The 72,089-nt window shown below is 42.4% G+C and overlaps 1 protein-coding gene and 1 pseudogene across 1 annotated transcript; both read left to right on the forward strand.

Moving 5' to 3' along the window:
* The first annotated feature begins 27,368 nt into the window (after positions 1 to 27,368).
* Positions 27,369 to 28,463, forward strand: LOC147440799 (putative glutathione S-transferase). The gene is made up of 2 exons (XM_086483589.1): positions 27,369 to 27,701; positions 28,086 to 28,463. The coding sequence occupies exons 1-2, from the start codon at positions 27,369 to 27,371 to the stop codon at positions 28,461 to 28,463; spliced, it is 711 nt and encodes a 236-aa protein (XP_086339715.1).
* Positions 28,464 to 30,644: 2,181 nt separating this feature from the next.
* On the forward strand, positions 30,645 to 31,762 carry LOC147440800 (glutathione S-transferase U28-like; annotated as a pseudogene).
* Positions 31,763 to 72,089: the final 40,327 nt, after the last annotated feature.

The raw sequence follows: 72,089 nt of genomic DNA on the forward strand, positions 1-72,089 counted from the left end.
CATGTGTGCGATTCCTTGGAAGAGCACAATGAGCTACATAAGTGTAAGGCTTTGAGTTTGACCCTAAGCAAAAAGGCTGGAGATTGGTATAGAACCTTAAGAGTAGAAGAAAAAACGATCTACTCTACTCTTAGGAGACTGTTCTTAAAAGAATACATACGAGAGGGAGTACTTTGGGGTGTAGCCTCTCAGCTCCAGAAAGCCCAACGAGAAGAAGGTGAATCCGTGAGAGACTTCATTAGTCGCCTAAAGAATTTGAATTCTCAATGCAATCCAAACGAGCGATTCAACAACAACCAATTGCTCGATAGATTCATTAGGGGACTACGACATGAAAGTATTTATAATGGCCTAGTCATTAGAGGTATCACTACTTGGGAAGTAGTCACCATGAATGCAATCCAACTGGAGGATAATTTAATGATTGCAGGAGAAAGAGTGTCTGCGGAGCCGAAGTCAAGTAGCTCGCAAGCATCAGGGCATGAGCCAATGAAGATAAATCCAATCGTGAAAGAGCGAACGATATCTGAGATGACTTTGGCAGATCTCACAAAGGCCATCCAAGAAAGCCTTAGGGGTAATCGTGCTCCACAAAACACTCATATGTATCCAAGAAGGGAGCAACAATGGTGCTCAATTTGCTTGGGCTCACATACTACGAGTGAATGCCCTACTTTCAGAGTAAAGTTTAACGGGACTTGTAACGCGTGTGGTAGGTATGGCCATCAAGCAAAGGATTGCCTAATGCTTAAACGCATCATGGAAAATAGACCGCCTATAGCTTGGGCAGACTCACCTTGAGTTCCTGCATTGATGCCTACCCCACCCATGGAGCAACAGTTTCCATTACAGCACATGGTCCCTAGAACCCAAAATGTGGTCCAAACCACACCGTTGCCACCTCCAGTGCTAGGACCGCAACCCCGTCATCCAAGAGTTACACCTATGAACCAAATAGGTTGCGAGTCATCTAGTACTTATGTAGATTGTGAAGAGGACATAGACTCTAGTATCACCTATGGAGTCGACATGCTTGAGGAGTGTCCCATGTACTATATGGAAGACCATTGGTATATCAAGCTACTGCGCTAGCAGTAAGAGGCCAAAACATTAAATCAAGCTATATCAAGCCGGTATATCAAGCTACTGCGCTAGCAGCAAGAGGCCAAAACATTAATAGTTTTTCCAGGAGACCGCCTCTTCAGTGCTACGAATGTGGTGGACCACATCGAGTAGCTGAGTGCCCCATTAGAATGAAAAAGAATGTTTCACTAATGAAACAAGTCAAGGGAGTGCATTGGCAATGCCAATACTCACTTGTAATCGTTGTGGCATAGATCATTTGATCGCACAGTGTCCTAACAATCCAAACGCACCGAAAATCACACCATTGAACATAATAGAGATTGTTGATGGGACACCACCAACTATAAAAATAGCACCAGTGAATGCACTCACACGGTCGATGCTCCAAAAGCAAAATTACATCCTCGAAGAGAGAGATGCTGCATCCATTGGCCGAGCGAGAAAGAAGAAAACACGAAGAAAGAAATCCCTTAATGCGTCTAGCTCAAAACCTAGTTCAAAGACTAACATAGGGACAGGAGAGGATCCCGTGTATATGAATGACCCTGAGGATGACTCAGATTCGATAGAGACCACAGAGACCAAAACTATTACTACAAAGGAAAAAGCCAGTGAGGAGGATCACAAGAGGGAATTACGACGAACACCAAAAGAGTATTCAAAGTTAAACCACCCAGTTGCGAACCCCCAAGATAAGCCACGAGAGACGAAAAATGAGGATTGCAAGATAAAGATTGGAACCTATCCAAACCCAACAGTGGAAATTGAACGAGTCCAACAACTGAGGGTTTTGGTGGAAGAAACTCAACGAACATTAGAACCTGAACCCAAACATATCCAGATGTCGGACACAGTGTTTCCCACACAAGTTCAACCTCACAAGAACTACAGGCCGTTAGCTATACCCAGTATCATTCGGGAGGAGAGTGAGGGTAGGACATCTGAAAGTGGACACACACCTTTCCTACTAGAGAGAATGTTTGGTGACGGAATGCCCGACCCCCTTGAGGAAGTGGAGATTCCATCTTCACCATTCTCTTGTCAGTGTCCTACGTCCCACAAGATGCCATTAAATGTTGCCAAATTGATGGATTTCATGTCTTCAGAAGTTAGAACCACGATCATGTCCAAACTATATAAAGACCCCGAGCTAGTCTCAGCTCTTCGAGCCTTCCTCAATGGAGAATTACAGGCCAGATTACCATAGTTTGCACATATGAACAAACCTGACTCGGTAATGAATGATGAGGAACATTTAGCACCACCATCTGACCTAGCGGGACATGAATCTGTAATTGAAGTACCCGTTAACAAGTTGGGGCAATACTTTGAAGGTGATGAATCTAATGCTACTCTACCAATCACTACTAAAGGATTAACTGTAAAGGGAGTCCTTGATGGTGGTGGGGGAGTCAGGATGGTGACAAAGAGTTGTTGGGAGTCTATGGGGCGACCTCACCTTGAAGCCACAAGCGTAGTGGTAAAAATGGCTAATGGATCTATTGTTACGCCTATTGGAATGCTTAAGGATCTCAGGATCAAGGTCTTGGGACACAAGGTAAGGCAAACTTTCATTGTTATGGATTTTTCCAAGCATCCTATGTCATTTGAGATGATCTTAGGGCGTCCATTCATGAGGGAATCAAAAATGGTGCATGACTCGTCCAAAAACCACGTCTACTTACAGTTCCAAGACTCTGTCATTCGAGTTGATCTTTTAAGTGGTCGAACACATCCTCTAGGAAATAAATTCATCATTGATAATCGATCATACACAACAATTCACTCAGCTCCATTACAGTATTGTTACACGTGTAACGAAGACACGGATATTGGGGAGAACTCTCCTTATATGGATATCCTACCCGGAATGGCTGAGTCAGACAATGTCGATTGGGTACACCTAGCGGCAACTATAGATACATGGGGAGCTAGAGGAACAACCTGGGTAACACCAGATGGGGAAGAGATACCACACATTGCACCAGTAAACATGTTAGGTGTAGCGCATGTAACATCCGATGATAAGAAAGAGGCACACCTACCTGAGAGTGAAACCGATGATTCCTTAAAGGCTTTAGGCCAATACACATTAGAAATGAAATCTCAGGGAGAAATGGATTCAGAACCTGAGGAAACATCGAGTGAGCCAAGTATAGAAACTGAACACTCAAGGTCTAGTACGACCATGTATGGTAATTTATATGAGAGTGAAGAAGATACAAGCAAAGACCTATCAAGCGAGTTGAGTTCAAACATTTACCAAAATCAAAACCTTAACAAGAAACAAAGGTCATATAAGAGACGACGATATCGAGCAAATGTGAGAGCTAGGATAAACAAGGAAAGATCTATTGCAGAATGGCTTAGCTATCTAGAGGCATGTGATGCTCATCGAAAGCTAGTAGACAATTGGGGTGAACATCTCCAGAGTGTCATGTGGTGCAACCCGCGACCCATTGACCTCGCTCAATTGGAGGTTACAGAGCCGAAATTGAGTCGAACTATAAGAAGACATCAAAATCGAGAGTTAGCACAACAACAAAAGGAGGCAAAACTAAAAGAAAGGTCTCCGTCAGGACAAGAGCCTGCTGACTTACATACGGCTCCTGAACATTTTAAATCTTAAACCACGGGGGAGCGAAAGGTTGTGTATGCCAAAGCCCAACGAATACCTACCAATGGAAGCATTGGAGTCTATGATGGTCCAGCGGTAGTTAAAGAGATAGAATTAGCAGAACCGGGTGAGGAGTCTAAACCAGTCTTTATTGCTCAAGACCTTACCGAAACTGAAGAGGCTGTACTTAAGGAGCTCCTCAAGGAATACAAGGATATCTTTGCTTGGACATATCATGACATGAAGGGCGTTCCACCTTCTATGGTGCAACATACAATTCCCATGATCAACATTGCTAAACCCGTCCAGCAACGACCCTATCCAATGAATCCTAAGTACGCCAAAATTGTACAAGAGGAGATTGAAAAACTTATCCAATGTGGATTCATATACCCTATTGAGCACTCAGAATGGGTTTCTCCAATAATCATTGTGCCAAAAAAGAATGGGAAACTAAGAGTGTGCGTGGACCTCAAGAAAGTTAATGCAGCCACTAGGAGAGATCATTATCCCTTGCCATATTCAGAACATGTGCTTGAAAGAGTTGCGGGCAAGGAAGCTTATAGCTTTTTAGATGGGTACTCTGGTTACAATCAAATCACAATTGCATTAGAGGACCAAGCTAAAACTGCTTTTATCACAGAGTTTGGAGTGTTTGCATTTCGTGTTATGGCTTTTGGCTTAACGAATGCCCCTGCTACATTCCAACGATTAATAAAAACTGCGTTTAAAGAATTTCTAAGGGAGTTTTGTGAAGCTTTCCTAGACGACCTTTATGTTTATTCTTCTTGGGAGAAGCATTTGTTATATCTACGAAAAATATTTGAAAGGTGCAGATTTTATCGCATCTCATTGAACCCTTTCAAATTCCAATTTTGGGTTAAGCATGGAGTCATTCTAGGGCATATAGTGTCCAAGAACGGGATATCCACAGATGAGAGTAAGATTAAAGCCATTGCCGATTTACCACCACCTACTAACTATAAAGGAGTTCAAAGATTTATGGGCCATGTTGGTTATTATCGAAGGTTTATTTTAAACTTTTCCGAGATAGCGCGTCCCTTTGTACAAGCTTCTTATCGAGTTTCACTGGACGGAAGAATGTCATCACTCTTATGAGTTATTCAAGAAGGCCCTAACAAGTGCTCCAATCCTGCGAACACCTGATTGGAATGTACCTTTTCATGTGCATATTGATGCATCAAATTTTGCTATTGGGTGTGTTCTAACTCAACCAGGAGAACATAAATTGGACTACCCTATTAGCTTTGCAAGTCGCCAATTAACTGATGCCAAGATGAACTACACTACTACAGAGCGCGAAGGTCTAGCTATGATTTACGCAGTAAAGAAATTTCACTATTACCTTCTTGCTACCAAGTTTGTGTTTTATGTTGATCATCAAGCATTGCTATATTTGGTAAACAAGCCGTGTTCCACAGGTCGAATTACACGATGGTTGTTAATTCTTCTTGAGTTTGACTTCACTGTTGTTGTGAGGCCTGGGAGGAAACATGTCATGGCGGATCATTTATCTCGTATCCCTAATGGCAAAGCTCCTACGGGGGTTGATGATGAATTGCCTGATACTCCTTTGTTCATTGTTGAGACAATGCCTGAATGGAGTGAAAAGATTGTTAACTTCTTAGTTAATGGTTTTCCACCCAAAGAAGTGCGAAAAGATATAGCTCGAAAATTAATCAAGGAATGCGAACCCTATTGCTTACTGGCTGGAACTCTCTATAAGAGAGGAAAAGATGATGTTCTTAGACGTTGTGCCCGCGAGGATGAGTATTTATATATTCTACAAGAGGCACACATGGGCGTAGCTGGTGGTCACTTTTCAGGAAAGTTGACTGCCCGAAAGATCTTACAGTCAGGCTATTGGTGGCCCACTCTGTTTAAGGATGCATCACTTTTTGCAAAGGGATGTGATGAATTCCAACGCGTCAACAAGCCACAAAGAAGGGATAGGATGCCTCTACATCCCATCAAGGTAACCCAACCATTTGAAAAGTGGGGCTTAGACTTTGTAGGACCGATTAGTCCGGCTGCACGTAACACGCAATCACGATATATCATTGTCGCTACCGACTATGTAACCAAATGGGCTGAAGCAAAAGCGACACGAAAGGCGGATGCAAAAACAACAGCTAAGTTCCTCTTTAAGAACATTATCACACGTTTTGGATGCCCCTTTGAACTTGTGAGTGACAATGGAACTCATTTTATAAATGAAGTAATAAAAGAACTGACATCAAACTTCATGATATCTCACCACAAGTCTACACCCTATTATCCCCAAGCAAATGGCCAAGCTGAGAGTACCAACAAAACTCTCATCTCCATTTTGACAAAGACAGTCAAAGCTCATCGCACTGATTGGGACCTAAAGCTTACATCAGCTTTATGGGCTTATCGTACTACATATAAAGTTGCTATTAATTGCACACCGTTTAAGATGGTGTATGGCCAAGAAGCAGTTATGCCATGGGAGTTTGTCATTCCTAGTCTTCGAGTAGCTTCTCAAGAAGGTTGGGATGGTAACCCCTTAGTGGAGCGATTATATATCCTGGAAAGGCTAGATGAAGAGAGTCAATTAGCTGTGCGAAATGCTCTAGTGGAGAAGGATACGAGAAAGAAGTGGTTTGATAGCCATTTAAAGGATAAAGACATCAAGGTTGGCGATAAAGTTCTTATGTACGGGGTACGTAATGAAAAGAAGAAATTGAAATACGCTAGTAAGGGGCCATATCGAGTGTGTGAAATTACCCTGCAAGGTACCATTCGTGTGGAGACTCTAGATGGAGTAGAAACCATTGGATTCCTTAATGGGAGTAAATTCAAAAGATATTATGATCCTCTAAGCCAGGAAGAGTTCCAAGCCATCCATCAAAAGAAGGCTGCCAAGGAACAAGCAGAGCTTTAAAAAATCCAAGCAAGAGTTGAGGCTTGAGAACAACAACAACGTCTTAGACGCCAACAAGAGGCTACTCTGGGAATCACGCAAGCATTTTTTGAGGACACAGATGACGACTCATTAGAATCTGAGCCACCCCTATGATACCCAATTGAGCTAAATAGCCCCTATGGGAAAGTACTATACAATGCCTTATTAGATACGGGAGCTAAACACAATTTGTTATCCTATGGAGTTTGGTGTCAATTAGGGAAACCGACCCTATCCCCGAGTACGATGCAAGTCAAGGGCATTAATAAAAAGAAAACTGCTATTCTTGGAGTCCTTCAAACCCCTATTGTCTATGACAATGGAAGCATAGTGCAGAGGTTTCTAGTCATGCCCGCGGGAGCTATGGAAGGCAACGTAAACATGGGACGCACGTGGATGTTGGCAACCAAATGCACTATTGATTGGGATACTAGTAGTGTCACGACGCGACCACCGACTCTTATCCCTATCATTCAAGCAAAGTCACCTACGTTGCAAACTCTAGCAAAGTTGAAGGATAGCCAACATTCACAAGCCAAGGTGGTTAACTCGTCTTTGCCGGCTACCCATGAACCTAGCACTTCAACACTTGTAGTTGCAGCAAGCAGTAATATTGCAAGTACTCAACCTGCATGACCTAAGAGTACATATCAATGGGTCCCCAAGGCCTTACTTCCAACTACCTCAACCCTCCCATCCATTCCAAGAAAAAATTTCCCGGGAAAACCAAGAGCGCATCCTAGGAGAGTCAAGACCAAATCACAATGGATTCCAAAACAACTATTAGAAGCCCAAGGCTACTATGATGGAAATGAGCAAATTTGGGTACCTAAACGTAAAATGTGTCCTTCCCTATCGACAAAAAACCCATATGAGTCAAACAATGTAACGCTAAAGCCAATGGCAGACCGTGGGAAGGGAAAGATCACAGAATGCTACACACCTAGTCCAGAGCTAGTTTGGGCTCCAAGGCAAAACCAATTTATTCCACCTAGCTCGGGAAGGGGGGAGTTCCATGAAGCTTCTAGCTCCTCATGTAATACATCCATAGAGGTAAAAGCTTCTACACAGCCTCCATCTATAGTAATGGACCTCCATGAAGCTACAAAAGAATCCACACCTCCCAGTGTTCAAGAATCACCTGATGAACCACTTCAAGTTCGATCCTGGGAGAGTACCTTACCACCCTTGCAACTTGACGAGGCACCTAGGGTAATAGAAAACTACTGGCAAAAATCCTCACCTATTACCAACTGGAACAATTGGTTTCAAAGGGTGACGACATCATTTCAAATGGTATGATCTACCCAAGGAAGGGGGGAGTGTTTGTGGACATCCATTATTCACTTGCTTCCCTCTCAACCTTTCTCCCTGACCTCTTAATCTCCAATCTTAGGGAATGTATATATAAAGCCTTATACTCACAAAAACAAGATAAAAAAGTAAAAGAGCAAGAGCCATAACACAAATCATAAAAACAAATTATGCACAAGAACACGACCCTTGTAATATTTGCACTCTAACCATCATCTATTTGTGTGTACAGATATGGCTAGTACGCTAGAGTCATCCACTCCTCCCTTGAATGAGAGGTACCCTCGTTGCTTTTCACAAATATTTCACATGGTCTTTCCAGTGCTTGCATGTGAATGGGATTTGATAGGTACGCTAGCATGTGAGAGGAATTTTGAGGAGTTAGAATGGCTGATACGTCTCTTGACCACCTATGATCCATACTTAGTAGAGAGCGTTTCTCCCATTGCACAAGCCTACCCTTTTGACCAAGATGACTATAGGCGTCTAGTGACCTTCTTAGTAAACATGGGCACCTATGATGAAGAAGAAAATTTACAGGACTACACGGATGGCACATATGGTCTCATGGATGATGACTTTGTTTATCTCGACGACGAGGATAGGGGTTTAGCCTTAGGGTTTCCCCCCAACCTCTACAATATCCTATTCCCTTGACTCTCTAGGGGGAGTGCAAATAATTAGGTTAGAATTCCTTATGTTTTTTGTTGTGTTCAATAAGTGTTGGTACCTTTTCCCACTAATGTGCCTCCTGGAGGTATTCCTTTTGTTTCCGAGTGTGTACAAGAGCGTGTTGCTATTGGTAGGATTTGGACCTTCATGGAATCTTTATCTCAACTCACTCTTCAAATCAAGCGTGACCATCGACACAAACAGGTGTTTCTTGTCCATTAGCATTGCCCCTTATCTTTTTTGCATCTATGATTGTCAGCTTTAATTGTGATTGGTAGCCTAATATTCACCGCATTTGCTTAGTATCAAACATTTAATTCAATGTTAATTTTTGTCATAATCACTTGTCTAAGTTTAAAAATCAAGCAGTCCGACAAACTAGTTTGACCAAGTTAGGTGTTAGAAATCTTCTCTTAATACCATGGGGAATGCCTTCCTAATAATTAATGGTTACTTAAGTTCTTAATCCGATTTAGGCAGCATTGTGTGAAATGTACTAGAGATTTCTAATGGGCATGACCCTATTGACCTTTAGCTTAAGTATTATAAAGGGAGTTTACTAGTGTGATGAGCCTGGGGAGGTGTATCAGTGTTATATGACCCCCCAAAGTTACAAAATTAAAATGCTGAAAATGAACAAACAAAAAATCAAAGTGCCACACTGTAAAATCTTAAGCTGGAAGAGAAATCTCAGCTTGATTTGGTACTTCACTCACATGTATTGCCTATGGTACTAGAGCCTTAGAGGTTCCCAGTATGGGCGCTTTTACTTGAGAAGCAAAAAACCCAAGGCATACAAAATAAGCACACACATCAAAATTGAATCACTGTGAAAAGACTTGGGGGGTCAAAGAAAAAGTAATCAGTCAGGCGATGATTTCATGAGAAATTCCTTTTATGGTAGCTTAACTACAAGGTCTTCTAGATATAGCCTCTAGTCAGCCCTCGAACATGAATACTTGCCTCTCGCGATTAAACAACTTAATTGACCACAGAAAATTAAGAAGCTTACCCATGGTATTAATATTCGATCTCTAGTACCTTTCGACCGTCAAATTAGCGACCCCAGACTTGTTTAATTTTTTACCTTTACATCTGTTTATGCATTTGATTACATTGCAATTTAATGTTCATTGCTGACAAATTGTTTGAAATTCTTTTACCAATCAATTTGTCTACCTAAAACTGCATATGCTTTTTAATCACTTATGAGAATGCAATTACTATGCCAATGTTGTTTGATTTTGCAGTGACTGAAGAAGGTTAAGGACAATCATCTCAAATGCTCTTCCACCTCGACGAACGAGCTTCAACTCAATAGCTTCCGAGGACGGAATCTACATCAGGAAGGGGGGCATGTTAACCCTCACGGCTCACGGACACCCCATCACCTACGACGGACGTGTATTATGTATTTGGTAGAGTCAAGTACCGGGCTTGTCGGACCAATAGGAAAAGGGTAAGAGTGATCGCCGATGAGAGGCGCACTCTAACTGGGACATTCAAGGGATTAGTTGGCTAAGCATGGGCGTCCAAGTTTGAATGGGGTGAACTCATATAAAAGCCAACTAAACCTAAAATTCACTCATTCTCTCATTTGTGCAATAGAAGAGTGCTCTTGCTCCATGTCCATCTCCATCTTCTTCTTCTTCACCTCCTTGTGTGTGTGTGTATGTGTGTGTGTGTGTGTGTGTGAGAGAGAGAGAGAGAGAGAGTGCGATCGAGCATTGCGGCGGCACGACGGCGGTGAAGCGGTTGAGCGTAACGTAGCGGCGTCTCCTTCTTCTTCGCGGCGAGGAATCCTCCACGGCAGGAGCATAGAGCGGTGAGTGACACACCATTACCCTCTTTTGAGCTTACTAGTTAAGCTAGTTGTGTGCTTGGAGCTGTCTATGGCTCGCACACGGTGTAACGGCAAGTCCCTTGCTTCGACAGTGCGGCAAGGAGCGCACAATGACCAAAAAGTGACCCGAAGCGGCACTAAACCTCAGAAACGGCATCAGACACACAAAGCGTCAAAATGCACTTGCGGCCAAACCACAAGTCCGTTTGCCACCAAACTTCACGAGCGGCTTTCCTAGACCATCAACAACCAAGTCCTATGGCCGTAGACCACCACAAATCATCAAAGGTATGTAAACACAACCACGGGTGCTTCTAGAGCGACAAATTGCCAAATGAAGCTCGGGTGAAGCCAAAGTCGACAAAAACCATACGGTAAGGATCCCCAAGGGATTAGGAAGCTATGGAGACCAACATCGAGAAATTTCATCGCCAAAAAGCACTTCAAAAGTCAGAACACGGCTCGGAGGCTCTGAAGTCCACACAGGGAGTTATACTCTATCCATTTGACTTTTTTGTTGAAATTAGGCTCAAAAGGGACTTAATGGGGCAAAGGGAAAGCACTGGGAGCACTAACACTGAAAAAATCATCGGGAGACATCCTATGCATAGGATGTCTCAAGGGCACTTTTTGACACAAAACCCAACAATTTTGTCATGCACATACACTGAATGACATTTACAAGCCCTACACCAAGTTTCATCACATTTGGATCAGATTTGACCTCATATGAATGGAAAAACGCAAAGTTAGGGCATAGAGGCATTAATGGGCCATTGACCTACCAAATCTTGTCCAAATCTCATGAAACTTGCACAACACATTCACATACACATCAGCAAACCATGTGTGTGGTCAGGGAGTAAAAATGATGAATTAGACATCCTACACGTAGGATGTCTAATGTACCTTTTTGGCATGGAAGGGAAGTTTTGTCATTCCAGATTTAATAACCTCATCAGCAAGAGCCCATATGTCAAGTTTGAAGCCATTCTAATCACTTTTGACCCCCAACACCTTCAAGATACACCTTTTTGAGCCCAAAAACACCTCACAAAGTCCTACAGGCATCAAATCTTATCCAAATTCAAATCGAAGAACATGGCCATGTTCCATAGGCCAAGGACAACCCACAGAACAAGTTTCATGCAATTCTGATGAAAAAGACATCCTACGCGTAGGATGTCTTCAGCATAAATTTATCCTTCTGTGCAAGAAATGACATCATAGGAGCCAAAACCATGATGCATTGAGCCCATATACCAATTTTCAACCCATTTGGACATCAATTGCTACGCATGATGGACAATCTACCCAAATTGTGACCTAAAGCCTAAATCAGCCCAAAAAATCCACTTTTTGCCATCCAAATTCAAATCCAAGCTTATAACCATGTTCCATGAGCCTTACACTACCTGCATGTCAAGTATGAACCAATTCTGAAGAAAAAGACATCCTACGCGTAGGATGTCTAGATGGAATTTTTTGGCCAGATTTGCACTGTGAGCACATGCACAGCTTCACAAGTTCCTTTTAAGCTATAATTTCAATTTTCAAGTCATTTGGATAAGTAAAACTCAGTTTAGCAGCTGATATGAAAAAAAAAACGCTAACTTTGGACTGTTGAGTGCAACAGGATCTATGGAAGTCTCGAAGTCACCAGCAAAGAAAAGGAGAATGAAAATCAAAGATTATCTAGACGAGGTGGACCCTTTTGTCATTCCAGAGGGAACACTAAAGCCCACCAGCACCTGGATACAGGAAGATCTGTTAGAGTCAAACGACTTAAAGATCTACCATGGAGTGTTCAAAGACAATGAAGGGAATGTAATAGAGCTGCCAAGAGAGCTCAATGAATTTTTCCAAAGCAAAAGGGCCGGCTACTTGGAGAAAATTGACCTCCATAACTATTTCGAAGCAATACCAGCAGGGGTGGACGTCAAAAGAGTATGGGAGTTCGTAACAAGCATAAAAGAGGATGGAGTGGCCAAGGTGACAGATTTGCATGGCAGACCCGATACAGAGATCATTATCATGGAGCGGATTGTAGCCCATGCACTAGATCTCTCCAATCAGGGAGACAGTGTGACAAAAAGAAGGGATGAAGTCAAGGTGTACAAAGAGAAAAAGGCCAATTACACCTTTGAAGACATCGCCAACCCAAAGGTGGCGATCATGATCCAATTGTACAACCAGTACTTCCACATGTGCACGAAGAGGCCACAGAAGTACAGGATGCCGCCAGGTGCAATTGCCACAACGTTTACTTGGGCAATGACAAAAGGCACCCCAAAGATAATCAACTATGCGGAATACATACATGACAGCTTGGTAAAAATGGGCAACAAAAAGCCAACCTACATAGTGCCAGGAGAAATGATAACCAAGGTAATTTATGCAGCACTACACGCCAAGGGAAGGTGGCATGACCCCCCATCTCAGAATGATTGGCTAAGGGTAAAGGAAGACAAAGAAGACGAGCCACAACGAGCACCAAGGGTGGCTACAAGGTTGAAGAGACTGCTAGAGCCAGTTGCAGAGGAGAAACCTGATCAGAAGAAAGGAAAAAAGGAGTCTGCTCAAGTGCCGCTGCTCAAGTGCCGGCCAAAGAGACAAGATCACAAAAAGCGGCTAGACTCGAGAGGCTGATGGAGAGTTTCCGAGCAGAAAGAGCCCTCAAGGGTGATTTAAACGAAATATGGAAGCCATCTCTCGAGTCTATGTCTCGATCATCCAGAAGAGTGCAGAGGGACCGCTTTGAAGACTATATCAAGAATTTCGAGATCCTTGATGCTGCAGCGGAAAACATTCCCCATGTACCTTTCACCGAGGAAGAAGTGGAGCAGATAAGGCAGACATTGCTAGATGAACAAGACAACCAAGAAAGGGAAAGAAAAACGAAAGCGGACAGAGACTTAAAGGGCAAAACTGCAGCTTTACCAGATAGCCCTAAACCCAGCCCACAGCCATCACCGCCACCATCACCACCTCCTAGCAGCCCTCCACCAGAAGATAAGGAGGCTGAGGACAAACAAGAAGAACACCAGGCTGAGGAGCAAGAGCAAAGGCAAGAACCTGAGCCCAAAGAAGAGGCCAAGCCTGCGTCTGAGCAAAAAGAACTAGAGGAGGCATATTATGCATTTTTGGACCTGCTAGCTGCAAGCTATACAATGGAAGAAGCCGCCACAGTCGCATTCGACTTGGCGAGGACACAGCATAAAGAACAGATGCCGGGAATCCGGCTAGTTGAGCTAAAGGAAATTGCTATCAACACGATAGACTTGCACCCGCCCTCTAATGATTGGGACGTGGTGATGACAATGCTAGCTGGAATAAGAGCACAATCTGTGGCATCAGACAAAGAATTGATAACTCTAAAGGCCACCGAAGAAAAGACCAAGATGGAAAGGGATACTCTGCAGGCACAAAGCCAAGGACAAAAAGAGAGAGAAGCTGACCTCCAGGCCAGCTTGGCAACGGCTCTACAAAACTTCCAAGAAAAGGAAGAAGCAAATGAGGCAGCAGCAAAAAGATTACAAGCAGTTGAAGAAGAGTGTCTGCAACTCAGCAAGTCATTGCGAGATGCCGAAAAAGAACGGGATAATCTGACGCTCCAGCTAGCAGAAGAAACTAAAGAAGTAGAGGCCATGAGGAATGCCAAGGAAAAGGCGGAGATAGAACAAAAAGCAAGCGTGGATGAAGTCCTTGAGCTCAAGGACCAATTAAAAGTCAAAGATCAAACCATCCAGAGGCTGTGAGCATCACCCGCTAGAGTTAGAGCTACGAGCTCGACTCAAATCATTTCTGAGAGTCAAATATATGAAGAGCAGATGCAAGAACTCCAGAAGGAGATGACTCTCGAGAAGAAGCAAAGGTTGATGATGGCTGAAGGTTCTATCGCAATGCAAACCAGAATGGAGGACAGCCAAAAAGCCCTACAAGAAGAATTGGAGAGCATAAAGATAAAGCTCGAGGAAGCCGAAAAAGTAAACGCTGAACTCAATGATCTCCTCATGACTATGGGCGGAGAAGCTGAAGCGGAAAAGCAAACACTCCTCAAGAAAATTGAGGAGTTGAAAGGCCGGCAACAAGCAGAAGCAGAAAGCTTAGGTCCAGCTGCCAATGAGGGCATCGACCTCGACAATGTGGCAGATCCTGTGGACACACCCATGCCAGAGGAAAGCACAGCAGGATCCTCTCAAGAGCCACAGGATCTAACACAAGAAGAGGAGGAAAAAATGCGTAAAGCAATAGAGGCAGAGCTCAGAGAAAGCACAAAGGAAGCCTTGGAATGGGAACAGAGGGTTTTCAAATCTATGACAATTCAAAAAATCGACGCCATCAATCTCAGGCGTGAATGGCTTCAACCCTCTCTCCCATATCCATCGCTGAAATATGAGGTGGCAACAATAAACAGGCGAATCAGAGAAGAGCCAACGGTCCCTCTCTACAACGCAGACACCTCGAGGCCAGAAGGAGTAAAGCTCATAGTGGATTCTCAGCCAAAGTGGAGGAAGGCTTGGCTTACCAAGTACCCGCAATACCTAATACACTTGGTAGAGGCACCTAGACACATCAGAGACAACCTCAGCTTCTGTCCTCTACCAAGGGTTAGGACGTGGAAAGCACAAGAAATCTTACAAAGAAGCCAACCCACTTGGCTGAACTACCCAAAGCTGCCAGGTATGAAGGCAGGTGAGAGAATAAGTGTACGATACATGGTGAAAACCCTAACGGGCGCCATAAAGTTGTTCACTGGCTCACCTGACCTTACATGCATTATGATGAGAAAGATCTGCAGAACCATCCTAGCAGTGTTCGAGACCTTCAAGCCCGGCCAGGCGACTGACACCATATTCTTCTTCTAGGATACATACAGATGTGCTTATGATATGTCAGGTCAGCCTTTCAAGGAGGTGATACATGCGTTGTATCAAAGAATTATGTTTCTACCATAATACATACGGGCGCCATAAAGTTGTTCACTGGCTCACCTGACCTTACATGCATTATGATGAGAAAGATCTGCAGAACCATCCTAGCAGTGTTCGAGACCTTCAAGCCAGACCAGGTGACTGATAGCATATTCTTCTTCCAGGATACATACAGATGTGCTTATGATATGTCAGGTCAGCCTTCCAAGGAGGTGATACATGCGTTGTATCAAAGAATTATGTTTCTACCATCCTATCACCTCCAGGCTTTTGAAGAAGCATTCTACACGGGGTTCTTCACCATGCATACAGATATCTTTGACCCAACAATGCTAAATCTACATGCATGGTACAAATCACTGCTAAAGATGTGGGAGACCATAAGATAAAGCAAAGGATCAAGGCCATGTCGGGGAGGACATGAACAAGGAGGGGGGGAATGTTAGAAGCTGGACACACCCCACGGCATCTAACTACTCGGTGAACTATTATTTTTGTAATTATTCATTCATTGAGGAAAACCCGATTTTTCACATTGTACATATTGGGACTTACAAAAGTTTCCAAATTGTATCTCAGTTTTGATAGTTAGATTGAGTAGATGGTTGATTTTGGAACTTTAGGGTTTGAGAAGTTGTAAGGTATATATACCACTTTTGACCTTAATGAAAAACCTTTTGTCATTTTAAACAAGTTTGAAGTCTGTGAGTGAGCGTACTGTGTACGTGAGATAGAGTGTGAGCTTCGTCTTGACGCTACGTGTGCTACGGTGATCGGAATCGGCTACGGAGAAGTGCAACGTGTTGCCCCCGACAAGAGCTACAAGCCAATACCAACATTGCGCACGTACGGTCCGACTTTGGGAGCTCCTTCTACGAGCTTCATCGGTTGTTTAGGTGAGCATACGTTATCTGATTTCGCATTGCAGCATATCCACGCGTTCACATTGAGTAGAGCTACACATTAGGCACTTCAGATTTTGGAAACAAAGACCTGCAGATTTTGGCCAGACATCCTACGTGTTTCTGCACCGGGTGTTTTGGGTCGTGATTTTGGTTTATAGACCTTTGGGAGAGCGGCCTATAGGTATTATTAGGGTCTCCTTCAAGTTCTATGGTGTTTCGAAAGTGTTTGATGGGTGTTCGGCTCTAACAAGCATTGTAGGAAGATTCCTCTTTTGCACTTCTGAAGACTGTGACTTAGACAATCGGTAGGGACCTCTATAGGAATTAGTTAGGAGTCGGTCGAGTGTAGGTTGACACCTTATGCTTGCTTCCACGCGCCTGCGGGTCGAGCTTCGTCCTTAGCTGACATTACTTGTTAGGTGAGTTCTCGCTGTGCTGACGTCCGTCGCGGCGTACCCGTCCAACATCCACGCACACACACACACACACGCCCTCACCGGCAGCGCAGTCCGCAATACACGAATACACACACACACACAAACACACACACACACACACTCTCTCTCTCTACCTATATTCTACCCCCCCCCATCCACCTTGCGTAGAAAAACAGGCCGCCGGCCATCCACCAGAAGAAAAAAAAAACAAAAACTATATATACATTATATATATATATATATATATATAGCCCCCCCTTCCCACGCACGTTTTCGCACACACATGCCTATACAAAACACACACACACGCCCTCATGCACGAATATATACACACACACACGCATATACGCACCGCACCGCAAATACGAAGAAAACGGCTATGACATCAACAAACAAAAGAAGAAGGATCTAAAGCACGCGCTGCCAACAACAAAAAGAGAAAATGCGCCAAAGGCATGCCCTGGACGACTCCGAGAAGAAGTACTCTCGACACTGACACACCGGCAACAAGCCATTTTCCGACAACACGCAACCACGACGCCATCCCAGTAATTTATAGGTTATTTTCATCATTATTTGCAGTTTTCACCCGAGCCATTGTAAATTTCCATTCTTTGTAAATATCCTCTATCTAGGTGATGGTCACAAAGGCCCACCTAGAGATTCCCCTCTTTTAATAACCTCCCCAAAACAAAGCAAGAGTCAACCACACCGGGCCCACCACTTGCTTTGTCTCCCTGATTAAGATTACCCTAACCACACTAGGATTACCATAATCGAAGCAGTCAACACCTATAAATTGGCACTGAGAGGTCACTATCGGGGGGGGGGACAATTCATGAGGAATCAAGCATTTGGTAGAGTGTAGTAGGAAGGATTGACACTATCACCATCACGGGGAGGGGGATTCTATGTTGGGTTTGCCTTGGGAATTGTACCATGCAAAGGGAACCACATCCATCTCTCGATTCCAATGGTCAATGCACACACGTATGCACACTCTTGGTGGTGAGTATTCACAATCATTGAGCCGCCTTAGGGAACGCACCAAGTAGGTTGCACCACCTCCTCCCCCTACCTCTCTACCACCACGGCATGCCGCCTTGTAAATATTGCAAAAATAATTCACCCTCACACCCCCGAGGGTTTTCATTATTTGCAAGTATTCTCTCTCTCTCTCTCTCTCTCTCTCTCTCTCTCTCTCTCTCTCTCTCTCTCTCTCTCTCTCTCTCTCTCTCGGTGTGTAGTCTTGCGGTGTTCATATCATCGTGGGTTTTGCGTCCTAGCCGCTCAAAGCTAGGTGGTGCCCCGTGTTTGCTTCACCGTGGCAGGCTCGAGGCAGGCCATTCGGCCCCCGGCGTTTTAGAGGCCGTCGGGGTTCGATGTCCGCTTTGCATCCGTCAACAGTACTGAGGTGTGTTTCCCCCATGGTTTGCAAACAGTCTTCCCAGACAACTAGTAACGGGGAGTCACAATAGCATATAACATTGTTGAGGAATCAACAATGTCTGGAATAATCGTCGTGGTTAAAAATCCACAAACACCCAAACCGAAGCATGATCTCTATTGGTGATTAGTAGACCCAAAAGTAATCTCATAGATATAGTGCACATAGAGTGCAAAATGCTTCATAAGCAACAACTTAAGGAATATGCATGCCGTTCCAAATCAGCCTTTGCTAAACACTAGGGCCCATAACACCTAGTGTGCATGCATTTAGCAAAAACAAACCCGAACCTGTATATCCATAATGATCCTTGCCAATACTTATGGCAAATGTGATGCACTTAGCACGCATTAAAAAGGAATGTAAATAGTTCTGAAAAGAAGCTAAATACTTTTAGTTGCAGTCTTTTGCAAGCCTTGCTGAAACGTCTGAATCACAATAGAAGGTGAAACATTGATCACTTCTAGGTACAGACAATGAAATTAACAACTTATAGCCTTGCTGTATGTATAAACAACCATCTGTAATGTTGTTTAGCAATACTTGTAGCTGAAAAAGTCATTATAGGTATCCGATAATTTTTGGCCACTGAAATTTCTCCCGATACGTCGTACTGAAAATGGTCTAGAAAACAGATTTGTCCAGCACTTAGTTGGACTTTGTCGTGACACATAATTGAAATAATGGCACCAGTGTTAGTCCAAAGACTCATATTCTCCACATGTGGAATATGTCTCATGTGAGGATGTATATTAAAAAAAAAGAACATCCGTCAAGTAGAAGATGTACTTGTGTGTGGAGGTACACTAAATACTCTACGCCAAGAGTGAGAGGTACCCTCATTATCTTGCTCCACACTGGCTAAACCGAACTCCTTGAGTTCCTAGACCATGTTGTATCCCATGTGACAACATGTGCCAAATTGAACCCTACAAGTAGGTTCGTAACAGTATAAGACAGAAAGGTAGATTAGACACTTTCCCCAAAATACTTTGTGCCGACATGCCCTTGGCATGGCTCTGTAACATTCAAGCGTACTTAGACGTCTTGAAAAACCAAGCAAAGCATACTAAAAATGGAATAACACCAAATCAATAGATGCGTACCTGGAGATTTGAACGTAATGTACACTTACCTGTATTCAAATGGAGAGGAGCACGTCCCCTACCTGAAAAAACAAACAGCATTGCATTGGGAACCCTGGGTGTTGCCTTCGCAATCCAAACCCGTTGGGTAGAAGCTACATAGTCAAACTCCTTGGTAAGACACTCCGTAGAACTGCGCAACTAGCAGGCAACGGTAACCAACCTAGTTAACCGTGTTTCGAATGATTGGAATCAACTTAAAAAGTTGAATTTGTCCGCTACCCCATGGCTTCTTTCCTTGAAATTAGAACTAGGATAGATCAAACTATGATCCTCAATGCCTATGGGGAGATGTAGCAATCACCCGTCGGGACTTACCCCAAAACAATATATCCATAGACAATCCATAGTGCTATAGAGGGAGCCAGAGATCCACACAAGTGAAATGCCTAGCTCTTATGGACAGCGATGCTGTCTCAACCTATTGTTGTATCTATACTCTGCGGTAAAGATCAGCTAATGGGATTTTAAGGTTATCAAAAACTCAACTCGAGCGTCGCACTGAAAACATGTAGTGCAAAATGACACACTAAACATCTGTAATGACAAGACTCTTGCTTGTCAATTAACGTCAATGTGTACTCCACTGGGTGGAGCTGTTCGATGTTGAGAACAATCATCCAAGGAATACCAACAATTGGGTCTTACCCTAGATTAAAAAGTGGCTCTTAGCCAGCGTGTGTGGCTCATAGCCCTCATGGCAGTTAGTGTTCAATCGTCAAATCGATGAAGACTAATCTAGATGGCATCTTGCCCAATTTCTAGTGGAGAGTTAGAGTAGCTTGGCTTGGGCTGACTCACCAGTGAAACATGTATCAGGATATTATGAGAAATTTTTCATTATTCTAAGAGAGAGAGAGAGAGAGAGAGAATGAGAAAAACACAAACACATCTTGACCTACCTACCGTGCAGGGGTCGTGGTTGTATTAGAATGAGTTAGCATTGGCACTTTGCCTATAAATGAAGTCCAAATTTTAGGTTCCAAGTCAATGGGCAGTATTGTGGCACGCATGAGAAGATGTGCCTCAGGTGACATTGTCAAAGCACTTTGCTTTGCATAGCAAACAATATTCTCTAAAGTAAATGTGAAACAGGGAAAAACAAGGAAAACTTAGAATTGTCTAACCTGGTCGTTCGAATGTAACCCCTTGTCAGGTATATCATATACACCCTCAGGTATCGTTTACGCTTGTCTAGCACGTAATGAAAAACAACTTGCAGGCATATTGACAAATGTTCCTAAGTTCGTATGTGAATAGCATATTCCAAACGCTGAAAATGTCAATGCCAGATGTTGAAATTGAAGCCTTGCTTCACATAAGTAGTTATGGAGTTTTTGTGCTCCTAGCTAACGGAGACTCCTGCTAATAGACAAATGTCGTAGTAGCAAAGCAAAATCGACCCGATCGAGCAACTTCAACCAAAATTGGCTAGTGCTGTGTGGCAAGAATCCTTTTCCGGCTTATAGAAGCAGTGACAATTAGTCAGCCATGCCAAGCACTTTGCACTCTTCATCAAGTCGAACAGCAATGTGATTTTGCATCAAAGTGAACCGCTGACGAGCCGTGCTGCAGATGAGGGCGGTAGATATGCAAACCATGCTTTATTCAAGTTGGCAAGGTAAGCATGGGTCTTATGCCAATAACGGATACAACATGGCATGCATAAAACAATTTTTCCAATGATAATTATGTCCCATATGCAGAAGACGTATGCATGCAATCCTAGACATGAATGATCAGTCATGTTTAGTCAATCCTCCATGCCGATAAATGGAAGTGACTAAAGTTAATACTAGCCGTGTTGTACTGACAATTAAGCCTTTCCTGATAAAATCCAACTTACCCCTTGGGCGGCCATCATGGCATAAGTTTGCATTCACAAACCCAACAAAAGGCAAATGATGACATAGCCAATTCGAAAGTAAAGTGCTACTGAAACCTGCGTACCTGGAAATGTGTCAGAGTTTCCAATGTGCCTCGCAATATGCCGGAGGATTTTCATATACCAACGCCGCTTAATTCCTTTATCCCTTGGACAACCGATTGTGTCGGATACAATCGTCAAGTCCATGTCGTCGCAGTGGCGTGGAGCCTTGCTCCTCTTGACATACTATCGGATGCACCATGAAGCATCTCCCATATACCAAACATCCTTTGAGATGTACCGAATTCTGTCAGAAATCCTTGAATCCATGACCTTGTCTTGCAGGGTGTTCATTCAACTTTTTGTGAATATAAAAAATCAGCGACTTGTCGAATATGTGTCATAATCTTGCCAAGGTGCAGCACCTTGCCATACTCGATGAAGATTTTTTAATTTTTGTCTTTGTTGATTTTACTGAGGTTGCCATGGCCTCAACATACTTACGAGATCCCACCTTTGAAGTGAATACCATCATGCATACTGAAAGGCAATTATTTGGCCAATGCCGTTGCATGTGACGTGCAAACATGCCCTCCTTGCAGGCTATGTAGCTAAACATGCCTTGCTTGTGCAAGCAACATGCCATGCATGTAATGCCTTGAAAAGATTTGATAACATGTGCATGCCGTTTTTGGCCATGCATGTGAGGGAAGGTGCACTGCTGCCTATGGGAACCACGCCATGCAAAATTTAAGGGATTAAAAAAATACAATAAAAGGGAAATTTTAACCTGTTGCTACTGCAGGCGATGGTAGAGGCGGCCATCTGCGCACAGGCCATGCAAGATATGTAGCGCAAGAGGTTGCTCCTTTCAAGGCGCCCTTGTGACGAAAATTTCTCCCCACGCTAGCGCGCTCCCAAAGATCCCGTGCTGGCCAACTTTGGCGCAGGTCGACTGCCACCCTTCTCGTGTTAGCGGCCCCTCCCACGCGGGTAGCGAGATTCCTTGCTTGTACTCAAGGGGCCATGCCCGCCCTTCAGAATCGAGAAGAGGACATCCTCATGGAGCTTGCCCACGACCCACCTCCATGGAACTCCGAGAGAGAGAGAGAGAGAGAGGGATTGCCTTCTTCTTTAATCGAGGGAGAGAGAGAGACCTAAAGAGAGAGAGAGTCCTTTCCCCTCCTCCATAGCTCTCCCCTCCCCTTGAGCTCTGATACCAGTGAAAGGGCATGGGAACTGAACATGCTAATCTCCACCTAGCCATGCCCTATATAGGCCCTTGGCCTGCTAAATATAGGGACCCCCTTGACTGCATGTCCATCATGGCCCTTGGCCGCGACTGGTCCTACCCTTGTCTTGACAGAGCCCCACGTTTTTGGATCAAAATTCTCTTTTGCTACCCAGTACATTTGGCTTTGTATCTTGTTTGTTGTTTCAATCTTTTATTTGAAAATTCATAAAACTTATCCTCTTTTCCTATGTTTTGGTCTCACTAGAATTTGTGCAATTGCATGTCTTGATTGAACTTATAAAGAGGTTTGTCTAGCTTAAAGATGTATCGTATGGACACCTCATGCATTAATTTCATGCATGTTATCTCATCTTTTGCACTCTCCACTTCTTTGCTCATCTGCCTCATGAATCATTCCAACCATTTTGAAGGGAATAATTTCATAACTCTCTTCAATGCAAAATTTGATAAGGGTGACCTCATTCAAACATACATCCATGGTGGCTAGTATTTGATCCCTTTTTAGAGGTTCAAAAAGATCCTTCGGAAAAGGTTCTAGCATGTAAACATAATCTTCCAATGATATTTCTAGCCGGCACTCTTTGAGGAGATACTCACAGTTTAAATCTCCATAGATCCAAATATGAACTTTGGACTACAATCATGTAGGATCCTCTTGTTCATTGATCCTTGTTGAATCAAAATCTTGGATAGGTGTTTAATTGACATCTCTATATCTATGATCCTTTAGACTCGCTCTCATAGTTGTTTCCTTATGATGTGAATACATATGGTTGCAACCCCATTTTTGAGCCATTTTAAGTTTCTTCTTGAATAAACATCCCAAAATAACATCAAAACTTTGTATTTTACCAATTTTTTCTACTGTAAACATATGTTCATACTCAATCCCACATTATGTGACTAGTATATATTCTAACATACCCATTGGATTTTTCACATAGCCATCTACTAATAGTAATTTCATGAGTGCCTTACTTAGAGCTAATTTTTTCCGTTTATCCAAATTTTACGTCGTAATAATGGCTACACCCTCTCAATTGTCAAGGATAGCCAAGATTTTGAAGCCTTTGTTCTCCACACATAACCTTATGTTTCCTTTCTCTCCCTTACAATAGTCACCCACTTTATTGGCAAGTACTAGCTCTGCGTTTTTCCAATATGTCTTGTTTTATTTATTTTTTACTCCATGTCCTTGAATAGAAATTTGATATCCACTTTTTTCAAGTTTTTGACCACTTCAACCCACACACATGGCCTGATTTTTAGCAATTATGCTAACTTTACCATACACTAAATCGACAATTCTTGTAAATTCCTTGCCCCAATTGTTTGTGGAATTTTATTCCATTATTATGATGGTACAACTATCAATTTCAATTTAACTTCATGCTCTTCCATATATGATGGTAGATTCTCCATTGTGTGTGGTTTTCTCTCGCTGGAAACCACAAATCCAATGTCACCGTAAATTGATTGGAACTTCAAGTCTAGGTGCTTATGATCTAATCTTATCTTTGTAAAGGAAGTAAATCGGAATGGTTTTCTTCCTTCTTTAGCATTCTTAATTGTTTCACATAATTCATTTGGTCATGGCCGAGTGTATCTCTAGTATAGTTACCGATCTAAGTCTATCTTTGTTGGGGAAGTAGATTGGTGTGGTGTGCTTCTCTCTTTAGCATTCCTAATTGTTGCTTCACATATCTCATTTGGCCATGACCCAATTCTATCTGTAGTATAGATACCATCCAAGATGAGCGGCATCTTCCCCTTAAGGTTAGCCCAACTTGATTTGGCAAGTGCCCTCTTAAACTAGCCCCATTATTCATATCTTTAATCAACATGGGTACGTGCAATCTTTGAAGTCCATCTATATACTTCCAATGGATGACCTTCACAACCACCCAAGGTGTCACTACACAAAGACAATTTCAAATTGGGACCTATTTTGCAATTTAGAGGTGACTTGCGGAGGAGGTTGACCAAGATTGTATTGAGTGCTGTCCCAACTACTATTCCAAATTAGTACTCTTTGCCATGGGCCTTTTGTATGTGAAAACTTTGGCTGCTAACCATGTTTCCTATCATTCATTACGCAACATAGGCAAGAGATGTGAGTGTTTTTTATATTTTCACATTAAGTATGGTGTTAGCTTTGAGCTGAAGTAAGGACTCTACAAAAACACCTACATGTGATAGGATGGTTCGATTTTTTTCCAAAACCCTAAAAGGACACTTTTATGTGATGTTAGGTTACCAAGCTAGTGTTTGATATGGAATCATTTTTTTATGCTCTGAGTCTTTTCATTGTAGTTAGTAAATTTTTTTATATGAGATGCATGATTTTAAAGATATGGGTGTCGCAGTGGTTTGGCACCACATTCTTATTTGAAGTGCTTGATAGTATTGAATATCAATGGCATGCTTCTAAAGCATTGTTTTGGTCCCCTCCTAAGGTAGTTGTTGGCCATCCCACTTAGGCCAACAATCATGTTGCTTGCTTGTGGCCATGCGTCTCAAGGTCTTAGAGTGTCATTTTTGAACATTTCAAGGTGGCTTTGTGGTTATCGATGCAATGTCATAGCCTAAGTCCACTATTAAAGCAACTATTGGCACCCAATTACAAGTAGAAGGAAATTGGTAAGACTAACTTCAAGTGTGTTTTGTAGAACAATGTGGAAGAATCTATACTAAGGATAAAGGGGGAGGGAATTTTGTCCCCCCCCCCCCCGCCCGCCACGCGTTAGAACCTGCTTCAACCGGTGGGTGTGGCCTGCAACTCCGGGAGCACAGTGACGCACAGAGAGAGAGAGAGAGAGAGAGAGAGAGAGAGAGAGAGAGAGGGGGGGGGGGGGGGGGGGGGGGGGGGGGGCGGCAAAGCCGCTGGTTATACTACTGTTAGATAAAATGGATGGAGGAGTCTTTGCATCATCGTTTATGATTACTCATTAGTATTTAACTTAATCGCCAATCTGTCAGAGACAAACGTCTTGAATGATGCAAAGGGTAAGGTTTCACTAAACCCCCAAGACACATGCATTGTCATTTTTCCATTCAATATGGGGATGACCATGTGGTCATGGATATTCTATTTCCATACATATTGCACTTGTGAGAGTATCCCTTCAGCTTGGCAGAGTATATTCAAAGGTTTATCTTCAATTCAATATAGAAATTACCAATCGTGTACAAAAAATGGTAGCACGTCAATGATTGTACTCATCTAAAACTCCTATTATTTTATCGTGTTTGTTAGCTGCTCCAATGTTCAAGGAAATCCATCAAAAACTTGAACATAAATTAGAAGATGCTTACAAGTGGTAGGGAGACGAGTTTTTGATATTGTCTCATTCTGATTAAACAACAAATTATCTTTTTCTAAAAATCCAAGCAGATTGGGTTCTTATAAGAAACAATTTTGGGAGTGCTAAACAAGAAACCTTACAAATATTTCTAATATTTCTGTTAATAATTGTTAATATTTCTAATATTTCTGTTAATATTTCTAATATTTCTGTTAATAATTGCACGTGTAGGTCCACATCACTCGACATAGTTCTTAGAGTGAAAGAGACTATACCCAAGGCATTAGTGCAAAACATGTGGGCTAGTTCTGGGTGTGGGAGCTAGCAGAGGAAGTATACGGAGAGGATATCCGAACTTTGTACCTCTGCCTCACTGGTTTTCATGTTTTTTCCAACATGAGGCTCATGAAAATTACACAACACTTGGGTTTTTCTCTATACATTAGGAACAACATGGTCAAGGGTCATACATGTACTCACCAAGGCAGCAAAGGGTTGAACCCCTCTTTGCACGACACCAACATTGGCTACCTGGGGCGGGTGTGACAAATCAAAGTTAAATGTCTCCTGAGTCCTTCAGTCCTCAGGCATCATATTATGCACGTGAGTGCTGCTCGTCCAAGATGTGCGTCACGCATTACATCACGTGCGCGAGCCATTAAATTCGAGCATGGAGAGACCTCAGAGAGAAGCGAAAGCGCGCGCGCGCGCAGAGAGAGAGAGAGAGAGAGAGAGAGAGTGTCTCCCAGTGATGTGAAGGTGCTGAGCGCATGGTACAGCCTGTTTGGCGTCAGGATTCTCATCGCCCAAAATCTTTTGTCGGTGTGATAAATCCAAAATTTATCACACCTACTTCGGAAGTTCAAAAAATTCACCCATACGTATGTTATAAGAAATGGATAAACAAACGACTTGAGGACTTGGATATTTTTATGGACATTGACCAAGTCACTCAGATTCGACAACAACATTGGCTGACCCTGGGGCGCCTCAGGACTAAGTGGCACGGACATGGGAGGGTGGGATCTACGATCGGGGGATTGTGGGTCGTAGATCTGGAATGCGTCTACCTTAGATTACTTTTGTAAAAAGTAAACTAGGGTGCCCAAGTTTTGAAAGTAAACTAAGATACTCACGTGGGTTTTTAACCCGGGACCTCACCCATGAGAGACGCACACCCTAACCACTACGCCATGCACGCATTGTGAAACGTGGGGATCTTAATTTACTTATAACATGTATGCACAAGGGCGGCAGCCAAAAGTAATCTAGGGTACCCTAGTTTACTTTTTTTAATTATAAAAAGTAAACTAAGGTACCCTAGATTACTTTCGACGCCACCACTAGGATCTACGGCCCACAATCCCCCAGTCGTAGATCCCACCCTCTCATGCCCGTGCCACTTAGTCCTGAGGCTTGGGACGGGCCTCGTCCTTCAGTTTCAAAGATGTGCGTCACTCATGACATCACGTGCGCATCGAGAGAAGAAGCGAAAGCGCGCATGCGCACACACGCACACACACACACATAGAGAGAGAGAGAGAGAGAGAGAGAGAGAGAGAGAGGAGAAGGAGAAAGAGAACAAGCAGCGATGTCTTCCAGTGATGTGAAGGTGCTCAGCGCATGGTACAGCCTGTTTGGCGTCAGGATTCTCATCGCCCTCAAGGCCAAGGGCGTCGAACATGAGTTTATCGATGAACCCGACCTCGCCCGCAACAAGAGCAAGCTTCTCCTGGAGTCCAACCCCGTACATAAGAAGATACCAGTGCTCATCCATAAGGGAAAGCCCATCTGCGAGCCTCTCATCATCATGCAATACATCGACGAAACATGGCCTTCCCATCATGACAAAGGGAATTTCCTGCCACATGATCCTTACGAACGTGCCCTCGTCCGCTTCTGGGCAGACTACGTCGACAAGAAGGTGAGCGTTTTTCTATGTTGGGGATGGCTATGTTGACTGCCTGGTATTTCAAGTCATGTGAGGAAGAAGAACATATATTTTCAAGGCCTCCCCTGGTTATGCCCTAGTGTTGCGGGGTTTGGCACAGGAACAAACCCAAAAGACCTCAAAGATTTATCCGAAGAGACTTGAACCCAAGACCGTATGGCTAGTCACTAATTCTAGCAATCAAGAACGATCTATATTTCATTGTTGGTACCACCAATGTACTTTGTAGGTGATTCAAACTCAATTGCTACCCTAGTGAGCATGCCTGTCTTGTAGGAATGGTTGCAATTCCTAATCCTCTCGTCGATAAACCGGTTGGATTGGCTAGAAGTTAATTTAATGCTTTATGATGTGCAGGTCTATGAAGGATGGCTGCTCATAGTCAAAAACGTTGAAGGGGAATCAATGGAGCAAGGCCGCAGTGTTGTGAGAGAGAGCATGGTGACATTAGATGGTGTGCTACATGATGTGTTCCGTCTCGGGCCTTACTTTGGTGGAGAGCACATAAATTTAGTGGACATTGCCCTTGGCTCCTTCCTATGCTTGTTTGAGAGCATAGAGATATTAGGAAATTTCAAGGTCTTGGATGACAGCACTTGTCCACACCTTTGTGCATGGGCAGAGGCGGTGGCCCAATACCCTTGTGTCAAAGAAGGCCTTGCCACAGCACCATCTCATAAAGTCTTGGAGGTTGTTCGCTCATTAAGGAAGACCATGTTGGGTCTTACAGAGTAACATCATTGCTTCCTTTCATTACCTCGTGGAGGGAAGGTTAGGGCCAATTTGGAGGATATGTGAAAATTCCCATAGAGTTTCCAAGGTGCAAATTACTATTTCTGAAGATTTGAATAATAAATGAATACATAGCAAGAATATATCATGCTCTAGTTCCTTTTTCTTTTTCTTTTATGAATTGTTGCTTCACATATTATAGTTTACGAGATTGTGTCCACACACCCATACCTGCATGTCACAAAGGTTGAACCATAGTGGGGGTTCTTGAAACCTCTTATCAAGGTAAATTTACATCAACCATTGTTTGTCTCCATACAAAAGAGAAACAAACAATGCTCAATGGGTTGCAAAGCAATTGTCTTAAGTTTTGCATGGGTTGCACTCCTTGCATCATTGTTGCTTACGCTTCTTTTGCGCCCAATAGCCCCGCAAAAATTCTTCATTGCTGAAAGGTTCATGAATGCTCATGCTTCCCATTACAGTACCCTCTGTAAATGCAAGTATCCTTGACTCGAGATCGATGAAGGGATCGCGATCGGATTCCAACATCGGCTCTGTAGATATGGTATTGGTCTGCCATGAAGGTAGAGAGAGGGGGGGGGATATGGTGCTCCATAGAACACCATATCCCCCAACACCCACATCACTAGGAAGGAGGGGACGAACCCTAATGATAGGGGATGAGAGAGAAACACACACACACACACACACACTTCCAAGCTCTCCCCAAAGGAAAGAATGGACACATGGCAGTCTCCTAGACCAGTTGCCCCCAATTTCCCTCAAATCCTATTAGATGGCCATAGAGGTAGACCATTGAGAATTAGGCTAGAGTAAAATTAGTCTAATCAATTTAAAAATGCTTGATAAAAGAACCAACAGAAATTAAGCTTCTTAGAAGACTATTGGATAGTCTACCAAGTCCAATGAGCGCCAAACAGTCCAATGGTTTGTTTGATTCCTATTGGCCAGAAGACTAAAAGATCCAATGAGAGTTTAAATAAATTATTAAATTTCCTTAAGCTCTCACAAAAGAGGAAGGGGGGACACAAGTCACAAGGCTATCAAGTATGCTTCTTAAATGTTATTGGCTAAGCTTTGCAGAAGCCAATGGAACGCCAGCAAGAGCATTTTGGGAGAGGGGTCGACCAAGTAGAGAGAGAGTTGACATTTTTAGTCTCACTCACTTTGCTACACACACACACAACTCATGTGTTGAGCAAGAACTCCATCTTCTTCTCCAAGCAGTGAGTATCATTTTTTACAATCATTATCTTAATGGAGCACAACAAGTTGAGGTGTCTCATCCTTTTGTGGTTTTGTCTACGTATGTGTCATGTGTAGTTTCCCAACATTTGTATATACCGTATTCACAAGATAATAGTGGGAAAACTCAAAGGGATCAATGTTCATCATTGTATCAAGTGAGTCAACTTTCACATGCATGGCCTCTAAAGGGGACCCCTACATGGGAGGGAGGTAACTATTTTGAGTCAACCCTTTCACTAGCTGCACCTTAAAGAAGTGCAACTGCCAAACACTTTTTTTACCCCCTACCCTCTATATGTGTGCGTGACACAAAGCGGGTGACACCAATCCCATCCCTCTCGCTTTTATTTTATGATTACACCTTTCCATGTGGAGGGTATCATAGACAATTCCTATTTCTTTACCGTGTGGATGAAGCTATGTTGAACATCACCTCTAACCTCTATAAAGGGTTGAACTTGGGCTATGAACTTGGCCGGGTGTCCTTGTCACTATATGGCACATCTCCAACCAGGGGGGATCTATGGTGGGAAAAAGAAGCGGAAATCGCAATGCAATCTTAACCATCCGTCGACTCGATGAATTAGGGGTGAACTCGTCCCGCCAAATTTGGACCCTAGATCCCCTCTAAGCCGGAGCCGAGCCATATGGTGACGAGAGGCGAGTGTGACAAATCAAGTCTTTTGCTGTAGAAGATTGGTCTGGAGTTGAACTTTGACCCCGCTCTCGCTTTGTCTTTAGCTCTCGCTTCTAGTCCTTCAGTTTCAAAGATGTGCGTCACGCACGACATCACGTGCGCAGGCCATTAAATTCGAGCTTGGAGAGAACTTAAAAGAAGCGAAAGCGAGCGCGCATACACACACACACAGAGAGAGAGAGAGAGAGAGAGAGAGAGAGGAATAAGAAGCAGAGATGTCTCCCAGTGATGTGAAGGTGCTCATGGCGCAGCCTGTTTGGCGTGAGGGTTCTCAGCGCCCTCAAGGCCAAGGGCGTCGATTACGAGTTCATCGATGAGCCCGACCTCGCCCGCAACAAGAGCAAACTTCTCCTGGAGTCCAACCCCGTGCATAAGAAAGTGCAATACATCGACGAAACATGGCCTTCCCAGCATGACAAAGGGAGTTTCCTTCCGCAGGATCCTTACGAACGTGCCCTCGTTCGCTTTTGGGCAGACTACGTCGACAAGAAGGTGATCATTTTGAGTAATGTGGTGTTCATCCAAATGGGGCATGGCTATGTTGATTGTTTGGTGTTTCAAGTCTAGAAGAAATTTTAACTTCGTAAGAAGAAACCCAAAAGACATCAAAGATTTATCCAACGAGACTTGAACCCAAGACCGTATGGCTCGTCACTAATCCCAGAAATCTAGAATGGTCTATATCTCATTGTCGATCAATGTACTTTGTAGGTGATTCAAACTCAAGTGCCACCTTGGTGTGCATATCTATCTTGTAAGAATGCTTGCAAGTTGTAGGTATCCCCTAGATACACTGGCTAGATTTGCACCTTGAAATTATCTTTTCAAGAAGTTAATTAATGCTTGATGATGTCAGGTCTATGAAGGAATTATGCTCATATTAAAAAATGTTGAAGGGGAATTGATGGAGCAAGGCCGGAGTGTTGTGAGAGAGAGCATGGTGGCATTGGATGGTACTCTACCTTATGTGTTCGGTCCAGGGCCTTACTTTGGTGGAGATCAAATAAATTTAGTGGACATTGCCGTCACCTCTTACCTATGCTTTATTCAGACCATGGAGACATTGGGAAATTTCAAGGTCTTGGATGAGAGCACTTGTCCACACCTTTGTGCATGGGTGAAGGCAGTGGTCCAATACCCTGGTGTCAAAGAAGGCCTTGCCACAATACCGTCTCAAAACCTCTTGGAATCTATTCGCTCAATGAGGAAGACCATATTTGGTCTTACAGAGTAACATCATTGCTTCCTTTCATTACCTTGTCGAGGGAAGGTTAGGGCCAATTTGAAGGGTAGGTTTAAATTTCCATAGAGTTTCTACGGTGCAAATTACTATTTCTCAAGGTGTAGGGAAAGGACCTCTTGTGTCCTTTCCCCGTAATGCGTGCGACCTCGTGGAGATCGACGTTAGCCGGGAGTCACGTGGGAGCACGCATTAGGGGGAAAGGACACAAGAGGTCCTTTCCCGGCCGTCAATGGTCCAGGGCGAGGGGGGCCAAATATGAACTAATTTTAGGCTTGCCTTTTGGAAAAGTGTCGGCTTCAGCTAACCAGACGTGCGAGTGAAGCGGGAAGTAGAGTTCGAGGGCAAGGCATGCACGAAAGGGTGGGCGAGGGCTGAGCCGAACTCTCTGAGTCGAATGGCAGAGGGTGAAGCAACTCTTATTAAGTTGTGTGTCATGTTGCAGTTATATTCCCTCTGCTGAGATGTCAATTTTCTGTTGAATTCCCTCTGCTGATGTGTCATGCAGAGCTTCATATTCTTGTTTGCTGATGTGTCGAGCAATGGTGAAATTCCCTTTGCTGAGCTGTCTATTTATTATTTCATGTTGGTGAGTTGACAAATCTGTAAGTAACAGTGTGTCCTCTGACATTCTGCCTGCTGACTTGTCATACATCCAATGATTGGTTGTGACATTCCTTGATTTAATGTATCCTAGATGTATGGTTGGGATCTGCAGCCCCCCTCCCCTGGACCTTGACGATATGATAATAATTGAATACATACCAAGAATATATCATACTCTAGTTACTTTTTCTTTTTCCTTGATGATTTGTTGCTTCACAACATATAGTTTTATGGGATTGTGTCCACACACCCACACCATTGTATACATCAACCATTGTTTGTTTTTCCATACAAAATAAAGCAAACAATGCTTGATGGATTGCAAAGCAATTGTCTTAAGTTTTACATGGACTTGAGTATCATTTCTTACAATCGTTATCTTTTTTTTTTTTTTTTAAATAGAAAAACTCACAATTGTGAGTGGATTATATTGAGCAGCCCAAAAAATTACAAGATTTTGTCATGCTCATGTTAAGCCATGACGACATCCAGGGATCATAATTACAATGGCTATTAGGGAAGCCACCCCTACCACCCTGCCTCCACATCCTTGATACCCAAGGTCCATACTCTTGTCATTCTGAGATCTTTTAATTACCGATGGCCAAGATTTACCCCCATCCCACGCATTCCATCTGCTGACAACAAGGCACAAGTAGTCCTAGACCAATCCTCCGAGTGATGCTTTCGTCCGAGTGCCCATATTAGCACTTTACTTTCCTGTATAATTTTTGCGAAGCTTGCCACCTCAAATCCTCCTTCAAAAACACGGCGGTTCCTTGTTTGCCATACATTGTGAAAGAAGAAGTATCTAGCGATCTGAGTGCTGATGAGGAGTGCAGGATTACCTGAATCTTTACCTCCAAGGCATAGGTCAGTCTTGAAAAAACTAATTTTTCATGTTCTTTGGACCCACTTGCATACTTTCCCTGCGAGGCCTTTTATAACTGGGTAGTCCATGAATAAGTGGGCCAGATCTTCACTAGCTAACCTGACATCGAACATAGGTTGTGGGGGCTAACTCTCTCTCTCTCTCTCTCTCTCTCTCTCTCTCTCTCTCTCTCTCTCTCTCGTACACAGTACGCTCACTCATAGACAGTACTCTCTTTTTTTTAATGACAAAAGGTTTTTCATTAAGGTCAAAAAGTGGTATAAATACCTTACAATCTCAAACCCTAATGTTCCAATTTTAACCATCTACTCAATCTAAATGTCAAAACTGGGATACAATCTGGAAACTTTTGTAAGCCCCAATATTTACAAAGGTGAAAAGTCAGGTTTTCTCAATAAATGAATAATTACAAAAAATAATAATCCGCCGAGCAGTCATTTTCTGTAGGGTGTGTCCAGCTTCTAACACTCCCCCGTCCTTGTTCATGTCGTCCCCGACATGGCTGTTGAGCTGCTTCTTCAGTGTAGCCTGTCTCTCATCTTGAGAAGAGACTCATATCTTGCATGTTGAGCCAATAGCGCTGGGCCGAATATGTCAGTGCTGATTGTGAAGAAGCCGGTATAGAAGGATTCTTCAAAGGCCTGGAGGTGATAAGATGGTAAAAACATGATCCTTTGATACAATGCATGTATCACCTCATGGGATGGCTGACCAGACAGATCGTATGTGCATCTTAGTATGTATCTTGAAAGAAGAAGATACTGTCTGTCGCCTGACCTGGTTTGAATGTTTTGAAGACTGCCAAAAGTGTTTTGCATATCTTTTTCATCATGATGCAAGATAGGTCAGGCGAGCCAGTGAACAATTTGATGGCGCCCGTTAGGGTTTTCACCATGTATTGTTCACTTATTCTCTCGCCCGCCTTCAAGCCTGGCAGTTTCGGGTAATTTAGCCAAGTGGGTTGGCTTCTTTGTAATAGCTCATGGGCCTTCCACGTCCTCATCCTTGGTAGAGGGCAGAAACTGAGGTTATCTCTGATGGCTTTAGGTGCCTCTACCAGAGGGATTAGATACTGTGGATACTTTGTTAGCCATGCCTTTCTCCACCTGGGTTGAGAGTCGACTATCAAATTTACCCCTTCAAGCTTGGAGATGTCTGCTTTATATAGTGGCATTGTTGGCTCCTCTCTGATTCACTTGTTGATTGTGGCAGCTTCATATTTCAGCAGAGGATATGGGAGAGAGGACTGTAGCCATTCACGCCGAAGGTTGCTGGCATCTATCTTCTGAATAGTCATTGATTTAAAGACCCTCTGCTCCCATTCCAAGGCTTCTTTTGCTGTGTCTTTGACTGCTGCTTCTATTGCCTTTTGCAGTTTCTCTTCTTCTTCTTGTGTCAGATCTTGTGGCTCTTGAGAGGGTCCTACAAGGATTTCCTCTTGCATGGTGGTGTCCACAGGATCCGCCACATTCTCTATGTCTATTCCCTCCATGGCTGCTGGCCCAGTGCTAAACTGCTCTTCTGTTTTCTGCCGGCCTCTCAACTCTTCTATTTGCTTCTGAAATGTCTTCTTTTCTGCTTCAGCTTGCTCTCCCATGTTTACAAGGAGGTCGTTTACATCCGCATTTATCTTTTCCGCCTCCTCGAGCTTTCTCTTGATGGTTTCTAGCTCATTGTGCATTGCTTTGTGCTCTTATTCCATGCGGGTTTGCATGACCATTGACCCCTCGGCCATCATTAGCCTCTGCTTTTTCTCTAAGGTTAACTCCTTCTGGAGCTCTTTCATTTGTTCTTCATAAAGCTCGGTCTCTGAAGTGGTGTGAGTTGAGCTAGCAGCTCTGACTCTGGCAGGAGATGCCCGTAGCCGTTGAATGGTTTGATCTTTGACTTTAATCTGGTCTTTTAGCTCAATGACCTCATCCTGGCTAGCTTCCTGCTCTATCTCTGCCTTCTCTTTGACATTCCTCAGGGCTTCCACTTCCTTGGATTCTTCAGCAAGTTGTAGGGTTAGGTTGTCCCTTTCCCTCTCTGCATCTGTCAATGACTTGTTGAGTTTTCTGTATTCTTCTTCAACTCTTTGAAGTCCTTGATCTGTTGCCTGATTTCCTCGTTCCATCTCTTGGCCAGATTGGCTTACAGCTCTGCTTGCTTCTCTATATGCCCTTGGCTTTGTTTTTGTAGAGTGTCTACTTCGGATTTGATAAAAACTTCATTGGCTTTGAGATTGTCAATCTCACTTTCTGTGGCCAATGATTTTTCCCTGAGCTCGGTTAGCTTGTGCATCACCACGTCCCAGTCATTGGTAGGTGGCTGTAGGTCCACTGTATCAGTGGCCATCTATTTTAGTTCCACTAACCGCAGGCTCGGATTTTGTTCCTTGGGCCTTGTGCTTGGCAGCTCAAATGCCATAGTGGCTGCCTCTTCTCTTGAATACCCAGCCGCTAGTAGATTAAGGAATGTTTTGAAATTCCTTTCTTCTGAATCTACCTTTTCCTCTTTCTGTTCATCATCAGGATTTCTGCTCTTTCTCTTGGCTCTTTTCTTGCTTAGAATCTTTGTGTTCCTCCTCCTTTTGTTGGGTTTGAGGTGGGCTAAGAGGAGGTGGTGATGGCTGTGGACTAGACTCCGTGCTTGATGGTGGAGTTGCCGGATTTTTCTTGAAGTCCCTGTCCGCCTTTGTCTCTCTCTCTCTCTCTTGTCCTTCCTGGTCTTCTAGCAGTTGTCGTCGTACTTCATCCACTTCTGCTTCTGTAAATGGTACATTTGGGATATTTTGTGTTGTAGCATCCAAAATATCAAATATCTTGATGTAATCTTCAAATCTATCTCTGTGCACCCTTTGGGATGATCCCGACATTGCTTCTAGTGAGGGCTTCCACAGCTCGCTCAAATCTCCCTTGAGGGCTCTTTCGGCTCTGAAGCTTTCCATTAATCTTTCAAGCCGTGCCGCTTTCTGAGATTTGGTTTCCTTGACCGGCACTTGTATAATTTCTTTCTTTCCTTTCTTCAACTCTGGCTGCTACTCTTGCATGGTCTCTAACCGGCGCTTCAACCTTGTGGCTACTCTGGGTGCTTTGGGTTGTTCTTCCTCTTTATCTTCTTTGAGCCTTAGCCAGTCATTCTGTGATGGAGGGTCATGCTAGTTTCCTTTGGCGTGCAATGCTCCATAAACCACTTTTGTTATGAATTCACCTGGCACAATGTAGGTGATATTTTTGTTGCCCATCTTTACCAGGTTGTCATGGATATAAGCCGCATAATTGATCGCCTTCGGCTTGCTCTTCTGCATTTCCCAGGTGAAGGTGGTAGCAATTGCTCCAGGCGGCATTCTGTACTTCTGTGGCCGCTTTGTAGACATATGGAAATACTGGGTGTAGAGCTAGCTCATGACAACCACTTTAGGGTTTGCAATGTCTTCAAAAGTGTAGTTGTTCTTCTTTTCTGAGTACACCTTTACTTCATCTCGGCGCTTTGTCACACTATCCCCTTTGTTGGAAATGTCTAGTGCTGATGCCACCACTCTTTCTGTGATTGCATTCATAGTGCCTGGCTTGCCCTGCAGATCATGACTCTGGTAACTCCATCTTCTTTGATCGTGGTTACAAATTCCCACACTCGTTTTATGTCAATTCCTGCTGGCAGTGCTTCAAAATAGTTATGGAGATCTATCTTCTCCAAGTACTCTCCCATCTTGCTTCTGACAAACTCATCAAGCTCCCGAGGTAGCATGGGTAGCTCTATTGCATTTCCTTCAGGATCCTTGAACACACCTTGGTAGATCTTCAAGTCATTTGACTCTAGAAAATCCTCCTGAATCCACGTGCTAGTTGGCTTCAGAGTTCCTTCTGGGATGACAAATGGCTCCACTTCTTCTAGATAGTCTTTTATTGTCATCCTCTTCTTCTTTGTCGGTGATTTTGTGGCTGCCATAGATCCTGTTGCACTCAGTAGTCCGAAGTTAACGTTTTTCTCATATCAGCTCTGAGAAACTGAGTTCTAACTATCCAAATGACTTGAAAATTGAAAAGAAAACTTAAAAGGAACTTGGGAAACCCTGCATGTGCTCACAGTATCATTCTGGCCAAAATTTATCATTTAGACATCCTACGCGTAGGATGTCTTTTTCATTAGTTTTTGGTGAAACTTGGCATGCTGGTGGCCCTTGACCTGTGCAACATGGCTATGTGATTGGAATTGGGTTTGGGCATCAAAAAGTGCATATCTGGGCAGATTCAGGATTTAGGCTCACACTTTGGGAAAGATGACCTCCATAGGTGTAAATGATATTCAAATGGGTTGAAATTTGATATATGAGCTTCTTGCACCATGGTAATGGCTCCCATGAAGTCATTTTTTGCAGAGAAGTCCAAATCATGCTGGAGACATCCTATGCGTAGGATGTCTATTTCATCAAAATAGATTGAGATTTGTTATGTGGGTAGCTCTTGGCATGTGGAACATGGCCCTGCTCTTGGATTTTGATTTGGATAAGAATTGGTGTTGGTAAGACCATGTGTAGTGTTTTTGAGCTCAAAAAGTCCATCTTGGAGGTGTTGGGGGCCAAATGTGATGGGAATGACTTGAAACTTGATATATGAGCTCTTGAAGGTGTTATAGAGATATCTGGAATTCAAAACTATCATCTGGGGGTGAAAAATGTCAATTAGACAGCCTACGCGTAGGATGTCTATTCCATCATTTTTCACTTATGACCACACAGATAGCTTGGCAATGTGCTCATGAGTGTATTGTGAAAGTTTCATGTGATTTGGACAAGTTTTCGTAGGTTTATGGCCCATTATTGCCTCTATGCTTTGACTTTGCGGTTTTTGGTGCACATGAGGTCAATTTTTGTCCAAATGTGATGAAACTTGGTGGAGAGCTTGTACAGACTATTTAGAAACTTTGTGTGATGAGAGATGTTGGGGTTGGTGCCCAGAAATGGCCTTGAGACATCCTACGCGTAGGATGTCTCCTGATGAAAATTATATTGGAAGAGTTACTGGCCCCCCAGAGTCCCTTTTAAGCATTATTTCAACAAAAAAGTCAAATTGATAGAAGAAAACTCCCTGTGTAGATTTCAGAGCCTCCGAGCCGTTTTTTGACTTTTGGAGTGCTTTTTGGTGATGAAATTTCTAGATATTGGTCTCCATAGCTTCGTGATCCCTTGGGGATCCTTGCCATATGGTTTTTGTCGACTTTGGCTTCACCGGAGCTCCATTTGGTAATTTGTCGCTCTGGAAGCACCCGTGGTTGTGTTTTCATGTTGTCGATGACTTGTGGTGGTCTACCACCATAGGAATTGGTTGTTGATGGTCTAAGAAATCCGCTCGGGTGGCAAACGGACATGCGGTTTGGCCGCGAGAGCTATTTGACGCTTTGTGTGTCTGATATTGTTTCTGAAGTTTAGTGCCGCTTCGGATCATTGTATGGCCATGTGGGCTATATAGACTTGTCAAGCATGTCGAGATGCTCCTATCCATTAGTTTTGGTATCATTTGGGTACCTTTTCACTGATTTCCCATTTGGTGGCTGTTAGCTTTGTTGGCATCACGGATTTGCTTCCACAGGTCATCTACACCGTTACAATCCTTACCCGTTTCTTTCAATGTTTTAGGCTGGAACCTCTCACTTGCTTCATCTGTTGTGTTTGGCACTATGATAGGATCTCCCCTAGACTCAGAGGCATTCGTGAGTCTTTTCTTCGTTTCTACTTCTTTCTCTAAAGTTGGTTTGATAGGGGTTGGAGCTCGTACTTCATGCCAACTTGCAGGTTTACCAAGCGGGTTTTCTATCAGGGATTGAGTTGTTTCAATCATCTTTCGACACATTTCCAACCTCTGTTTCTCTATCTTAGCATATGGATAAGTCATCCATCTTTGCTCTTGGGTTTGGTTATTTTTGAGCCTGGCTTTGTAAGCTTTCAAAAGTGCATCTAACTGCTAATTTACCTTTTCTGCCAATGCTGATCCTCCTGATCATGCACTTTTGGGTTCTGCTATTTCCTTGGGTGCTATGGTTGCCGTTGTGTGTGAGCTTAGACTAGCTAGATCTTCTAACCGCTCTAATCTATCCTTTGTGTGTTTTAACTCCTCGGATAGAGACGTTTGCTCTCGTTCTCTCCTAGCTTTCATACGCGTCTTTCTAGCTTTCCAAGTGCTTCTCTGATGTTTCGTTTCTGAACTTGGGGCATCGGTTTTTGGCTCTTCAATTATGGGTTCGTTCGTCATTCTTTGAGCTTGGGCTCGTGTCACTGCCTGAATAGATATTATTGTCTCGTTTTCTGACCCTCCACTAGAAGGCACTGCTTCTAGCATATTCAAGGTAGTTTTTGCTCCTTTGCTCGGGTTCTTAGGGCAATCAGGAATCAAATGGGTAACTCCACACTCGGTGCAATATGCTTGACTCTAATGATTTCATCATGAGGACAGTCTCTTAGCCAATGGTCTCCACCACACTTGTAGCAGGGTCCCTTAGGCTGTTGAGGTGCTCCTTGAGCTCCTCTTTGTTGGTATGCATGTTGCTGCCCGCCCATGCCTCCGTTGGCTATGAACAACAATGTCCGTTCATCCAAGCTATATCTTCCGTCTCCTGCTGCCTGTGTAGCTGTTGGTGGTCCTGTACTTCCTATCATGCTCCATGATTCTGGCGTTGGGGGTTCTTCTGGTGGATAATAGACAGTATTTGTAGCATATCCGTTGGGATCTTTGTAATATTCATGCATAGACACCAAAGCTTTCTCTTCTGGTTTGGTTACTGTTGGTGTGTATCTTATGTCGACTGGTCATAATCCTGGTAGGGGTGGTTGTTTCCCCAACACTGGTTGTGGTCTTTCTACACCTGCAGGTCCTGGTAGGTTGCCTGCTTGATATCTAGGCATCGTTGGAAGTTGAGGAGATGCTACCTGAGCTTGGGGAGCATAAGGTTGTTCTCTCACATACCCCTTGTTATAATAACATTCTTCCGTCCCATGGTTTGTCCATTTTTGTTCAATAGCACACCACTTGGGCTATTTAGCCTGATGTTTCACGTACAGGTTAATCTTTTTTAGCACTTCCTCTACAAGTTGCTCCTGACTTACAGCTACTTCTCCTTTCGGAGTTGTCTTAGAGGACTTGCTTCCACTTTATTGTGAGGATGAATTGTCGTCAAGATCCTTGAATTTGCCTTCTTTGTAGACAATGCAATTGTCTACAAGGTAAAGAGATTCCTTAGTTAACTCATTTAACGTCGTGCTCCTCTTCATATGTATGTCCTTCTGGAGATCTGCATTCTTCAGTCCTTGAATAAATATAAGCGTAAGTCTGGAATGAGTTGGCAGTTCTTCCACAGGACAGAACTTAACATATCTTTTTAGCCGTAGAGCTGCCTTTCGCACAGATTCCCCATCTTTCTATTTGAATTTATGGATTTGTGAGACTGTATTATGAGCTATTCCCCTTTGTGAGAATTCCTCAATAAACTCGTCAAACACCTCCTCCATAGATTCAAAGTCTCTTCGCTCCACAGAGTCAAACCAAGTAGCAGCATCATCCTCTAGTGTTAGTCCAAACCCTGCAAATTGGGTAGGGAAGTCTAACACCTCTTCAACTCTAATTACACGCACAAAGGCTGCTACATGATCCTTAGGATCTCTGTTTCCTGTGTATTTCTTGTTTACCCATTTTTGCACTTGAGAAGGTCTAATTCTATGATGGTCTAGAAATGTCATCATTGGATCTCCTCGTCCTAATTGATATATCTCCTCTGGCCTTTGGTAGTGGGCAGGTTCCTCTCCCAATGGTGCTCCTAAGCCATAATTTCTTATGGTTCTTGCAAGAGATGGTTCATCTCTTCGAACTCGCTCTATGGGTGGTCTTCTAGGCTCTGAGTTTTTGGCTTACTCTCGCCCTGATACCTTGAATAGAGTGGTGGTTCTTGTAAATCCCTTAGCCCTCGTGTGGCTTGATAACCATCTCGGTTTAGGTCCTGTTCTAATGTTGCACTCTATTGAATCCATGTCTGCAATGATGGTTGGGTTACTGGCTGGTTCTGGTAGTTGAACATCTGTTGTCGGGTAGAATGTGAGGTCGTGTCATAATCTTCTGAAAAGAGATTTGTGGATTTGCTAGGGGTGTAGGTGGCTCTTGGCACTTCTTCTAGGGCATATGTTGATGCTCCTGGAACTGTTGCCTTTCCTACCTCCTCTGGGAGAATACATGTGTATTCTCGCCCGTACCTGTCAACAAAAACGATATCCCTCCCCATAGCCATTTCATAAGAGAATAAGTAAAGAACCTTGTCTTTGCTTAATTTGTTTGGATAGGGTTCTTTGCAACGAAAGTAAGAGACTATTCCCTCGCTCTCATGCTTGTAAATCCCCACATTCTCATTATAGGTCAAGGTGGTACCAAACGTACTGTACGTGGCGTATATGTACGTACTGTACGTTGTTCCATACAGGAAAATTTTTCACGTACGTAAAAATACGTACTTTTGTAAAAAAACCGCAAAGTACTAAATTTTCTAGGACATTTCCAATAAAAAACAAGAGAGAAGCCAACAACTTATAGAGACATTCAAAGACATGTTTTACAAGACAACCATGTACTGTGTAACTATTGCAAGAGATTTGGATTTTTATTTTAAATCAGCACTGTACGGGCTTCCCACACCCAAAAAGAAAAAAGACGTACGGATCGTTCCGTACGGTATTGATCCGTACATAATGTCCGTACGGAACGGAACGGATCAGTACGTACGTTTTGATCCAACCTTGTTATAGGTTGAGACCCTGGTTGTTTTCTTATCATACATAAAAAGTGCTCCAGGTTGATCAATGTTTGGAGGTGGTTCTTGAGTTTCTGAAACCATTTTTCCTTTGGCCACGTTATCTCCATATCTATTGTAATCCTCAGGGTTACTGACTATCAGATAGTGGTTCCCCTTTTCGTCTCGGAATCTATCTCCATCATCATAGACTCAAATTATCTCCAATCTCTGAGCAGGCCTTTCTTCAATACAAATACACTTGCATCCTCGAAGTCAGAATAAACTAGGGCTCCCCTCGAGTTTGTTCCTTCTAAGAAGATCGTAGTGAACTTGGAATCTTTCAAAGGATTTAGGGAGGTGCTTCCTCCTGGCATTGGTCCGTCATAGGTGAAACCTCCTGGCTGTTGACTACCCATCATGAAGAAGGATTTGTTTGATGAAGTGTCAGTATCACTACCCTCCCCAATAATCGGTGCTAGTGGATCTAGCCTTGCCTGGGTTACACTCTCCTCGGTGGACACTAAGCTACCTTGATCACCTGCCACCTTTTGGTCTCTAAAAATGTATCTTCCTGATCTTAAATTCATCAAACATAGCAATGCAACTTACACAGATCCAACCACTCACTTGGCAAAGGATCAATTTCCACACAACTTCTCGCTTTGTCGTTGAATATATCTGTACACAAGCGTTTAATTTCGGCAATTGAATCAAAGCATTTAACAGCTAGAGGTGGTTTTAGTAATGATTGGTATAACTGGAGAGCTAACCTCAACTACTACTGTATTTTATACACTTTTGATGTTCTGGATTAGGTCTACTAATCTGGAACTATACTTCCCTCGTATGTTGGTCAATTTACCTGAAAAGTCTGAATTCAGTCTTTGCTCCATCAAAAGGTCAAACAAGGTCCAAATTCACTTCTGAAAGAATTTCTGGAACCCTCAAGTCAAATGGAACATCACTGTATGCCCTCAGTCAAATTTTCTCTTTCCTAAGCCCCAGTAGACATCCTACGCGTAGGATGTCTCCTGCTCTGTTTGCCTGGATTTTTGCACTATAGATTCCCCTTGATGTGCTGAGTCCACAACTGTTTTTACTTTTTGATTTGAACACCTATAAGCTGGTCAATGGATCAGAAATATGATTCGACAGCCCGATGTTGGTGTGATGTTGGTCTGATCAGTCAAATCACCTCCAATTTGGACCAAAATTGACTAGGAGGCTTGCCTCAGGCTATACAACACCCTGCTATGCCTACACTCGGTTTCTGGCTTCAATTTCATGCATTAGACATTCTACGCGTAGCATGTCTAACTGATCAAAATGGCTTCAAATGCAAAGAATAGACTCCTCTTAAGGTGCTGAACACTTTGGTATGCTCAATTCTGAGTTTGGAGTGCCAGATCACCCAAAACACATCCTACGCGTAGGATGTCTTTTTGGCCTGTTTGACCCCAGACTTGACCCACAACTTCCCCTTGATGTCAGCAACCCAATGCCATGCTTAGATTCTGGTTTGGATTTCAAAAGATCCCAATTTTAGCTGTTCCAGTCCTTTTCAATAAAAAATGCTAAAGTCTGCTTAGAACCTAATTTTGTCACCCAATTGAGTTGGAACTTCTCTCAGTCACTCAATAAATCATGCAGATCATGCCCATGTAGTCATCCTATGGTTTTGGTCTCAAAATAATGCCTTGGCACAATTTGGGTAGGATGTCTGGCAATTTCTGCCTATCTGGCCTTATCCTGTCAAGATATGGTCAAATTTCCACTTTCCAGGTGAAAATAGGGTAAAAACCTACCTTCTGAACACACTGGTCAACTCAAAATTTCCAAATTTCCACCAGATTAGCCTGTAGACATCCTACACGTAGGATGTCTCCTGGCTTAAAATGTGATTTTTTTCTGACAGAAATGCTATTGATGCTCTGCAGCTCTATCAGAAACACTCACAGCAACTTTTGAACTTCACTTCAGCTTTCAAACACTCTTTTGCATCTTTTACAACCTTGTGATGAACTTTACAGCAAGTATAACATGCATGAAGTGCTCTAGATCATAAATCATGATGTCCTACTTACCCTACTCCTACTCATCATGTGAAATGGTGATAATGGTGTTTTGGTTGCCTTATGGCCTCTCCGGACTCTCAAGCTCTCCTTTCACTGCTTCTACCACTCCAACTCCTACTCACCAACTCAACTAATACCTAAAACTATCTCAGTCTACCTAAGTCTACCTAAGTCGAAGGATGTAGGCCAGACACACGCTCCCTAGACTCCCTCTAAGACCTCGAGATTCCTCCACCTTTGATCCTATCTAAATGTAAAACGAGACTCTGGCAAGCCAAAGAATCCCTATCCTCAAGGACTAGTCTCGGTCACCTACCTAGGGTTTTCGTCCCCGGCAGCGGCGCCAATGTTGGCGGATACGCCGCGACGGACGTCAGCACAGCGAGAACTCACCTAACAAGATCTGTCAGCTAAGGACAAAGCTCAATCTGCAGGCACGTGGAAGCAAGCATAGGGTGTCAATCTACACTCGACCGACTCTCGACTAATTCTTACAGAGGTCTCTACCCAATGTCTAAGCTACAATCTTCAGGAGTGCATAAGAAGAGGTTTCCTACAACGCTTTCTAGAGCCAAATACCCATCAAACGGTCTCGAAACGTCGTAGAACTTGAAGGAGACCCTACTAACACCAATAGGTCACTCTCCCTAAGGTCCATGAACCAAAATCCCAACCCAAAACACCTGATGAAAAATCACCTAGGATGTCTGGCCGAAATTTGCAGATCATCGTTTCCAAAAGCTAAAGTGCCTAATGTGTAGCTCTACTCATTGCGAACGCGTGGATATGCTACAATGCAAAAATGGACAACGTATGCTCACCGAATCACCACATGAAGCTCGTAGGTCGAGCTTGCAAAACCGGACCGTACGCCCGCAATGTAGGTATCGGTGCGTAGCTCTCATCAGGGGCAACACACTGCACTTCTCCGCACTCGATTCCGACCACCGGTGCTCGCGTAGCGTCAAGATGAAACTCTCCCTCTCTCTCGTACACAGTACGCTCACTCACAGACAATACTCTCTTTTTTTAAAATGACAAAAGGTTTTTCATTAAGGTCAAAAAGTGGTATAAATACCTTACAATCTCAAACCCTAATGTTCCAATTTTAACCATCTACTCAATCTAAATGTCAAAACTGGGATACAATCTGGAAACTTCTGTCAGCCCCAATATTTACAAAGGTGAAAAGTCGGGTTTTCTCAATAAATGAATAATTACAAAAAATAATAATCTGCTGAGCAGTCATTTTCTGTAGGGTGTGTCCAGCTTCTAACACTTACCTCGTCCTTGACAGAGTAGCTAGTGTGATAGAAAAAGCGTATACAATGATGGGTGTTGTATATCCATCGTACTAGTATGTCATGCATACATATCAAAAAAATGAAAAGTCGGGTTTTCTCAATAAATGAATAATTACAAAAAATAATAATCTGCTGAGCAGTCATTTTCTGTAGGGTGTGTCCAGCTTCTAACACTTACCTCGTCCTTGACAGAGTAGCTAGTGTGATAGAAAAAGTGTATACAATGATGGGTGTTGTATATCCATCGTACTAGTATGTCATGCATACATATCAAAAAAATGGAATGATAAGCCCTTGGCTTCAATGACAGTCTCAACCATGTGAGCCGTTGGTATACGTGCCTTGCACAATTACAATGGCATGGATACATCACAGTGTGCCATTGCGTAATCTATGAGCTTATAGCCACATAGTGCCAAAGAGTTGTGCCACTATCATTGATCTTAAGTCAATCGATAATACCTTCGCACATAAGACAACCCGTACTTCACATGAAGTTGAGCAAAGCACTTTGCTTTGCACAACGGCTTCTTATGGAGTCTGTCCAAGCACTTTGCTTTGCACAACATAGAGATCTTTTCCAAAATTAAAAATGTAAAATATAGAAGAAAACAAATATAGCTTGAAATTTACTAACCTTCTTGCTCTCTTGTGGCTAGGTTTTTGGTAGTTTTCTCAAATCTTGTTCGTAGCCATATATGCGAAGAGAGCTATTGGATGTCCCGTACATGCCTTCTTGGCTTGGTTTAGTTCAATCTCTATTGAGAAAACTTGCAGACATGCTGCAAAGACTGCCAAGTTCGTATGCTGATAGCATATTCCGAACTTCGAAAACTGCTATGCACTATGTCGTAGAGTGAAGCCTTGCTTCCTAGAAGTCTATGAGTAAGATGAGATAGAACTAATACTAAATGCTCATAGCAAAAAGGTACGCATGTTGACACACATGTGTCCAAGTAGAGAAGAATCAATTTGGTCAAAATTTTGTAGAGAATCGTTCTTGCTGAATCGTGCAGCTTATTGAGAAGCATAATTTAGCCCAACTTCATTGATAGAGATAGCAGCTACAGGCTATCTATCAAGTATCAACTATTTCCAAATATTGCTTGATCAAAGAAACAACTTAACATAGTTATTAACTACCCTTGGCCGTGAAAGTCATAGCAGCCTATAGTATGGGTGCTTACTTGAGATTTATCTCATAGCTATGGACTTAGCATGTCCTCTGCGGCGGCGATAGATGCAGGGGCATGATCATGCACCCAATACATATATAGATTGGGATTCATGTCCCTGGTAGTTTTGTTGTCTTGAGCCTTGCTCCCTGGGTAATACATGATTGAGGTACCCCTTTTAGAATCGACCTTTTCGACATGGCCTATGTTACTTGTACTGCAAGGCACCCTTGCCTTGTTGGAGCACCATAAAATCCCTTGTATGGGTTATCTTTATTGGAGCCTTGATTCTTAGGAAAAATTGTGGTAACGACCATCTAAATCGGACGGAATGAACATGCCATAATCATACTTGACCCCTAGGTAATCTCTCAAGGAACCATGGCCAAGATTAAAATAATGACATGCTCCTGCAATCCAAGCATATACATAAATCTGTGAAAACTACAAGAAGGTGAATCTCAAACCTTATAATCCGCCCGTGTTAGAATATTTGACAAAAGACCTTGCATGCAATGCCCTTATTGACAAAAATTTTCATGGCTTCTTAACGGTGCTTGATCTCTTGAAATGCTATTGGATGCACCATGAAGCATCTCCCATATACCCAAAAACCTTCAACATGTACTGAACTCCGTTAGAAATCCTTGAATCTATGACCTTGTCATGCATGGTGCTCATTCAAATTTTCGTAAGTATAAAAAATTGATGGCTTGTCGAATATGTGTCATAATCGTGCTGAGATGCGGCACCTTGCCGTGCTTGATGAAGATTGTGATCGACCATACTTGATGGAAGAAACATACATTTGGCGTAGAAGCCGTAAAGGACTTCTTTTGAAGGTTGTCCACTCAAATTGTAGCATAGATCTTTGTTGCCTTCCAGAAAAGACATCCATGGTGCCCCGGCTCGTTCAGGCTCATGAAATATTTGAATGCATGTAAGCAGCTTTCTGCAGATTTTACAAAGCATTGTACATGAGAGCTCTTGAAGAAGTTCATGGCGCTCGTTAGGGTCTTCACCATGTATTCTTTCGTTGCTGGTCCCTACTCTGGAGCTGGTAGTCTTGGGTAATCTAGCCATGTTGGCCTGTTATTCTTCAATGCAATTTGTGCCTGCCATGTTCTTACCCTTGGTACAAGACATAACGTAGGGTCCTTCTGTATGGCTGCAGGTTCTCTTGTGAACAGAATTAGGTATCTAGAGTTCATGTTCAACCAGTTCTTTCTCTATTTGGGGTGGATATCATCTAAGCCTTCTACCTGCATATCCTTGTAAAGTCTGTCCTTAACCTGCAATAGATCCACCTTTATCAATGGGTAGGACAGTGATTGTTGATGCCATTGAGCATTGATTTGGTTGGGATTGAGCTAAGTTACATTTACTGAATGGAGACCTTTCAACTCCCAATCCATTGTTTCTTTCCATTCAGCATCTGCTTCTTGGACAATATGCTCTTTCAGTGCATCTTCCTCAGCTTTAGAAAGCTGGGCCATTGGCATTTTATCGGCTTCAATGATTGGTAATTGAAACTCTGATTCTCTTGCTAGCCCTTCTGACGGTTGTGTTTCCATATCAGCAAAAGAGACTTATGGTAGAGGTTCCTTCCTCCTCCGTGAGTTTTTGTATGTCCCTGTTGTTGAGATGCTGAGGTCTTCACTAAGGATTATCGTATGATGTCACGTGAGTGTACAATAGGGGGGGTTTATAAGGCCAAAAAGGTAGATTTTACAAAGGAGGATCCCAAATATAGGGGGTAAAATGGTAGTTTTGGTGCAGGTGACGTCTTCCTAGTACTACTAGTGAATCCCCAGGGTTGAGATAGGCACGTCCTTCTTCAGCGACTATGGAAAATACCTCTACATGTGCATACCTTTTGCTATTGACATTTAGCCTATGAGTTGTATGTTATAGAATTGATATTTTATTATTTATTGCAGTTGACGGGTGGAAAAGACTAGACCCAGTTTGGCCTATGCGAATGGATATGTATATCATGTACATTTTATTATTCAAGTGCTCTTTTATGAGCTTTGGCCATTTATGACCGGCCGGCCAGTTTGTAACCAATTTGACCATTCAAGAAATCTATATAACAAATACGTGCAAGAGGGAAATGGTTCTTCTCCCCTCTGCCCTCTTCTCTCTCGCCGTGCTAGCGTAGCACTCCGCTCTAGGAGGTGCGCTTGCACGTGCTCTCTCGTTCTATCACGCTCTCTTTCTCTCTCTGCTTGTGTACAACGTGGATTAGGCGTCGTGTGATTCGAGGTATGTAGATTTAGTTGTTTATGTCTCGCTATGTGGTATTTTCGAGTATTTTGCAGGGCAGCGAGACTTCCGACTGTAGCAGTGGTATCAGAGCCCAGGATACGCTCCAAAGATTAAGGATCTCAATAATCAAAAGCTAAGCAAATCAATTTTTTTAATTATCTATTTATTCTACTTACATATGTTTACGATTCATTGAACTGTGATTGTACATGCTCACTATTAACTTTATTGATTAGAGCCAGTATGAAAATTAGAGTATTCATGTTAATGAAGCATATGAAGCATCTGATGTTGAAAGTAGTTCGTGTTATGACTTCTACAAATTTTAGAGAAAATTAATCAGCTGAAGATGTACAATATAGAAAGGTAGATGTATATAGTCCTTGTTTGGGATTTGTAGAAGAAGAAGAAGGTAGTAGAGAGATTTTAGCAAAATCTGAGTAATTCGAAGAGACCTTAAGAAAATTGAGTTCAAGGGCTTGAGGAAGTTTGAGAGAATGGATTGATGACCACTTAGATTGAAAACTTTTGAGCCGGCTTTGGCATCAAATCATAGCGGGAACCAACCCCGACATAGGGTCAACAATTCAAACCTGCAAAATAAATAAATAAATACATTAATCAATTAAGTCTACTGCTCTCGACAACAAAAGATATCGTGGATTTGCTACATGTGCTCGAAATTGGCAGCATGCCCCAACCTCCCTTCTCTGTGCGCATCATCATCGTCATCATGTCACCATAAAGGCCAGGGCAGATTTGGCGTGTGCTAAGGCATTAAGTAGGCGAAAGCATGGTAGTGCAGGCATTGATAGGCAGCGTTGCATCAGTTTCTCGTGACAACCTCGCTACCCCTTGCCCGATAGGATGTGTCCATTGACGCCAACAAAATCTCATGCACAACTAGGTGCGTAGACCACTAGATGCCATGCAAAAAACTGAGCAAGGAGCGGCCGAACGTGCAGTCCAACACTTGCTTATCACCTCAGCATCTCTCCCTCTTTGCCGAATAGTGGCGTTAACCACCCTCAGTTAGCCATGCAATTCTGGATTTTCTCTTTCTCTCTCTCTCTCTCTCTCTCTCTCTCTCTCTCTCTCTCTCTCTCTTTCTCTCACGGCCGTCAACCTCTCTCTCTCTCCCTCTCTCTATCAACCAACTTTTCAGTCGACCCTTTTTCTCTCAGCCAACCACTGGTGCACAACCTCGACCATTCTCTCTCTCTCTCTCTCTCTCTCTCTCTCTCTCTCTCTCTCTCTCTCTCTCTCTCTCTCTCAGTTTCCAGCCGCCACCGATGCCATGCAGCGGCTCAACCCCCAATGTCACTCTTATCTTTCTCTGGTTCACAGCCTACCACACCTACAGCTTTAGGTGGGTTGCATGCAGCCTTTGCCGCTGTGTCAAACAAGCAATTATCTCTACCGTCGCCATCAACTCAGGCTACCCCCAAGTTTGAGTGGTTGAGCATGGACGATGCCATGCATCCGTCTAATTATCACTCCCTTCTCTCCCGTTCTCACACACATGCACTGGAGCCGTCATCGGCCAGTTTTGATTGCAGCTTGGCTCTATTTTTCTCTCATAATTGACGCGCATACACACACACACACACACACCTACAAGAAGTCGTAAGTCCATCATCCTCTGCAGTTCGACTCTTTCTCTTTCTCTCCACCATAAACGTTGGCGTCTGTACTACATTATTACCCTCTCGAGTTTTGTTATTAGCTTGAAATGGTATCTTCAAAGAGTTTCGGCTTTTCCTCGACGATTTGAAAGGCTTCTTGACAACCAGCTGCTTGAGGCTGTGTTTCCTCCTCGAGCGCACCTTGCGCGGAGCACGATTAGACGAAGAGGAGCCCAATAGCCCCTCTGCATGGTACAGTGGCGAGAATGCCAAGAATATACTGCTAAGCCATCCTCTTCACCCTGCCCTTCAATATTGACACCATGCATGGAGGTCATCTACGCCTTCGTTTGCAGTGTTAACCCCCTGCCCCAGTGGGTGTAGTCCAAGGTGACAGTAAGCGTCGACGCAGCTCTCGGTAAGCCGCCATGCGCATTTGGCAAGCAAATGGTGGTGCTAGATCGACTTGAAGCACACTGGTGCAGCTTTGACTCCCTGCTTCTGGACTTCCAATCCTACCTCCTCAGCAGCCAGGCCACAATGACCCTCATCATCTCATCAAGCACCCAGGGATCTTCCTGCGCTACCTGACATGGCATGGCAACAATAAGGCCGCTACTCCTATCTGCTACATCTCTCTGTCCGTGTTCTCAAGCCGTGCCTGCAGAGAAAGAATGACCCACCACTAGGCTCTCAAAGCGAGGACGGGGATTGGCGCAGAGTAGGCCTTCAAAGGCTTCACAAAAGGTTAGGCAATGGCATGATCACATTCTTCCCTTCGCCTGTAATGTCAGAGGAGCATTCTATTACTGCTTGTGCGGTTGTAGCTCAAGCTTGTACCTCTCATATACACTATTTTTAGGGCTTGCTTTTCTTTGCACGGTTTTCTTCTCTTGTTATATCAGATGCATTGACGTAGTCATCCACAAGACTACATAACCATTATCCCTTTATATAATAAACTTTAAGCGTTATTATTTAAAGTGCTTCCAAAAGATGAACCCTTCATTGTGTAGGGTTCTTTTCCTTGAGACATTGCTTGTTGAGCACCTTGCTTGTCAGTGGTGGGGAGAGCTACAATATTTTTTCATGCTTGTGATGGGAAGCAGTATTCGAGACAAATCATTTTCCTAACCATACACAGAAAGAGGAAAGTTTAGAAGAATGACTTGTATTTTTTCTCTTTACACTCCTCTTAAATTTCAAGCGGAATGATTTCTTTTCCTCCTGGTCCTAAGGGGCATTATTGAATTTTCAAGTAACATGATTGTAAGCTGAGACACACTTTCCCAGGTGGGAAGGGCTGTAGCTTTCAATCTTGTACGGTTTGTGTCTTTTTTTTTGTTTTGCTTTGATATTTGTGTGTCTATATTAAGGAGGAGATAAGCGCTGCTATGTCCCTTGGTATTTCAGTGTTTGTGTATCCCTTCAAAGATGACCAATGAAAGTAGTTCCTACAGAAGAAAAATTAAAAAAAAATTAAATTAAACACGTAATTCTCTTTGAGAGAGCAATGGTGAATATCAAACGTTGGATCAGAGTAATCATAGCAATGTTTGTTGATCGAGTTAGGACTTACAAAAAAATATTTTTCCTGACTGAAGAAAATAAGGGTACACCTACAGCTCTTTTGCTTTTTTAAGTCAACATTCCAAGATTTTCAGGTATTTAGTACACTACAACTGGTAAAACTTTATCAATTTACTTGAAGGAAAGATGGAATCTAGCTCATGTTTTGCTATTTTAGCTAGTTTCAACAACACTGGCAAAATTTTACTAACTTCTAATTTTCTTGCGACAACAATCAATGGGTTTATATATTGAGTGGCATAAAATGGTAACCATCTTTTTGCAACATTTCTCAGCCTACTCAACGTCCTCTTCCTCATATGTGTATATATTTTTCTACGCTATTAAGTTATCTAGAGTAAATTCCCTCTCTTCGTTTAACCTTTGTGGCGACACATACATTGTACTCTTCCCAAGAATGTCACCTTAGTCATATATTTATATTACCACCCTTTTCTTTTGCTTTGTAAATAAAAGTAAGCATACAATAACCAACTATATACCCCCAAACTTTCTTACCTCTTGTGAATTAGTAGTAGAAAAAATAATATATCCATATTCCACTCCATATAGATAAATTCCCATGGAAATCAACTCTCCACTTGTCTTTACCAAAGATTATGGTCCCTCTCTACAAGTCTTCTATGTCCCCTACATAGGTGGCCCAATATCTCTTAAGAATATACATATAGTTTCTCTCCTTTCAAAAAGACTCCAATTGTATATTCTTTTCACAAGCAAATAATATTGGGCCCTCCTCTATTTGTTTAAGCATCATAGCCTTTTGAAAAAGCATGATTCCCCTTGGATGCATACAAGCAAAGGGCCCATACAAGAAGATTTTGAAGCAAAAGGTTCCCTAGCCTAGTGTGGACCTTCCAAACCGAATTCCTTGGTGCATGGGCGTGAAGAATAGTCCAAATTCATATCAAACATGTTGAGAAGGTCAATTTTGCCTTTTGAAGCATGTCATTCCGAGCTACAGGTAAAAAGTTATGGTCAAAATAGTGTAAATCTGTCAGATTCGCAGCAAAAGGGAACTGTAAATCAAGTAAATCAAGAGAGTGAGATCTTATTTTTCCCCTACTCATCTTCTAGAAGAGCAATGAGTGTTCAAGGTCACTTGCATGTGATGGGACCAACCTAAAGATGCTTTCTAAATGCCAAGACAGACAAGTTGAGATACCCCGCAGGAGCCACCCGTAGGGCCTCATGGTGGGGCCCACCTACATTATGCACCCCTATGGAGCCTTCACGGTCTAAAATGATATTTTTGGTGAATAAATAGTCCCTTTTATGTCCAATATTCAATGAGTGGTCAAAGGACACTTAATTAGGTCTAATCACTTACTCTAATTAAGTGTAGCATAATCCCACTCCTACACAACTATAAATAGCCCCCCTTGGAGAGACTCAAGGACACACACACCTATATTTTCAACTTCATGTTGTTTCTTGATCAATAGTAGAGAAAACCCCAACTCTCCCTCTTTCACATCCTCCGTCCTAACCCTCCTCTTTGGAGGAAGTGCAACTCTATTCTCCACTCTCTCCATTCTACAATCTCTTACTCCATCAACCCAATAAATCATTTGTAGCACCTCAATAACTTGTAAATACACCATGATCTCTCTAATGGTTATGTTAATGATCATGAAATCATCTTCAAAAACTTTCAAGTGTCGCAATTCGTGATGGTTAGCCAGCGTCTGTCCTCCCCTTAAAAGGTGTGCGAGAAATCAAGTAAGTGTTCTATTCTCAATTTACCATTGGTTTGTTTCTCCACACTTATTCAATTGGTCTAAAGAAATTTCTCACTCCAACTCTCTTTTGCTTCATTACATATGCATGTGGCTACCTCTCATGGTGATTTTATTTGTGTCACGGCATTGCATAGATGGAGATGAGCTCTCTATGAAAAGTGTGTTAGTTTGATGTAAGTGATTCTCTTGTGTGTTTGAGAGGCAAGTCTTGCGCGCATGATTTTTTTTTGATGAGTGCTTGAGAGAGGCAGAGTTTGGATGTATTATGGGTATTCTTATGGGGAGAAGGTGAATGCTATTCCACAAATTGCATATTTCATTTTGATGCACGGCATTGGGTTGCATAATCGTTGATGGTGTTCAAGTGTCCAAAGTGTATATAGAGTAAGGGGGTTTTCAAAGTGTGTTGCTTGGGTGGGTGAGTGGAAGTGTTACTTTTTTGATTGGTTTCCTTCTCCACTCCCAAAAGAAGGTGGTGCCCCAAGTAGTGTGCGTACCTCTTTACGAACATTTTGTGAGGGTAGGCCCATTGGTTTGGGTTTAGAGGCCCCATTTCAAAAAGCTCGCCCTCATAAAGTGGTGCCCCCACTGAGGAACATATTTCCAAGTTACCTTCAAATTCTTTAGTGATGAACAGTGGAGTTCCCATCTATCCATTTCATTTTGCACAACATATTAGAGTAAATGTTCACATAGATAGAAAAGTCTTTTTCCAGCAACGCATTGTTTTTATGTTTGGTGCAGAAAGACTTAGAGAAATACTGGCATCACCCTATCCAATTATACTTCCAATCATCAATTATGAAACTTCTTTTGATGTTCACGTTTTCATTTTGTTTTAAAGGCAGGAACAAGGAGTGGTGAAGGGGTGCTCAAGGGCCATATGAAGGAACGAGGTCTTCAAACCAACAACGAGGAGTAGCACATGAATCACGATCAAAATAATGAACCTTTTAGGCCTATTGCTCGGCAATCCATTGATATAATAATTGCAACTAAGTTTAGGTTTCAGTCTATCATAAGGAGGATATTTGGATCCACTCGCCTCAATGAAATCAATGCTTCAATTAATCCATTTATTCTACCTATGATAAAGTACGAATTAACAATGGATGTGTACATCTTCATTTTAATGTAATCAGAGTTATAGTGTCAATAATCTTGTGCGGCCTGTAAGAGAAAAGTTTCTTTATAAAAAGAGATTTAAAAAAGTCTAAACAAAATGTCAAGTTCTTTTCCCACATTCTATGCAAGAAGTGGAGAAGATGCGCAAGAGTTTCTTGACAACTTGGAGATGGCACATCTCATATCCGGGAGAGATGAAGAGAAAGTAAAGCTACGAGCCTTCCCGTTGGTTCTAAAAGCAGAAGCTAAAGCATGGTATGAGACCTTGCAACCCCAAATCAAGTCCAATTGGGAGAGACCGCGAGCAAGCTTCCTCTCCAAGTTCGGGCAAGGTGATACTTCTGAAGGACTATGGAAATGTCTTATTGGGCATAAGCAGGTATCAGTTGAAGACTATCCCTCTTATGAAGCAACCTTTGTCAATCTATGGGGTAGGTGGGAGGCTACATTAGAAAATCATGGTGGTGCACCTAACTTTCTAAAAAAAGAGAGATTCATGGTTGGCTTGTATCCACTTTTAAAGGCTAAAGTAGAGCTAAAATTCCCATCCACCTTCGAAGAAGCACGTGAGGTAGCCATCATCAAGTTTAGAAAACTACACTTCCAAGCACATAGAGCAAGGGGTTTGAATGAAGTGAGTGAGAGGGAGTCTTCACAAACCATGGAAGCACCAATTAGGGCCCCTCTTGCACAATCTTCACAAATAGGAGATAACTCTCAACAAGAGGTTTTACAAAGGCTTACTCAACAGCTTGAGAACCTCACTCTGAATCTAGTACAAGGCCTACCTCAACAACGACAACCAAGAGAAGGGAATCGCAATCAACGAAGACAAGCTCAAGAGTTGCGATGTTGGAATTGCAATGAAATGGGCCATGGCATGTACAATTGTCCACATCCAAGGCGACTTCCGGGAGACATATATCCCCCTAGACCGCCTCCTCTCACTGTGCAACAAGAACAAGCTCAAGGCCCACAAATCCTTCTACGACCACCACCACCAGCAAATATACCTCCCGTCCCACATGAGGAGGAAGAAAGAGGAGTCAACATCATCAAGCTAGAAGAGGTAATAGATGAGCATACTCTAAACTTTGATGTTATGCCGGAAGAAAAACGCACAAGAGCACATGATAAGGATGAAGACATGAGAAGTGAAGGAACAAATTCAGCCAGAAGGGACAAGAAGAAGAAGTCAAAGATGGAAGAAGCTGAAAGTAGCAGGAAGAAAAGATCAAGGCGAAGGGAAATTGGTATCAACGACTTCCCATTGGGAAAGGAGCTAGAGCCCTACAACATCTTGGAGGATTTACAAACCCAAAGCCAAACATTTCATGGCCTCAACTTCTACACCTATCAGCCAAAGTAAGAAGGCAATGGCCAAAGTTGGTAAGTACAAGAATTCCAAAAAAGAAAGCAAATCTTTCCATTAAGGTTGTGGCCTCAAAGCTACAAAAAGATGTGGAACCCATTGTGGATGCTTACATAAGGGGTAAAAAGGTGTCTAATGTATATGTTGATGGTGGAGCTCAAATGTGTGTGATCACGGAAAAATCAATGAACAAGTTAGGGCTTGGAATTACAAAGTCCTCTAATTGTCAAGCTAGGCTAGCCAACAACTGAAGTGTGAAGTGTTTGGGGATCATTGAAAATGTAAAAGTCTCTGTATGTAACATAGATGCACAAGTGGATATGTATGTCATGCCAGCTAAGGGGGAGGGCTATCCCATCATCCTAGGGAGGCCTTGGCTCATTGCTGTGAATGCAGATCAAAAATGGGGAAGTGGTCGTTTGATTCTTAAGAAGGGTCAACCGGTGGTGTATGATTGGCGAGAAGGAAAGCAACTAGATATCAACTATGAAACCACGGCAGATGAAGAGAGCGAGGAGGAGAGTCCCTACTCAAGTGATGAGGAAGCATCAACCAGTGAATCAACCAGTGAAGAGGAGTCTTCTTTGGAGGTAATGGGAATTGTATTCAATGCCAACACTCAAGATGTTCCAGTAGAAGAAAAGCCAACAGACAATCACACACGAGGGGATGAAAGATGCCACCACCTTGAAGAAGGATTTGAGAAGATGCTTGCAAAAGATCTTACTTGTGAGGAGAAGAGGTCCTACATCAATATGTTAAGGAGGTATCCCAATTTGTTTATCACTGACTACTCACAAATAAGAGGTGTAGATGTAATAGAGCATCGAATTGAATTGAAACCAGGGACCAAACCCGTGGCTCAAAAGTTAAGGCGACTAGGATCTGTGCAACAAAAGGCTCTCCTACAGGAAGTAAATCGACTCTTGAAGGCTGGCTTCATCTATCCAGTATCCAACTCTGAATGGGTATCACCTATTGTAGTCACTCCCAAGAAGAATGGTAAGTGGAGGGTCTGCGTGGATTACAAACCCCTCAACGCTGCGACAAAGAGGGACCACTTCCCTCTCCCTTTCCAAGATGAAATTTTGAATGAAGTAGCAGGTCACGAATGCTACACTGTGTGTGATGGGTATTCAGGATATTTTCAAATTAGAATAGCAGAAGAGGACCAACCAAAAACCACCTTCATCACACCTTGGGGATGTTTTGCATTCAGAGTAATGCCTTTTGGGCTCACCAATGCTCCTAGCACCTTCATGAGATTCACAATATTTGTATTTCAGCCATTCTTTGGAAAATCTATAAGATTCTTTATGGATGATTTCTGTATTTATAGTTGTAGATCACTTCATTGCCAAAAGGTTGAAGAGGGGCTTAAGAGGCTCCATCAATTTGGGGGACACCTCAACCCAGAGAAGTGTCATATTGGTGAATCTCAGGTGGTTTTGCTAGGCCATGTGGTTTCTTCACAAGGAATTCAAGTGGATCCCTCTAAAGTAGAGGCCCTTTTGTCATTATCTCCACCAACAACAACAAAGGAGCTAATGACCTTCAACCACAAAGTGAGGTACATGTCTCGCTTCATCCATCTCCTAGCAGAAGCCATCGCCCCTTTGCATAGGTTGGCAAGCCAATCTACATTTAAATGGGGGAGGGAACATGCAAAATGTTTTGAGGAAGTGAAGGGCATTCTTAGCTCTCTCCCAATCCTAATGCCACCAGATCCAAAGGAGACTTACTATGTCACTCCAAGTGTAGGTTTCGAAGCAATTGGTGTTGTTTTGATGCAAAAAGATCCTAAAACATCATACATGAGGCCGATCTATTTTGCAAGCAAGGTGATGACTCCAGCCGAGAAGGGATACACTGAAATGGAGAAAGTGGTCTTTGCAATCTTGTTTACGGTAAGGAAGTTTCGATCGTATCTTCTCCCTGTGCCATTTGGTTTTCTCACCTTAGAGCACAATCTACCATATGTAGTACAACACATGAGCCTCTCATCTAGAATAGAAAAGTGGGTGCTTGAACTCCAAGAATTTGAATACACTTTCCTTGTAGAAGATAGCACAAGAGCAGGACTTGCAGACATTCTCACCTACAAAGTGAGAGAAAGGGAAGGATCGAGACTACAAAGAGAGGAAGGCTCAAAACAGTTCAAAGTGAAGGAGATTGATAATGCCCATACTTTATGCTTTGACGGAGCCTATCAACGCCAACAAGACAAAGCAGCAGGGGGGATCCTCATTTTAAACCCACAAAAGGAGGTAATGGTTAGAAAAGGTATCACTCTACCCAATGTTCACTCTAACAATGAGGTTGAGTATGCTGCTCTAACCCTTGGGTTAGAAGAATGCAAAGAATTAGGCATACAAAGACTTATTATAAAAGGTGATTCTTTGCTAGTGGTCAGGCAAATCCAAGGGACTTGGAGGTGCAAGAATCGTACATTGTTTGAGTGGCTTAGTAGTGTAAGAGCTCTGATGAAGGGTTTTAAAGCAACACAGGTACAACACATTGTGAGAACTCATAACAAGGAAGCAGACTTACTCGCAAATGAAAAGCTTCAAATGGCGGTAGGAGGTGTGAAACTATATGAATCCAAATATCAAGGTCAAGAGGAGCTAAAAGACATTATCTTCTTTCTACAAGCAGGTGAGTGTCCCAAACACTTAGACAAGGTGCAAAGACATAGACTAGTTAAGAAGGCCACACCTTACCAGTTGATCGGGGATGATTTATATCACAAAGGGAAAGATTTGGTCTTGAGGAGAGTACCAGGTGTACAAGAGATAGAGAAAATTCTTCTTTCATGTCATGATGATGTCTGTGGTGGTCACTTTTCTCAAGATATTACAAGTAGGAAGATTTTACAAGTAGGGTTTATTTGGCCGAGCTTACATCGTGATGTCCAATATTGGTGTAAAGCATGTAAGCCATGCCAAATTGCTGGGGATAGACGACTAACATATGAGCCTCGAGTCCCAATAATATCTTATGGCCCTTTTGAAAAGTGGGGTGTGGATGCAATAGGTCCCCTACCTCGTACTTCTACAGGGAAGGTTTTCATCATCATGGGTGTTGACTACATGACACGATGGGCGGAAGCAACAAGCACAACCCGAATCACAGCTGAAGAGGTATCAAAGTTTATTTTTGATCATATTTGTAGTAGGTTTGGAACACCCCTAGAAATCTTATCAGATCGAGGCCCGGGTTTTAGGGCTGACCTTCTGAATGATCTCTTGAGGAGGTTAAAGTGAAACACCTGCATTCCACACCCTACTATCCTCAATGCAATGGATTGGTGGAAAAAGTGAATGGAATGATATGTAAGATCATTTCTAAACAGGTTGTGGACCGACCTAATGATTGGGATCGCCATTTGACGGTTGCTCTTTGGGCGTATAGGACATCTTTCAAGGTATCTACCCAATTCACCCCTTTTCATCTAGTTTATGGACAGGAAGCACTTCTCCCCATTGAGGTAGAGCTCTCAAGCTTGCGCGTTCTTGCAAGAGTGGCAAAAAAACCAAAGGAGGTCCTACATGAAAGGATCTTAGATCTCCAACCACTTGAGATAGATAGAGAAGAGTCCATTGATCACTACATCACCAAAGCGACAAGCCAAAGGGATAAAATCAACAAGAAGCTCAAGGGGAAAGGATTGAAGGAAGGTATGTTGGTTCTTTGCTATGATAACCGACTTGATACTCGACTTGACAAAAAGTCTTTGCAAAGATGGGAGGGACCTTTCATGATAAAAACAAAGTTTGAGAATGGTAGTTACAGATTAGCAGATTTATCAGGAAAACTCCAGAAGACCAGAGTCAATGGATGGAGATTAAAGCCCTACTTTCAACGTATCAATCCGTTGATAGGCAGTCATCTCCCTACATCGTCTAAGCTCCAAATTGGCATGGCTCCCTTCGGCTTGGCAAATGCTCCCCCTATTTTTAAAGCTTTGATGTGCAAAGAAGAACCAGACTTGGAATCTGAACATACCCAAGGCAACCCTCCCATGTCCGATTTATGGGATTGAGGTAATGAAAAGCAGGTCTAATGGAGTAAAAGAGTGCATGACACTCCTCCTATTGAAAAAAAAAGAAAAAAAAGAAAAGGAAAAATGACAAGAAAAGAGAAAAAAAAGAAAGAAAAAAAAAACAGCAACACCGTCCTCCTAAAGATATGAATATCTTTAGGCTTGGGGGAGGGCTAATATGAGTGGCATAAAATGGTAACCATCTTTTTGCAACATTTCTCAGCCTACTCAACGTCCTCTTCCTCATATGTGTATATATTTTTCTACGCTATTAAGTTATCTAGAGTAAATTCCCTCTCTTCATTTAACCTTTGTGGCGACACATACATTGTACTCTTCCCAAGAATGTCACCTTAGTCATATATTTATATTACCACCCTTTTCTTTTGCTTTGTAAATAAAAGTAAGCATACAATAACCAACTATATACCCCCAAAATTTCTTACCTCTTGTGAATTAGTAGTAGAAAAAATAATATATCCATATTCCACTCCATATAGATAAATTCCCATGGAAATCAACTCTCCACTTGTCTTTACCAAAGATTAAGGTCCCTCTCTACAAGTCTTCTATGTCCCCTACATAGGTGGCCCAATATCTCTTAAGAATATACATATAGTTTCTCTCCTTTCAAAAAGACTCCAATTGTATATTCTTTTCACAAGCAAATAATATTGGGCCCTCCTCTATTTGTTTAAGCATCATAGCCTTTTGAAAAAGCATGATTCCCCTTGGATGCATACAAGCAAAGGGCCCATACAAGAAGACTTTGAAGCAAAAGGTTCCCTAGCCTAGTGTGGACCTTCCAAACCTAATTCCTTGGTGCATGGGCGTGAAGAATAGTCCAAATTCATATCAAACATGTTGAGAAGGTCAATTTTGCCTTTTGAAGCATGTCATTCCGAGCTACAGGTAAAAAGTTATGGTCAAAATAGTGTAAATCTGTCAGATTCGCAGCAAAAGGGAACTGTAAATCAAGTAAATCAAGAGAGTGAGATCTTATTTTTCCCCTACTCATCTTCTAGAAGAGCAATGAGTGTTCAAGATCACTTGCATGTGATGGGACCAACCTAAAGATGCTTTCTAAATGCCAAGACAGACAAGTTGAGATACCCCGCAGGAGCCACCCGTAGGGCCTCATGGTGGGGCCCACCTACATTATGCACCCCTATGGAGCCTTCACGGTCTAAAATGATATTTTTGGTGAATAAATAGTCCCTTTTATGTCCAATATTCAATGAGTGGTCAAAGGACACTTAATTAGGTCTAATCACTTACTCTAATTAAGTGTAGCATAATCCCACTTCTACACAACTATAAATAGCCCCCCTTGGAGAGACTCAAGGATACACACACCTATATTTTCAACTTCATGTTGTTTCTTGATCAATAGTAGAGAAAACCCCAACTCTCCCTCTTTCACATCCTCCCTCCTAACCCTCCTCTTTGGAGGAAGTGCAACTCTATTCTCCACTCTCTCCATTCTACAATCTCTTACTCCATCAACCCAATAAATCATTTGTAGCACCTCAATAACTTGTAAATACATCATGATCTCTCTCATGGTTATGTTAATGATCATGAAATCATCTTCAAAAACTTTCAAGTGTCGCAATTCGTGATGGTTAGCCAGCGTCTGTCCTCCCCTTAAAAGGTGTGCGAGAAATCAAGTAAGTGTTCTATTCTCAATTTACCATTGGTTTGTTTCTCCACACTTATTCAATTGGTCTAAAGAAATTTCTCACTCCAACTCTCTTTTGCTTCATTACATATGCATGTGGCCACCTCTCATGGTGATTTTATTTGTGTCACGGCATTGCATAGATGGAGATGAGCTCTCTATGCAAAGTGTGTTAGTTTGACGTAAGTGATTCTCTTGTGTGTTTGAGAGGCAAGTCTTGAGCGCATAATTTTTTTTTTGATGAGTGCTTGAGAGAGGCAGAGTTTGGATGTATTATGGGTATTCTTATAGGGAGAAGGTGAATGCTATTCCACAAATTGCATATTTCATTTTGATGCACGGCATTGGGTTGCATAATCGTTGATGGTGTTCAAGTGTCCAAAGTGTATATAGAGTAAGGGGGTTTTCAAAGTGTGTTGCTTGGGTGGGTGAGTGCAAGTGTTATTTTTTTTATTGGTTTCCTTCTCCACTCCCAAAAGAAGGTGGTGCCCCAAGTAGTGTGCGTACCTCTTTACGAACATTTTGTGAGGGTAGGCCCATTGGTTTGGGTTTAGAGGCCCCATTTCAAAAAGCTCGCCCTCAATATATATATATATATATATATATATATATATATAACTTACTCACATATACAGTCCACCTCACCCATATATGACACCCATCTGTACGACTTGAACTTTATGGCATCTGTACTTTGGTTTGTTCTACCTTGCATGACATTACTCAAATGAAGAATTTTGTTGTTGCCCTTTATTCTCAAGAACTTGTTTTAGCATCTGACGATTTGGATACTAGTCACTTCTTCAATCTGCCTCCAGGTACGTAATTTTACGTTGTCATGAAGCTCACTAATCACACCGTAAATCCCCTTATATTATTTTTACAGTATTACTTATCACATTCTGGTCATATTCCACTAACACTATTCTAAAAGATTCTCGGCTGGCGTTCTTTATGTACCAATCCACTATCTAACCTAATATCTTACTCCGTACTTCAATTGTTAAATATGCTAACTCTCTTATCTACAATTCTGGATGTGTCTATTGCTCCCATTCCAAAAGAGAACAACACAGTTACAACCCTCTCCAGCTTGTACGAGCATTCTATTTTTGTGTGACCCCCTAATTTGAATGGTCATTCTCTCAATTATATCTCTCTATGCACGCACACACTGCTTCGGCTTTGCTTTCTCATTAATTTAAAGGATTTTTTATTATGATCATTTGTCATTAAGATATGCTCATGTGAGCTAAGGTAGTGAACAACATTTTGTAAGTATCCTCCTACTCAAACATGTTCCAAATTGGTCTCACACATGTGATGAATGCTATATTTTTTATTTATTTTTATGCCTAGCCTAGTCTATTGGTCACAGACACACAGATCCGCCGATTTAGGCAGTGTGTAAATGCTCACCTTGGTGTAGATTCGCCGATTTAGGCAACACCAATTCTCTGTGCAGATCCACCGATTTAGGCAGCACACTGACAACTTGCAAATTCACAATGGTAAATGCAGATCCGTCGATATAGGTAGCATTAGTGCAGATTCGTCGATCTAGGCAGCACATCTTATTGGTGTAGATTTGCCGGTTGAGGCAACGCCGATCACAAAATCATGCTGCAGTGGTTGCCACCACTGCAACTGGTATGATTTTTTTACCCGGGTACATAATGAAAGTGATTTGGATATGGACTTATACTGTGGAATTGGAATTGGATTGGGATTTGGTATCTGGTGATTATTATGACAGTGTTTATGTGATGAGATTTGACATTATGAGATTGATGATGAGTGTGACCAATGATATCGTGATTCATCAGGGTATGACATATACTGCTTATTCTAGCGGTATGGGACACTAGAATAGGTAGTATGTGGATGACGGCAGGCATAAGCAATGTTGTCTAATTTTATGGATTTTCTTTACTATTTGATATAGATTTCTAATCATTGTTTTTGACAAGTATTTTTTGCAAATTTTTATCTTTGCAACTTAGGACAATTGCTTTCCAACGGAGAGGTATGTTATAGAATTGATATTTTATTATTTATTGCAGCTGACAGGTGGAAAAGACTAGACCCAGCTTGGCCTATGCGAATGGATATGTATATCATGTACATTTTATTATTCAAGTGCTCTTTTATGAGCTTTGGCCATTTATGATCAGTCGGCCAGTTTGTAACCAATTTGACCATTCAAGAAATCTATATAACAAATACGTGCAAGAGGGAAATGGTCACTCTTGCACGGGGGGAGATTGCACCCAATGTCTGTGTACTTCTTCTCCCCTCTCCCCTCTTCTCTCTCGCCGTACCAACGTAGCACTCCACTCTAGGAGGTGCACTTGCACGTGCTCTCTCGTTCTATCATGCTCTCTTTGTCTCTCTGCTCGTGTATAACGTGGATTAGGCGTCGTGTGATTCGAGGTATGCAGATTTAGTCTTTTATGTCTCGCTATGTGCTATTTTCGAGTATTTTGCAGGGCATCCAGGCTTCCGACTTTAACATTGTAAGCTTCTAAGAAGGGCTACATGGAGAGTTATCATCCGGATAGCCACTCCAGCGTTATGCGTAAATAGGGCCCAAGCCTATGCTGTACATACACTATGCAAAAGTATCATTACTAGCCTTTTTGTGTATTGAACACCTTATTAGAGAGTGTGGGACTTTGAAACATTTTGGAAATTTGAAATCAATACAAATCGCGTAAGTCTGAGAATTTTGTTAATTTGTAATTGAGATTCGTACATAAAGTGCTCTAAGATTATTGAAAAATACCTTCGGTTGCAAGCTATTGAATGGTTCATATTAGTTAAAGAGACGATTGTAAGAATTGTTGGTATAAGAGAGTTGATAAAAATGTTCTTTAGGTGGTGTTCAAAAACACCTTATTTTGGTTTTTTGGAATCCCATGCCTTGTCCTAATTTACTAATAAGGTGTTATTGAGTCCACTTTTTCAAAAGTGTGTGTATTTATCTCCCTAACTGTCTAAGCTATGGCTACCATCACCTTCAAGACACCTTGAGCTTATTGCCTTCAAATCCACTACTATCAGAGCCTGTCTTCCGATCTAGAGCTTTGACCCTTCTCTCCTGCGTGCGAAAGCTTGTTTGGATATTGTGAGGGAATCTTTGCATGCAGCCTCTTTTGAGCAAGGAAATAGAGCTTGAAGCAGTTGAGGGGCTGTAGTGCTTGTTGCAAAGCATCTTGGTAAAACAAGCCAAGGCAAGGAGACGAGACTGAGAAAATCAGAGCCACGGTACTCTTCACCTCCCTTAATCAACGGTGCGTGCACATGAGCTCCATCCCAAGCCAAGGCTCAAGGGAGCTTAGGTGCATAAGAAGATTCAGCGGATCTATAAAATTGGGTAGCTTCAGAAATCTTTGGAGTAGTTAGATCTGGTCACTTTGGGCAAGCAAACCAAGGTAGATTTGGAAATTGGAAGAATATGTAAAAGTGTGTGTAAACATACACACACACACACACACACACACACACACGCATTGCATCAGAGTCTGAAGCGGGGCACCACTGAAATCAGGTAGCGAGTAGAGCGCTATAAGGTGTATTCAATAGACATCGTGTTGCAAGAGGGAACTTGACAGCGCTGCAGGAGGGAATTACCGACCTTGTGAGCTTGATTGCTTCACACACACACACACACACACACTTGCATCTTCTGAAGGCTCTCCTCTGGTGGCCCCTATCCAAATTGAACCTCATGGATGTAAGTATAGGAACAAGGAGACCTCAGCTGAAACTTCAAATCCCTCAAAATCTTGAAAACGCCACGCCCCTCTTTGGCCGGTATTTGGTTTCTTTTGATAGGTTCTGCTCGTCAAATTCGTCCTCTTCTTATAAAGCTTTAATATTTTTTTTTTTTTTTCAAACGACCTCCCACCCCTTTGCTCACTTAATCCCCTTAAGCGGTGTGTTCCACATGCATTGCGCATTGCAAAATCCTTCGCAAACGGGAATCCTCATTTTGTGGAAGCTCGAAAAACTCCGCAACACATAGCAAGTCGCTCTCAAACCCGCATACAATTGCACAACCTTGCATCGGACATTCAAAAATTTGAAAGTCTATTTCTCAACTTCAAAGTACGCAGGGCTAAAAGTTTTGACTCAAGGCACTCAATCAAGCTTCAAAGTTTTTCTAAACCTTTCGATTTCGTGCATTCTCTCAAGTCTCAATTGTTTTGAAAGCATTGCAGAAGCTTATTTTTCATCTGTACAAAAGCATTGCATACTTCTCGTTTTATTATGCATTTTATTTTCTTGTGCACTCAAGGCATGATAACAAAGCCTTGCCTTTCATTATGTCTACCGAAACTATCTACAAGAGATGTGAGAGGACTAGACACTATCCGAGTTATATCTGGAGGTACGACCTTCCCCGAAAGAATCCCTCGTGCTGACATCATTCACACGATGTTACATATGCTAAATGTCTTTGTCAATAAGAGAACCAAAGGTGAAGATATCGTCAACAAATTATGCACATGCTACAGTGGTGGCTGCAGCAAACCATATCAGATGATGAAGACGACTAGGAGCAAGGGGAGGTTCTACTAACAGTAGACATTGATAGTTATAGGTATGGTTATCTCTCTCCTTTCATCTTTAAGGGGAGGAAACCTTAAAGACTGTGTGACACCATGTCTGTTTGAGACCATGATTTAGTATATGTGACTGCCATAGTCTATGTGACTACCCCAGTCTGTGTGACTCCTTGCCTGTGTGGCATTGAGTCTCGACCCAACTTGCTTCAGTATAGTCCATGCCTAAGGGGAGGGTTGTTGAGATAGGTATGTCCTTCTTCGGGGACTATGGGAAATACCTCTATATGTGCATACCTTTTGCTATTGACATTTAGCCTATGAGTTGTAAGCTTCTAAGAAGGGCTACATGGAGAGTTATCAGACAGATAGCCACTCTAGCTTTATGAATAAATAAGGCCCAAGCCTATGCTGTACATACACTATGAAAAAGTATCATTACTAATCTTTTTGTGTATTGAGTTCACTTTTTCAAAGTGTCTATATTTCTCTCTCTAATTGTCTCAGCTATGGCTGTCTTCACCTTCAAACCCCCTTGAGCTTATTTCCTTCAAACCAAGAACCTCTCTTAGCAGCTGATTGGCTCTCTTCAATTCTTCTATTTCCTTGAGAAATTTCTCTTCTCTTTGTACCCGCATCAATGCAAGGTCTTGTATTTGTGTTTGTTCCAGGTTCAGCTCAAGTTCGAGGTCTTTGTTCCTCTTTTTGAAAGTCTTATAGACTTCATTTGATCCCTTGATTGAGAATACAGTGGGGTTTTCTTTTATCTGTCTTAGAAATGCCGCTTGATCATTGATTCGTTGCCTAGAGTACTGCAAGGAGGCATTAGCTACATCTAGCTGCACTTGGATCTTTTGTATGGACAGAGTAGTGGTTAAAAGTTCATTGGTTACTTCTATTTGTTGTTGATCTTTGCTTTTGCATGTGTCAAATAACTTTGTCAGGAGCTCTCCCAGCTCTTCCATTTCTTTCTGTTGTTTCTCCCTGGAAATCTGGTGTTGTTCTGCTTCATTTTTCAGCTCTTTATTCTGTCTTTGAAGATCTTCAGTGATGTTCAATATATCATCTAGCTCTCCTTGTAGAGAATCAATGACTTGTTCCAGCTCTTTAGCCTTGGCAGTTCGGCTAAGTGCTATTGTTCTCATCTTGTCTGTCATCAGCTACATTTGCTTTGCATACTCATTTACTTGCATGATGACTTCATCACTGGTTTCCCAGTCTTCAGGTTCTACCTAGGATTGTTTAGAAGTTTCTACCATTTTGGTTTGTGGCTCGTTTGTTGGTGTAGTGGTTTCTGCTTGTGGCCATGGAGGTGGTTCTATTGCTTCTTCTTGAGGCTTTGCAGGTGTAACCACTTTTTCTTCTTGAGGCTTTGTTGATACTTCACCTGTTTCTGCTTGAGATGTCGTAGATAAAGGTCCTGCTTTAATTGTTTCTTCTTGAGCTACTGTAGAGGAAGGTCCTGCTTCAGCTATTTCTACTTCCTTGGGTTGTTCGAAACTAGATTCTTCTTGTTGCTTAGGACTCTTTTTCCTTTGCTTCATTGCCTTCATTAGATCTGTTGCTGAAGGCCTTGGACTCGGAATGGGCTGATATTCTTGTTTTGTAGTTGGTGGGTCTTGGAGACATCTCTCCTTGATAAAGATGTGACTCGCTTTGTTGTGCAAGTTCTGCTTGTCTTTGTTGCTCAGCCACTTCTTACGTTGCTTTTCTTTGAGCTTCTAGAGCTTCTTCAATCTTTAAAGCTTCAACTTTCGCATACATCCGCTCGAGTAAATCTTTGAGATCCTCTAGAACCTTCTTTGTAGGGTTCTTGGTTCTTGGTCCCTTTACCTTCCTTGGACTCCATTTTTCAGGGTCTTCACCTGCAGCTTGGTGGCTCCTTTCATATGTTTGCTTTTCTCTTCGAGATCTATACCTTTTTTGTTGCGGTTCCTCTTGGTGGGCTGCCACTGCTTTCTTTTTCATTGCTTCCCTCCTTGCCCTGGTTTCTTCGTTGTCAAAGATTTCATTGTTGTGGGCTTCATGGGAACTTTCTACAGATTCCTCATCTGGTTTATATACTCTTACTGTTGATCTAGTGGTCCGCGGCGGAGAAGGTTGAGTTGAAATGATCCATGTGTTCTAAATCTAGGGCTGGCTGCAAGTTGTCGTCCATTCCAATAGCATGATATGCTATTCTTGTTAGAACTTTTGGAGCGTCCATATATGTAATCTTTCCCTCTTTCTTTGTGCCCTTCAATGTTGTAAGCATGTACTCCGCATGATCTATTGCTTACTGGTTGTCGACTTCAATACTTGAGTGAAAGTAGTCGCAACTGCATGGTTTGGAGTTGTGTACCGTGGCAGTCTCTTTGAGAGGAAGTGGAAATATTGATGGTAGAAGTGAGCTGGATCCTCCACTTGCCTTTGGATGAGATCAACAAATGTGGTAGCAACAGTATCCTTTGTAAAAGTACCTACTATCTTTCTATCTCTAGCCCACATTGTCATTCCTTTTGTTGGCAGCTTCAATGCATCGGCCACTACATCTTTAGTGATCACCATTTCAGCATTTTCCCCCTATTGATGTGGGATTTGGGCCGATCCATCTTCTTTAATCGTGGATAGCAATTCATATGATTTCTGGAAATCCACTCCGCATGGTCTCTCGTCGTAGAAATTCGAAGCCCCAGGCCTTCTATTCGCTTCTTTGGTGTCTGGCTTTGTAGCTAAATCATAACCCTCCTTAGGTAGCTGTTTGGAGGTGACAACAATAGGTGACAACAACATACAAGTGACCACCCAGTCAACGCGCCCGTTGGGTTAGCCGGCCAAAGTTTTGATGTGGTCACATTATTTTTTCGATGTTTAATACATCAAACCCTGTAAAAGCCTAATGAAAATCGTCAATGTCAAGTCTCAATCAAAGATGTAATTTTTCCAATGATGTATGTAAAGGTCCATGCGAAGTTGGCCGCCGGCCACTTTCGAAATCCCTAGGTATATAATACACTAAGGTTAGTGGGAAAAGGGAGATTATTTTTTGAAGATAAGGGACTACTGCATTATGTACAGAGAGCTACCTCTTTGCTCCAACTTGTAATCATCGCTTCTGGGGCTACGGTAATCCAAATTCAGTTTTGTTTCCTGCATTGTGTTCCTCTTACTCTGCTCTTTCATTCAAGTGTAAGCATTCAAGATTCGGTGAAGGTTTCAAACGCATCCGTTTAGGACTTAAATCGCTGTTTTGAGTGTTTATATGCGTATTTTATGTTGTTTTGACCCTAGGAGAGTCTTTAGGGACCCAAAAACGACCCTTTAGGATCATCCGTTTACTGTTTTTGCGTACTTTTGAACGAACACTCGCGATCGTTGTACCTCTCCAGAATGCTGTGACAGTGATAGGATATATTCCTGATAGTCCCCTGTAGCTTCCCTTCAAGTTTCGTGCGATTCTGATATGATTTGCATGGTGAACGGGCGTGATGACTGTAGATCTGTGTAGAAGGACATAGGCAGATTACTTGGCTTTAGTGCGATTGATTTTCTTGTAGAGTTAGTAGCTGCATCTCTTCGAGTTCACTTCATTAGGATTGACACCCTAGTGAGTTTCCATGCCTCATCCGAGTCGCTTCCCTTGTATCGATAATTGTATGCTGATGCTTGAGAGCTATGCTATGGACGTCCGTCGCGGCGACCCGCAAACATTGGCGCCGTTGCCGGGGAATGAATCTTAGGTGATGAGTGACCGAGTGCGTATTCAGAGTTTTCTTATTGTTCCAAAAGATAATTTCCATTCCATTTACATTTTAGTGAAGCATCTAGACAGCAGTTTAGTGCTCAATGGAGTCTAGGGTCAATGGATTGGCTAGATCTACTCTTGAGAGATATAAGGAGTTGTGGTGAGGTTGCTTTAAGCATTTTTTCTCTTCAAATTTCTTTGTATTGATTGAGTACTAATCCATCATCCATTTTTTATCTTGTTTGTTTTGTTTGATTCATTTTCTTATGTTCTTTCATTTCTGTACTTAGGTGTAGGATAAGTAAATCACATTCCAGTCAGATTTGGGGTAAAAGTTAGAGTCGACAAACCAGAAAACCATAACTTTGGCAAAAAGGCCATAAGATTCTGAAATTTTGAAAATTTGACCAAACAGAGCTGAAATTGATTCAAATCACAAAGTGGTAGCACCAAACACTGGGAAATACTTTTCAGAGAGAGCCTGTAAAATTTCATCAGATTTGGCTTTGGTACTACGATCACGATCGGTGTACCTCAGTGCCAGAATTGTACAAGATTTGACATGTGCCTTCCTAATAGTATTCTGAACAAGTTTGTCTAAAACAACCACACCCAAAAACATCAAAAAACAAGAAAATCAGGCCACTTGGACAAAACCAGCTTGAGAGACCCAGAAAGTGCAAAATCTTAGCTTTTAGTGATCCAAATTCAAAAAGACTTGGGGGATAGCCTTAAAACATCAGTTTCTACAAGCCACTGAATACAGATCCAAGTCAAAAACTGCTAAATTGTCATAGAAATTGACTTTCAGTAGACCAAAAAACATCAAAACTGGGAAGAAACCATGCAGAGGAATAGCCTGTGTATAGGACAAGCCTAGGTATCTCTCAAATCCCAAATCAAACATCAAAATCAATCAAACTTGATGAAATTGGAAAATCAGGCACTTCAGACCAATTCTTGACTTTTTTGAGTCCAAATACAAAAAGAATTGGCAGGTAGTCTTAAAATAGCCTAGTGAACAGGCTGGTGAAGTTTCATCCAATCTGGGCTCCAAACTACGATCGCGATCGGTGTACCTCAGTGCCAGATTTTGACCAGACTTTATCCACACATACACCTAGGTTATATAAGATACCAAGAGTTGTCAAAATGAAAAAAAAAACACCAAAATAGCCAAAAATAGAAGACAGTCAGGAAACCACTGCAGCAGACCAAGATCTGGTGAAAACATGACTTTTTCTTGTCCAAATTCAAAAAGATTTGGGGAGTAGACTGTACACATCATTGTCTACCATATCCACAAGTTTCATCTGATTTGGGCTCAAAACTACGATCGCGATCGGTGTACCATAGTGACATTTTGACTTGAGACTTGGTGAGTAGGTAGCTGATAACTAGATAAACAACTTTCTCAAAAGAACCAGGGTCAAAAAACCAAAAGACAGTTGTCAAATAGGGCAAACACTGATCACTGATCCTTCAGACCAAAATTTTGAGAAAATTCAAGTTTTTGTGATCCAAATGCAAAGTGAGATTGGGAATAGACTAATCATACCCATGTCTATCAACTCCTAAAATTTCATGCAAAAGGAGATGGAACTACGATCGCGATCGGTGTACCCCAGTGACATTCTGGATTAAAAATTTATGAGTAGGTAGCTGACATCTAGTGCAACATATTTTCCAAAAGGAGCAAGGTCAAAAAAGAAAAAGAAAGTGGTCAAAAGTCCCATTTACATAATCATGCCAATAACGGCAGAACCACCTGGGATTTGGGTTTTCATTGGTCAAAACATCTCCAAATTCAAAAATACAAAGACACGTGGTATCAAGACATCAAGGGCTAGCTACTGTGCAAAAATCTTCCAAATCTG

This window comes from Adiantum capillus-veneris, chromosome 15 (assembly GCF_014529385.1).
Source record: "Adiantum capillus-veneris isolate H3 chromosome 15, ASM1452938v2, whole genome shotgun sequence".
Lineage (NCBI taxonomy): Eukaryota > Viridiplantae > Streptophyta > Polypodiopsida > Polypodiales > Pteridaceae > Adiantum > Adiantum capillus-veneris.

Excerpts from the sequence above, each read along its gene's own strand:
- LOC147440799 (XM_086483589.1), top strand. The coding sequence starts at position 27,369 with ATGTCTTCCAGTGATGTGAAGGTGCTCAGCGCATGGTACAGCCTGTTT. Across the intron at positions 27,702-28,085 it reads CAGACTACGTCGACAAGAAG|GTCTATGAAGGATGGCTGCT; the intron begins GTGAGCGTTTTT and ends TATGATGTGCAG.